Source organism: Larimichthys crocea, chromosome VIII (assembly GCF_000972845.2).
Source record: "Larimichthys crocea isolate SSNF chromosome VIII, L_crocea_2.0, whole genome shotgun sequence".
Classification (NCBI taxonomy): Eukaryota; Metazoa; Chordata; class Actinopteri; family Sciaenidae; genus Larimichthys; species Larimichthys crocea.
In genome coordinates this window covers 29,399,417-29,459,906 of record NC_040018.1, presented here as the reverse complement: position 1 = coordinate 29,459,906, position 60,490 = coordinate 29,399,417, and the positions used below count along the sequence as shown (strand labels likewise).

General features: G+C 41.6%; 2 protein-coding genes and 1 long non-coding RNA gene across 5 annotated transcripts in view; 1 reads left to right on the top strand and 2 right to left on the bottom strand.

Moving 5' to 3' along the window:
- Positions 1-7,973: 7,973 nt before the first annotated feature.
- On the bottom strand, positions 7,974-14,335 carry LOC104927241 (alpha-2Db adrenergic receptor). Its single transcript, XM_010741272.3, has 2 exons — positions 13,193-14,335; positions 7,974-10,344 (listed from the first exon to the last, which is right to left on the bottom strand). The coding sequence occupies exons 1-2, from the start codon at positions 13,517-13,519 to the stop codon at positions 9,199-9,201; spliced, it is 1,473 nt and encodes a 490-aa protein (XP_010739574.3). The 5' UTR covers positions 13,520-14,335; the 3' UTR covers positions 7,974-9,198.
- Positions 14,336-29,292: 14,957 nt separating this feature from the next.
- LOC113746293 (uncharacterized) lies at positions 29,293-37,181 on the bottom strand. Of its 2 annotated transcripts, XR_003462732.1 has the most exons (4): positions 37,081-37,181; positions 36,027-36,193; positions 32,381-32,820; positions 29,293-31,230 (listed from the first exon to the last, which is right to left on the bottom strand). It is a non-coding gene; the product is annotated as an uncharacterized LOC113746293 (long non-coding RNA). The 2 variants fall into 2 exon arrangements; XR_003462731.1 differs by lacking the exon at positions 37,081-37,181 and having other exon boundaries at positions 36,027-36,874.
- A 17,235-nt stretch (positions 37,182-54,416) lies between these two features.
- tmc3 (transmembrane channel like 3) overlaps positions 54,417-60,490 on the top strand; it is a 54,869-nt gene continuing 48,795 nt past the window's right edge. Inside the window, exons 1-2 of one of the 2 annotated variants that reach the window (XM_027281311.1) lie at positions 54,417-54,603; positions 56,299-56,445. In XM_027281311.1, coding sequence (XP_027137112.1) covers positions 54,485-54,603; positions 56,299-56,445 — 266 coding nt within the window. In that variant the 5' untranslated portion in view covers positions 54,417-54,484. Of the gene's footprint in view, positions 54,604-55,784; positions 56,010-56,298; positions 56,446-60,490 lie in introns of those variants that run through there. The other variant, XM_027281312.1, reaches the window with a different exon arrangement.

Sequence of the window (60,490 nt, the reverse complement as noted above, 5' to 3'; positions counted from 1 at the left end):
TTCAATTCAATTCAGCTTTATTGGCATGGGAAACATGTTTACATTGCCAAAGCGTGTAACAACAAAAAGCACAGATAAATGTTTTAACATAAAATACAGGAATATTAAATAATAATCAATATGTACAAAGTTCATTATATCCAGCAGGAGGAGACAGTCTCAGTCTGTCCTTCTGTCCGCTGGACGTCCTTCTCTGGTCGCAGCAGTACAGAAATCTTCCAGCTATGTGTGCACATTGCTGGACTTCACCCAGCAGGTATGGGAGTTTTTGGATGGGGTCCAGTGTCTCAAAGTCCCTCTGCGTGTCCGCAATTTGTGGAAAGTATGTGTTTCTAATGTCCTGGTATAGCTGGCAGGTGGTTAAGAAATGCAGCTCAGTCTCCACCTCGCCTTGTGTGCAGTGGGTGCACAGTCTGTCTTCTCTGGGCAGCCAGGTCTGCCTGTGCCGGCCTGTCTCTACGGCCAGGCTGTTGTTGCTGAGTCTGTACATAGCCAACGTTTTCCTCAGTCTGGGGTCGGTTACACAGCTCAGATAATCTGCCATGGAGTATTGTCTGTTTAGGGCCGAATAGCACTGGAGTTTGCTTTGGGTTTTGGTTGCAGATGTCCAATAGTTGATGTATTTGTCTTTTTCTTTAGTTATGATTTGTTGGGGCCGGATTGTGTGAGGGCGGTCTTGGTGCCCTTTGCTCTCCTCTTGGCATTGCAGGGCTTTGTAGTGGTAGGAGCTGGGCTCGCTATTACATCTATTATTGGGGGTGTTCCTTTGGACTCTGAGAATGCTCTTACAGATCTCAGTATGCAGGCTTTCCATTGGGTGTTTGTCCCATTTTTTAAAGTTTTGATTTATAAGAGGGCCCCATACTTCACTACCGTACAGTAAAATGGGTTCAATTACAGAGTGGAGTATTTTGAGCCAGATTCTAACGGGTATATCAATAATTGAAGACTTTTTTAAGGCGTAAAAAGCCCTTCTTCCCTTGTCTCTGAGTTCATTAATGGCCAGATTAATCAATGTTAGCGGAGCCCAGTAAGAACTTTTGGTTTGGGTTTCCCTGACATCTGGGTCGTTTCTGGAAGACCATAATCCTCGTCTTCTCTAGGTTACCTGTCAGGGCCCAGGTCTCACAAAAGTTTTGCAGATTATCTAGTTGCTGTTGTAATGCCTCTTTAGATGGTGCTAACAGTATTAGATCATCTGCAAAGAGTAGGCATTTAATATCTGTGTCAGAGAGAGTGAGGACAGGTATATCCGACTGTTCAAGTGATTTTGCAAATTCATCAATAAATGTGATACAGGGTGGGGCTGAGACTGCAGCCCTGTTTCACCCCTCTGCTTTGGAGGAAGAAATCTGTTTCCATGTTGTTGATCTTCACAGCACATTTATTGTTTATGTACATTGTTTTAATTATGTCACAGATTCTCCCCCCTATACCTTTTTCAATTAACTTTAGGAACAGACCACTATGCCAGATTGAGTCGAATGCTTTTTTGAAGTCTACAAAACAAGAGAGAAAATTTGTTCTTGTTTTGATGAACATGTTTGTTAATGAGAGTGTGAAGGGTGTAGATGTGGTCAGCAGTTCGGTGTCGTGGTGTAAATCCAATTTGACTCTTGCTCAGAACTTTATGTTCGCTGAGGAAGTCTTGCAGTCGGCTGTTTAGGATGCTGCAGAATACCTTCCCCAGGTTGCTGCTGACACATATGCCTCTGTAATTGTTTGGGTCAAATTTATTTCCATTTTTAAAGATTGGTGTTATGATTCCTTTGCTCCAGATATCAGGGAAATACCCAATGTTGAGGACAAGGTTGAATAATTTCAAAATGGCAATGTTGAATTTCTTGCTGTTAAATTTCAGCATTTCATTCAAAATGCCATCGGGACCACTGGCCTTCCATGATTGTAGGGCCTGGATTTTAGTTAGTAGCTCCTTTTCAGTAATTTGATAATCTAAAGAGTTCTGGTTGTCTTTAACGACTGATTCTAGAGTTTGTTATTTGTTCAGGAGTTCATTTTGGGCCGAATTCAGTGTAATAGTACTATACAGGTTTTCAAAGTGTTGTTTCCAAATTTCACCATTTTGAATAGCCAATTCTTCTTTGTGCGGTTTGCTAATTGTTTGCCATTTTTTCCAGAAATCATTTGAGTCAATGGACTCTTCAATTTCATTCAGTTGGTGCTGCGCATGCTGCATCCTTTTAGTTCTGAGTGTTCTTCTGTATATTTTCAATGTTTCCCAATATCGGATGCGGAGCTCGGGGTTGTCCGGTTGTCTGTGTTTTTGATTTGATAAATTTCTGAGTGTTTTTCTCAGACGTCTGCAGTCTGTATCAAACCACTTTTCATTGGCTGATTTCTTTGATTTGTGATGTTGATACTGTTTCAGATTGGATAACTCTGCTGCATTGTCAAAAATGTTGTTGATATCCCGTACAGCTTGATTCAGGCCATATTCACTGTGGGAATATGAATTGGAGATAAAATGGTCTAATTGGAATTTATTTGTTTGATGTGTTATTGCTTTCTCTGCTCTTTGCTGTTGTTTGTCCATCTATAGGGTTGTTTTGTATTGTTCAGTTTACTGGGCTCCGCTGCATGAGGGTCTGTTACTGTCTTTCTAATGTACAGCATCATTTTACTGTGGTCAGATAAGGGTTTGAGGGGGCCGACTGTACATGCTCTCAGATAGAAGGGGTCTAGGTCTGTTATGTTGTAGTCTACTGTGCTATTTCCAAGAGGAGAGCTGTGTGTGTACAGACCAAAGGAGTCCCCACGAAGTCGACCGTTGACTATGTACAGACCCAGTGTTCGACAGAGCTGCAGGAGTTGGTGCCCGCTTTTGTTGACAGTTTTGTCAAAGTTGTTTCTTTGGGGATATGAAGGAAGAGGAATGCTGGTTTGGCCAAGTATATGTCTGTCTCCATGTGGATTAATAGATTCTGGTTCTAAACCTGTTCTAGCATTAAGGTCTCCACAGATCAGTATGCTTCCCTGGGCCTGGTAGTGACTGATCTCATCTTCAAGAATGGAGAACATTTTCATTATGATAAGGGGATTCTGATGGGGGGATATACACTGCACACATGAATATATCTTTATCTGTAGCAACAATTTCTCTTTTTATTTTGAGCCAAATTGAAGATTCACCTTTTTTTTATCAATTCAACTGAGTGTTCAAGGTTTGCTTTGTATCAAATCAGCATCTGCTACTCTCCTCACCACCTGAGCATAGCTCAAAAAAGTTCATAGCTGTCTTGGTGGGGTCTTCGTGGAGGGGGGTGAGGAAGGTCAGGTCTCCGTAGTGGTGGTCTGGGTGGCGGTCTTGGGGGGCTGCGGGCTGCTCCTTCTGCGGGGGGGTGGATTGGTCTCGGTTGAGAGCGACGTTCTTCAGTGTCTGAGCGAAGATGGGGACGGTATTTTTAAAAAGATGGACATGATCATAGAGGCAGCTGATGTCCAGGGTGGGGTGGTGGGCCAGGTGGACGTTGGGCTTCAGGACGCAGTCTCTGGAGACGCTGCTGTTAATCCTGTGGATGGTGCCTGGGTGGAAGTCTTTCCTGGGCAGCAGTGTTGATATAACTACTCTACTGTTGGGGAAGGTGTTGGAGGCTTTTTCTATCATTCGTCTGAGTGACTCCGATACTCTTTCCTGCTGCGTTCTCAGCTCGTTGGTGCAGGTGTGGATGATGATGTGGCTTGGAGAACCCAGACGCTCCTCTGATAGCAGCTCCATGGCATGTTGGCTGTTTGGACACCAGAGTTTGGCCACTTTGTGGTTGGGGAACAGTTTCTTTTCATTTAAGAACTTTCCATTGGAGTCGATGAGGATGACGATGTCTGGTTGCTGTGCCAGTCTGGATGGACGAGGGGTGGAGTCAATCAGTGGGCTGAGGAGGGGTGTGGCTGTGGTGTTGGTTTGGTGACTGGAGGGGAGCTGCTGGGTGGGTGGAGCCTCTTGGTTCTGGTGTCTCTGGGTTGGTGGAGCCTCTTGGTTCTGGTGTCTCTGGGTTGGTGGAGCGTCTCGGAAGTATCAACTCGTTCCCCCTCCACAAGGCCATACATCGGACCCTGAGGGGGTCCAAAGTGGTTGGGATCCCCCTGCGAAGCTTCACCGCAATGCAGCAACAGACTGAAGAGGTACTAGAGTTCAGGCTTCACTCACAGCCTTTCTTATTTAGTTAATCAATCATTTAAACTGTGTGTAACAGTTCGAGTACACACTGTCCTTTTACTCTACATTCATTCAGCAGGTTTCTCTCTCTCTGTTCAGATCTGTGCTCCTCGTCTGTATCTGCCTGTTGTCCAAGAATCACAAAAGCTTTCTATCTGAGCACAAGATGGCGATTAATATTCTCTGCGCTCTCTTCTGGTCTGTGTATTTATCCGCTCTGAGTTCACAACAGTTTTTTCTCTCTCTGACTTTTATTCGTTTCCACCGGGGATGCACAGGGACGGTTGGAGGGAGCTGATCTTTGTGAAGCAGACAGACTGCTGGGAGTTGATGTTTTCTTGGCTCCTTTAATCCTCACTTGTACTTTATTTGTATGCACTCAAAGCTGCAGACTTTGTCCTTCTGCAGACTTTTTCATCTTTGAGCACAGGAAAACACTAAACAACATGTTTTGGTGTGAAGTTTCACAAGATAAAGAGACACAACTGCCTACATGTAGAGATTAGCAGCTAGAATTCAGATCACAGGTGGAGTGTTTATGAATATATTTTAATAATCATCTGATGGTGTAATCAAGGACTTAAACTGCTGCATAGTTTGTTGACATTGCAACTAATTATCGGATTCTGCTCTTTAACATGTAAACACGCTACACACTGATGTTAAAACCAAGAACCTTCTAGTTGTGAGGCGGCCTGTTTCTCCAACCAGTCCCCCCATTGATCCTCACCTGCTCTGCTCTCACACCTGCATCTCATCATCTCATCAAGCTCCTGCAGTATTTAACTCTGGTTCCACCTCCACCAGTTCATTGCCTGTACCTTTTGCTGTAACGACTCATGCCCCAGCTCTGAAAAGCCTTTCACTGAAGATTCTTTGTTGTCTGTTTTTTGGACACCTGCTTCTTGTGTCTGTTTGTCTGCTTTCACTTCAGCCCTGTCACACTCACCTGCCCTGCAGGTCTTTGCCTTGAAGCCTCCTTCCCCCCCCACCCCTCACTCCTCCTGTATTGACTGTTCATGTCGTGTCTCTGATATAAAAACCTTCAAAAGTAATTCCTGTTTGTGGTCGGCATTGTGGGTTCAGTTTTCTGCCAAAGTGCAAACCTAACATAAATGCAAAACTGTCTCTGCAGGAACGTCCACTGAAGCCACACTAGGCAATAATTTAGTTTGGTCTGTTCACTTTGGTACAAAGTCAAATATCTGAGCGACCAATGGATTTATCACTAAGTTCCCCAGAGGATGAATCCTAATGAGTTTGATGATTCTCCGTGGGGTTTTCTTTTCTTCATGTAGCCTTTAGCAGGTGAAGTTAACAGTTTGTCTGTTACTTTGTCAAATTTGACGAGTCTGAGTCTGCACAGGATAAAGACGTCGACTTCCCTCTGGGCTTTAATTAGTTTTATTTCATTCATTTTGATGTACAAAGAGCAAAAGTTTCTCTTTATTTTCCGTCCGTCCATCAATTTTATCATTCCGGTGTGTAATGAGAACTACAAGGGACGGCTCAGTCTTCTTTTATTGGCACTTTCTTTGGTGTTTCTATTTGAATCATTACTGAAAGAGGAAATGGAGTCTGTGCTGACTTATGCACATGGGGCACAAAACCTACAACCCCAAACCTAATCTCCCTTGTTTCATAAGTGAGACTGCCGTTTGATGTGAAATGTAAATCTGCCTTTATTCCAACAGAGCAGTACATTAACATTTTTGATTTGGCTTGGAGCTCGCTCATTGACACCCACACAGCCACAGTGACAGCCGGTATTGAAATGTGATCAGGATGTGTTGAGTCCAGGACCTCATCCCATCGTTCCACCTGGCAAGAGGACGACCATTGTTGTTGTTCCTCCCAAAGGGACGAGCCAGGGCGCTGTCGGATTTTAAAATAACCTGTCGCATGCATTTAAACGAGCAAAACAACAACAGTTTCAAGGTTAGAAGACGTCACGTGGATGCTTTTTAACACTCCGTATAAAGGAGAGTTTCTCTGGGCGCTCAGAGCTGAAAACATTTTTATTTTTGGATTCACAGATGTGAAACTGTCTACAGTCTGACAGTCAGAACCATCTTTAAAAAAAAAGATTAAAATTATACCCAGGATGCAGCCAGATTATTACATCTTGTTTTAATATTTAAACATTGTTTCTAACTCTATAGAAGATAAAAGTCAGTCGGGGCAGCAGAGGCCCATTATTTCAAGATTTGAACAACCATAGGTTTGAGTATCATCTAGTGATCCACTAAATAAACATGAGCTAACAAACTTTAAAATATATTAAAACAAGACAAGCACTAACCAGACATCACCAAGAAATGATCTCAAATGCTACATGAACTTCATCTTTGAGGAATGAATGTTTCAGTGTATTATTAAGGGTAAATCTATTGTTTTTATGGGTGGTTAAACTTTTATGATAAAATATTGGTTAAATAAACACACCAAGAAATAAATCTTTTTGATGCTGCAGTTCCTCTGGGCGTCCACTTGAGGCTGGCTCCAGAAGTGAGTCAGTCTCCATAAGTCCCCATGTCCAACTTCACAGCAGAAATAAACATGTTTACAGCCTGGTACAAAAAACAGTTTTGGTCTCTGTAGCTAATTTCCCCGTTCATGACAACTGTACTGAGGGTGAATTTATATACAACTCACCTGTTCACATTATATTAAGGCTTAAAGTTATGCAGGATCGGATTGGTCATACTACATGACTCAGAGTGTTAATTTCTGTAAGAACTGTATAGCTGTATGTTATATGTGGTATGTATTACGTCCTAAATTTAAAAAAGACCATCAGATTTTCGAAGTATCCTGATTAATTTTGCACACCATCGCTCATGTTTGACATTGGACCATTATTTCCAGCAGAGAAAGCAGCTGTGAAAGCTTTAACAGGTGCACTGGAGTCCACCGGTTTAAACTCTAATTTGGGCATTGTGGGATTGTGGGGAGGTGGAAGTTGTGACAGCGTCCGTTTTGAAGTAGAGGATGTGTCGACCCCTCTGCTCGGTTCATCCTGCTGGTTCTGTTTTTCTGTCTGCAGGGCTGCAGACCTGCTGGAGGTTAATTACCAGCATAGGACACACCTGAGCTCAGAGTGGCCCTACACATAACCCAGAGCAGCAGCAGACACTTGGCAGATCTCCTGTCCTCACGTCTCTTCTGTTTGCAGCCTATTTTCATCCACTCCCTGCTCTACTGGCTTTATTATTTAGTATACGTGTATGTTAATGTCCCGGTGTTATGACAAAGCTGTCTGCCTCCTGATTCCCAGTGTTTTTCCTTTTCTTTGTGTTTCTTTCTGTCTCGTTTGTTTGTCTCTCCTGCCTGATCACCTCACCGCCTGATCCTCATCATCTAATCAACCTCTGCAGCACAAAAGACCGACTCAACCTCCCAAACTCGGCCAGATTATTCAATAACCGTCTTGGTAACACTCTCTGCATCTTGTCTTTGTTTCTGTTCTGGACTTTGCCATGCCGCCACCAGTCGCTGGATTCTGGATCTTCACCCATCCTTACACATTCTGCCTCTGTTTTCTAATAAACTGCTAAATTACCATTGGTCTGAGATCGATGTCTCTCTCTCTACATGGTCGATGCAGTTGTGTTTATTGACGGTTACCGTGTAGTAATGTATTTTTTTTATTTTTTTTTTTATACAGTCATGTGGGTTTTTAACGCAGCGCTGCCTGACGGGTCAAAGGTCACGGACGCTGAGTGTTGGTTTCAGTCTTGCGCCTTACATGCAGAGAGTTCTCTGAATCTTTGATATTATGGATTGTGAAATCTATAAACCTCATGTCGTGCTTCCATCATGATACTATCACCGGTTAACGATTAACCTGTTTACCTGTCGAGTGATCCAGAGAGGAAAAAAACAACAAAGTTTTGTCATTATTTATTAAATATTTCATCTTTTTTTGGACTCAAACTATTCTCTTCTAACTTTCAACTTCCAGCAGCTTCATCCTCGTCATTTCGGTTGTTAATTACACAGCTTTTAAATTGCTGTCAAACTCTGTTGCATAGCAACCAGCATGATGATAACCATCGCTCGTGGCCTTGGACCTGTCGCTCACATATCTGTCGTATCTGTGGTTTTATGTTTTTAAAGGATAAAAGCATCTCGCCTGATTGTCTCCTCTCTCTGTCTCAGTCTCTGGCCACAGATTGTCTCACATAATTTGCACGAGGCGTCGTGTCTGCTCTGTGCCGGGTCAGGTTAGAGTCCGGTCAGGTTTGACAGACACCAGAGACGTGAGCTTTGAGTACTTCAGCCCACACATGGATCCCGAGCTTCACTGGATAATCATCTATCGCCGTACGAGCCTGCGGTTGATTATATTTATTCAGACGCTCGGCTGTAGTTAGGCTCTATTTTTCTCTTTTGTCGTCTCTCTCTCTGTTTTTCTGTGTTCAGCCCATCTGCTATAGCTTCACATGAATTTTTAATGTTTTTGCCCCTGGGCTGTGAAGTGTCAACACCACACTGCAGCTCTGTGGAATATCTGGTAACTTTCATTCATTTTTCTGATGCTTATGTCTACTTGAAGTTTAAAGTTTAAACTATAAGCGTGGCTGGTGTTTGATTACTCTGAGGCAAAGAAAATCCATTTTAAAAAATGTGAATATATTTCTCAGTTTCTTGCAAATCAGCTTTTATTCTGTGCGGAGACATCTCGGAGCTCCGCGGGGACGTAGTTCACTGCCTGCGGCCAGTTTTTCCTCCAATTAACATTCAGGAAGTTGTTGAAGTGTCAAGGAAGCAGAGTTTGAAACCCCTGCTGCCACAGAATCAGTGTGTCGTGATCATCTTTCTCAGGCTTGTTTAAAATAGAAAGTGATTATTGAATAAATCAGCGAGTAGTTGAATAATAAATCAATACTCAGGCTGTATGACAAGCCCTTTAATGTCGGTATGACAGCACAGTGGAAAACAGGATTGGAACTGTGTGCACACACACATCGGTGTTTGATTGTTGTGTTTCTGTGAAAGCAGACACACGTACATTCACATTCTTATGTTCGTTTGTGAGTTTCAAATAAGATCTTCTTGAAGGCCCTCCTGAAGTCTCGGTTAAAGATGGTGTATATGATGGGGTTCAGGCAGCTGTTGCAGTACCCGATCCAGAAGAACAGGTCGAAGAGCGTGTCGGGGATGATGCAGTTCTCTCTGCAGACGGCGTGGAGGCTGTAGGTGAAGAAAAACGGGAACCAGCAGAGGACAAAAACCCCCATCACCACCGCCAGAACAAACGTGAAGCGCTTCTCCCGCATTTGCGCCACTTTGTTCTTGGATAGAGACATCTGCCTGCTGCGGAGAGGCACTGGAGAGGGGAGGAGGAAGTGGTGGGAGCACTGGTCTGATGATGCCCATGATATGGAGGCGCAGGATGGAGGAGGAAGAGGAGGCTTCAACCTGTTTGTACTTCCATCTGAGTCCTTACCCTCCTCGGTTTTCACGCTTCCCCCGGCTCTCCTGGGGAAACGAAGAGCCGAGGCAAACGAGGAGGATGTCTTCGCGTCAGCTTTGCACCTCCTCTCCTCTAAGTCAATATCATCCAGATCTTCTCTCCTGTTGCCGCTGCTGTTGCTGTCCATGTTGGAGGAGCTGTGTCGGTTCACAGGCCGCGGGCTCTCCAGCTCATACTGGGATTTACCACTGCAGCCGTCTCCTTTTCTGGCAGTGCCCACGAAGCAGGTCTCGGACTGCGACGGCTGCCTCTCCATCACGTTCTTCGCCACGAACACGGTGGAGGCTCGCTGCTTGGCAACGCGGTAGATCTTACAATAAACAAGTATCATGATGATTCCCGGGGCAAAGAAGGACACGAGGCAGGAGGAGAGGATGTACCACGTCTGGTTGTTGAGAAGACACTCCTGCCTCCTTGTGTCGCTCTCCTCCTCCGTCTCCGAATCCTCCTCTTTGTGCGCCATGAGGAGCGGCGGGAAGGAGATGACGATAGATATGAGCCACACGATGCTGATCATCGCTTTAATCCGCTTGGGCGTCCGTTTGCGGTTGTAGCTGACGGCTTTGGTGACGGACCAGTAGCGGTCGAGGCTAATGGCGCAGAGGTGGACGATGGAGGATGTGCAAAAGAGGACATCCAGAGCCAGGTAGAAGGAGCACCAGGTGGAACCAAAGTACCAGTAACCCATGACCTGGAAAGAGGGAAAGGCAATTAAAATATGTGAATGATTCATTAAGCAGCAGTAATGACCTGCAGAGGGAAAGAATGAACCTTTTATTCACAAGTCGGTCAGTCGGCGAGGCCTCCTAACAGTAAATCAGTCAATATCTCATTACAGGCATGTTGGCTGAACATGTATTTTGTCTTTTCATGGCTCTAAGAAACAATCAAATTCCTTCAGAGTGTGTGTGTGCTCTGCAGTCCAGCATTTAACTCTTCATCACCTGTATTCTGCTCACTGACAGGTGATACAGAAGTAGTATATTGGTCTTTTGTCAGCTGCAGTGCAGTTGCTTGGCTACAAAGAACATTTGTTATGCTGGATTATCTTTTCAGGGGAGCTTCAGCTCCAGATTATTTGAAGCGAGGATCTGCTAAAGTTCAAAGGAAGGCTGGTCTGCAAACTATTAATATTCCAAGAGCAATGAAATGATTCATTGATCATCAATTCATCTTTAAAAATCTCTAAAAAATCCATCCCTGTAGATATAACCCGGATAACTTTTGAGGCTGCAACTGTCTGACAGTAAAAATATCCCTTAAAGATCCCTCAAATGTGGTTATTAGAAAAAGAAGAGGTGGTTCATATGCTATGAATCAGAGAGATTGTTTCTATTTGTATCCATAGGCTGATGCATACAGCAATAGATCTGCAATAATATATTGACCTTGACCATTTTTTCTGTCTAGCTGTAACTGTAAGTTTAATATCTTTTTTTCGACCGCCCCCAGACAAGCAATCTGTCTCCTCGAGCTCTGGGAATTTGTGATGGATGTTTTTGCTATTTTTTGACATTTTCTCAAGTAAATGATTTAATCAGAAAAACAAAAAACAAAAAAAACAAGACTAATAGTCTACAACTTTGCTTTGAAACTCAAAATCTGTGGCTAAAGAACCCCAAAACAGGCTGTAAACATGTTTATTTCTGCTGTGAAGTTGGACATTTTAACGTGGGGGCTTATGGAGGCCGACTCATTTCTGGAGCCAGCCTCAAGTGCAGTTTTTGGCACTTCCGCATAGGCTTCATTTCACAGACATGGAGGTTGCCGCTTGGTTTGTACTAAACTAAAATTGGGTGGGTTTGCAACAGGTGGGAACGTCATGACAAGTCAGGGAATCACCAAAGGCATCAGGGTTCATCCAGTAGCTGTTGGGACGATCCCCTTACAACGATAAATGTCTTCCTCTTGGTGGTACCCAAACTTTGTCCTTGGAGGGCAAAAACTGAAAGTTAATGGTGAGCCACACATCAAATGCAAACACCTGTTGTGATGGATTAATTAATTTTTTTTACCTTTGGGCAGTCCTTCGCTAGAGGAAAAGTCAGTGGACCGTGAAAGTCAGGGGAATTAAACGTGTGAGGACCATTAATGTTACTAATCACCTAAATTTAATGCTTATCGACTGAGTTTTAAGTATCTGTTCAGCCACAACTGCTCCAGATCGACTTGGACTCTTACTGCAGTCAGCTTCCCTCAGTAAAAATGTAAATGTCTTTGTTTTCTTTGAGCTTTTTCTTCAGTTTGTTGGAGTGATCAATCTACTGACTGCTCTCATTTAGTGGAACAGCAAAAGTCTACTATCTGGAAAACAAGTAAGATGATAAGAAAACCAGACCGAATGACCAGGGTGACCCAAAGTACCAGACTGGCTCAAGCACGTATCTATAACCAGTTGCCCTACTGAGAGAAGAGCAGCTGAGATGAACCCAAAGTATCAATCAATCTAAAGCAGACAGGAAACAATTACAGTCAGCAGAAGTGTCTAAATTTCTAATTCAACACAGATGATCAAATCAGAGAGAGCAGCTCGGCTGCGGAGGGAGCGAGAAATGTAATTAAATTGTCTCTAAACTGCACAATGTTCGCTGCCTCAATACTGACTCTCAGAGGAGACATCGGAGGTTTTAACCAGAAAGTTTTCAGTATTCAGCATGATTAGATTCACATTGTGAAAACATGGATCAACTCAACGCTAACCCTCATAGAAATATCACATTATTGCAGATAGCGCTGAAGAACATGCATGAACCAGAACCACAGAATATAGATGGATGATCTTTGATTTGTGGGTAATGCAGTCCTTCAAACTTTCACCTGCTGCTAAAGTGCAAAACTGTGAATGTGCAATGTATGAACTCTAACAGTTTTCTCATTAATCCACAACCGTGGTCTTTACTTGCTGTCGTCACGTTAACGTCACACAAACTCTAACCAATGCTAGAAGCCCGTTTATTGCTTCAAGCTTCTCATCAGCTCGAATCCACTCTTTGGACCTGAGATCTGTGTTGGTTGAGAAAAGCAACGCACTTCAGGAGTAGAGTAGCAAAGAGCTCAGCCTGATCAGGAAGACGGAGGGCGGTGACATTTACACTTGTTGGATGGGTTTTCATGTCATGATAGCAGTGTGGCTCTAGGGATTGCACTGTCTGATGCCTAAAATGTCTTTCTACGCTTTTGATGATCCTTTGACTTTTCCTGTAAGTGCCACCAGCAGGTTTTGACTGAAATGTCTCAACAACTGATGGACAGTTTGCCATAAAACTTGGTACAGACGTTCACAGTCTTTGAACTTTGGTGATTCCCATCCTCAAGTAAAAATTTGTCCAAAACTTTGGTTTATCTAGACGTTTTTTTTCTTTTTCCAATGATCATCCTCACACAACTGTAGACTCTTTGTCGTTTGGATGTACATCAGGCTGAGATCTGATCTGAGCCTCCATCTCCAGACGTGGCCTGATCGAACAAATTGCAATCTGTTCCCCAATGTATGTTGTCCCTTGGGAAAATAAGATGCAAATGTCAAGTCCAGTACTCACCTCATTAGCCAAAGAGAAGGGGATGACCAGCGTCGCCACCAGTATGTCCGCGCAAGCCAGAGACACCAGGAAGAGGTTCTGAGGCGCCCTCAGTGCTCGGCTGGTGAACACCGCCACCACGACCAGAACGTTGCCCACCACGGTGCCCAAGATGATGACCGTGACCACCAGCACGATGAACACCGACGCCACCTGCGAGTGAGGAGGTAGAGTAGGAGATCTCGGAGAAGAAGACGACGTCTGGTTGATATTCTCCAAAGAAGAGTTTGGCGGTAAAGTGGCCGGCATCGTGGCCACTACAGACGCGAATACATCCGGTAAGTCCATCCTGGTTAAATGACTGCTGCTGCTGTTATGATCCCCATTTTTATTTGTATTTGTATCTCCAGTGTGTCAGTCTCTTTATGCCAGGCAGTGAGAAAACAACAGAAAGTAGAAGAATGAGAAGAATCTGCCAAGAAATTCAAAGCTGTCTCTTTGGTTACAGATCCAATAATATCCTCACCAGCTTCAAAATACCAGATATTAAAAAAACAACTAGCTCTCTCTCACTAAGCACTAAATTAAAGTCAAATTTTCATCATATTATACTCAAAAACATCCTGCTTCATCTCGGTATTCATGCTGTCACTGAAAGAAGGATTTGCATGATTTAAGTTAGGATTTAAAAAGAAACCATACCTGTTAAAATATCCATTTATGAGCACGTCTGAGCCCAAGAGGTTAACATGCCGTGTTAGATCTACACGACTGGCCTACTTATTCCCAATGAGATGCAAAAGAAAAGAGAAATAGTTGGGGTAGAAACCCTATTTGAAATGCATGGTACCCTCATACTGCTGCACTCTGGAAAAAAAATGTGGCAGAGGAAAAAAAGGAGAAGTAGAAAAGGAATGAGGAGAGAAATGGAAGAAGGAGAGAGGAGGAAGAGGTGATGCAAAAAAAAAAGAGAAGTAAATAAACCAAAAAAAACAGGAGGTCCTCACTTTGATGCCAGTCGATGCCGTGCTGAGTGACACTGCTGCTGCCGCCGCTGCTGCTCAGTGATTCTCTACTGCTGGAATGGAGGAGGAGGAGGAGGAGGAGGAGAATGGAGGAGAGAGAGAGAGAGAGAGAGAGAGAGAGAGAGACTAATAGAGAAAAGAGATGAAAGGAAAGTGTAGGAGATGTGTGGAGAGGAGATGGAGAGAGGAAGAGATATTTGAAGGAGGGGAAGAGGAGGAGTGTAAGGTCAGGAAACTAGAAAGGAAAGAGGGAGAGAAGGATGAGGAGGGTGGAAAGAGGTGGATGAAGTGGGAGGTGAAAGGAAGGTATAATACAGGAGAGGAGGGCACTACGAGAGAGTGAGAGGAAGAGGGAGGGAAAGAGAGGAGAGACGGTTGATGGGAGAAACGAGGAGATATTCACGGGTGAAGGGGGGCAAGGAAGAAAGGAGACCACAGAAAGAGGAGATGGAGGAGGGAACTAAAAGGGAGGAAAGAGGGAAGAGACAGGGATGAGAGGAGATGGAAGATATTCAGGGTTAGGGGAGGGAGGAGAAGTGAGGAGGAAAAGAGGAGACCAAAGAAAGAGGAGTGATGGAAGGGGAGATGAGAGGGAGGTGAGAGTGGGAGGAAGTGAAAGGAGAAAGGAAAAGAAAAGAAAGAGATGACATACAGTGTGTATAGAGAAAGAGAGAGGTGAGGGCAAGAGGAGATGTGGGGAAGGAGAAAAAGAAGGTAAAGTAGAAGGAAGGTAAATAAGAGGAGAGGAAAGAAAAAAGAAGATGAGAGAAGAGGAGAAATGAGGATAGAGCAGAGGAGAAGAGAAGGAAAAATAAGAAAGGAGACAAAATAGGACAAGAGAGGATAAGCAAGAGGAATTAAAAAAGGAAAAGGGAAGAAAGAAATAGTTAGGACTGGAGAGGATGAGAAGAGAAGAGAAGAGAAGAGGGGGAACAAGGGTGGAGGAGACGACATGAAAAGGACAGGAGACAAAAGAGGAATGGAGGAGGAGGAAGATGAGGGGGAAACAGGAGGAAAGAGGAGGAGAGGAAAGGAAAAAGTAGACATCACAAGTGGATTGAAGAAGACCGGAGAAGAGACAAGAGGGAGAGGAGGAGGAAACAAGGAGGGGAAGAGGACACAAATAGAGAAGAGGCAGAAACAATAGGGGAAAGAAGAGGAAACAAGGAGAGAAGGAGGAAACAAGGAGTGAGAGGAGGAGGAAACAAGGAGTGAGAGGAGGAGGAAACAGATGGGAGACTGATAGATTGAGAATAATAAAATCAAAGAAAGCTGCTGAAAAAGACAGAATAGTTCCGAGCACATCAGCTTTTTGGGGCGTTTATCTTTGATCCTGAGATGAGTGAAGAGACGATCGTCTTAATTTAGCTGCTTTGAGCTGAACGACGACATGTAGGCAGAGGAACCAGAACCAGCCTGCAGCCCACAAACAGTCCACACTGAGACTTTGAGATCAGCTTCATAGACAGCCTCCTAAATCAGATGAATCCAGGCGGGGAGGTAATCCCATGATGCCCCAGCCTGTGGACATACCTAACAACAGATCAGGGTGACACCTTCATCCTGTAGTGACACTCACTGGTGAAGCCGAGCTGAACACGTCTTCACACCAGGCAGCTGTTTGCTCAACGTAAAGAGCGTTCAGGGCTTTAGGTCGAGGGGAGGATAATGACAGCTCCCTGCCAGGAAATCCCCCACGTCTCTGTGAATTGTATTATCCTCTGTGAGGGGATAACGAAGGGCTCGCTAACAGGATAGAAGGCCAAATGAAATCAATGTTCAAACAAAGAAGCTCGTGAGCTGTGAAGCAGGCCGTTGTTTAAGTCTCTGGGAGGAAAGAAACGGCTGTGACTATCTCATATCACATGATACAATATGCAATGTTTCTTGCTGATTTGGGTGCCAGGTGAATCGTTATGGCCCTCTTAGACCTAACGCAACTCTGAAACACATTATTTCCAGCGGCTTGCACATGTTCATTGGTCTGAACGCAGCAAACAGCAGCTCAAATCCTGACACGGCCTTCAGGCTACATCAGAGTCAGATCAGATTTTAACTCAATGATCTGCACACTTCTCCCGAAATGCACTTTCAATTTCAATAAATCTGAAATTAAGTTGTCAAAAGTTTTAATGTGAATTAACAGACTGATGCTGAAGGCTGATGTGTTTAGCCTGGAAAGCTGCAGTTCCTCTAACGTCCACTTCAGAAGTGAGTCAGTCTCCATAAGTCCCCATGTCCAAATGTCCAACTTCACAGCAGAAATAAACATGTTTACAGCCTGGTACAAAAAACAGTTTTGGTCTCTGTAGCTAATTTCCCCGTTCATGACAACTGTACTGAGGGTGAATTTATATACAACTCACCTGTTCACATTATATTAAGGGCCAGAGGTGTTGTACACCCTGGAGAAATCACCAGTTCAAAGATCGCGTCACGTGTCTTGGTTGACCTTCCAAGGTTACTGGTGGTCTTCTAGGCTATTTGGACTGATTGACAGCACATGCGCCTAAAGCTCCCAACCACTGTACAAACCTGCCAACGCTGTCCCCTAACATCCGCTCCTAAATATAGGCCGTGTGATTGACTTTGACATATTCAGGTTCAGGTGTGACCAGGCCTTCATAGTGAAACAGAACGGAGGAAGAAGAAACATCAGGTTTTGATACACACATCACATGTACTGTTTAATATTTGCCCTTTAATTTGTGACACTAAGACAAATCATTTAATATCATCTTATCATTTAATTATGCAATGCTGCTTTCAAAGCTGTTGACAGACACATCTCCCTGATTGATTATCGTCTTATTATGAGCAACCTGTTGCTCACTTTACCAGACAGCATTCATCTCTCCGTCTACCTGATCCATCTTTAAAATATTCACTCTTCTGTTTTGATCTTCACCAACTGCCAAATGTTCAACTCCGTTCACCAGCTGGTCACTAACTTTTCTGTCTGTCATTTGATGCCGGGCAGGTTTCCAACAGGTTTATCAGTTCAGTCATTTCTTTTATTATCCCAGATGGGAAACTTGACTTACAGTCGGGCACAAGACACAGAGCTTTTATTGCACTTGAACCAAAGTTTTCTAAATTTACGACTTAAGGGACGAGTTTCAAACTCGAGGTGAGGAGACTGATTTGTGCGGTCCACTACAGACAAAATAGAACCTCTATCACAATGTTCTTGTTTTTGACAGAAAACTATCAACAGCCAAACATCAATCAAGGTCAACAGCAGCAGCTGATATCACTGACTAGTCCAGCAGCAGTCAGCCCAGCTCGGCGTCTGTCTTTCAGCCTTTTATTTCACCAAGCTCTCACCAACCACTAAAAGTCAGTCCCACATTTACATTTACATTCTTGTCCGGCGGCTTCTTGCTCGCTCACTCTCTCCTTTTCTCTTCTTAGCTTCCTCCGTCAGCGTCCTCTTCACTCTCTTATCCTCTGCCATTATGTCTATAGAGGCTGCTGAGTCCGGTTACAATTACCCAACTTGCCCAGCTCCGGTTCTGGCACAACACTGACTTTCCCCTTCAAGCATTCCCCTGCATCCCAGGCATGAAGAAATCTTGTTTGGTGGTTGGAAACGCCTTTAGTACAAAACTAACACTCCCTCAGTGCTCTCAGCTCACAGTCCTGAGCTAACAGCAGCTACAGCTGTCAGCAGTTTACTTCACTGTCCATCATAAACTCTGTAAATCACAGAGAGTTGAGGCGGAGCAGCCGGAGGACATCAGAGGGAAAACCAGAAAACATTTCCTCCATAAAATATGATCCAGTTTCACCAGAATCAGTGAAATAGTTGCTGCTGTGTGACTTAGTGCCGTAAAGCGTTACGTACTTCTCCCGACCCGGAGCCCAAAGTTACATAGTGTGAGAACAGACGTACGAATGACAGTGATACCGTTCACCGATACCTGATCACAGGTCAGTGTGGATCAACATTTAAAAACTCTGTCCACTTACTGTATGTTCATAAATAAAGCTGTTCAGTTATTTGGGCGATTTAAAAATTCAGTTCGAACACGTGATCTACTTCAGCTAACATTAGCTCGTGTGTGGGTGGTGCTCCAGGCTGTTGTTGGACCGGGCAGCTCCCTCATGGTACCGACATACCTGTGCTAGAACGTGTTTAGTATGTGTGAGAAGACAAACCTGGACTTTCAGGTTCCCACTACCACCGTGAGCTGAACTCCCTGCAGACATGAGTGAGTTTCATACTTAATTATGGAGGAAGAAGTCTTATGTAATTTGTTTTATTGGCAATAATTACACAAACTGTGCATGTAGTGCAGGAAGGAACAGTACTGAGCACTCAGCAGTGTCACTGCAGCAGAAGAATGAGAGACGACCTTTCTCAAGGGCACTTATTGAGTGGTCCTTTATCTCTGCAGACTCTCAAACAGAGGAGTGAGCCGAGAGCACTCTGCTCAAAAGCTCTCAGTGAAGTTTCTGTGATTTGTATATTAAAATAATAGCTGCACAAACTAATTTATTTTTTAATTTAAACTAAAAGTTTGTCTAGGAATATTTACATCTCTATGATTTCCGAACTGTTCTGCTGCAGTAATTGCCTGAAAATACTGGAATAAGTTTCCAGTAGACACTTTTTAAGTTTGGGCTGTTATTAAAACTCAAATAAGCATGACTCACTTAATTTGTGGTTCATTATTGCAACTCGTTTACTGTGATAATTGTGTCAAAGCTATTAGAGAAATTACATCAGGAAACAAAAGGCCTGACATTTGCAAGAACAAAAGCCCTTAATTAACATCTCGTTGTCCTTAAAACTGGCCCGGAGTGGAGTTTAAATGAACTGCTCAGATCAATCGCTTGGCTTGTTAAAGCAAATAGATGAACAAACAATTTCAGTGGCACAAAAAGGGAAAAGTAAACTCTTGATTTCTGTAAAAGATTTCTTTCCACCCGCTGTTTTAAGTTGATTTAACTTCAAAAATGTACATTTCCCCGCTGACTTAAAAATACAAGTTCACTGAACCGAAGCTGACTTTTGAGTTTAAAGTCACCTCACGAGTTACAAAACCAGCTGAACTCGAGGACAAACTGCTGAGTCGTGCTGACAAACGTCACGGCGAGGATTGTTTTTTTCCATTTCCATTTTGAAGAGTTGTGTCTTTATGTGCTGTGGAGTCGAATATTAAATGAATACCTGGGAGTTATGCCTTTAAGCTTAAAGGAATTTAAACTTTTTCACATCGATTACTTCTTTTCATAACTTTAAGGCTTGTTCTTGTTTCTGATAAGTTCGTTTATATTGTATTCATTCTATTTCTTGTTGATTTTGTGCAGATGACACTTGTAACAGAGATGTAGTGTGTGGTTTGGGGTTGTAGAAAAGCCTTTACGAATATGTTGATTTTGTGTTACATTACTATTATTTACGTATTTCATTTTTGCTTTATTTCTATATTTTTGTGTTTGGAAACGAGATGGTCAATCTCATGGAGTTTATCCTCAAATTAAATTGATATATTTACATTATTATAACAGTAAAATTCTTTATAATGATTCAGGTTTAGAACATAACAGGGACCAGGGTCCAAGAGTTGAAGGCGCTCTGATTTGAGGGTGAGGCCGTCACAGGTGGTTTAATACAAACAGACGCCCTGCTGCAGCGTGCACAGTCAAGATATGATCCAAGTCTGCTCAAATTAACCTGAGACTGAAATGTGAGTCTGAAAAAAACATGAAGTCATGAACGTGTATGGTGAACGTGTAAGTGAATCTAAAGAGACCGAAAGGATGTTTGATTAGTAGTAAAAGACGAGTGACAGATTGAATGAACAAATATGAGATTCAGTGATTAGCACCGTCACCAGCGAGGTTCAGGTGGAGTTGTGCATGTTCTCTCCAGGTAGTCCGGCTTCCTCCCACATGCAGGTCACTTAATTAATAATTCTAAAATTGTCCGTAGGTGTGAATGTGAGCGTGAATAGATGTTTGTCTTTATGTGCCAGCCCTGTGATGAACTGACGAATTGTCCAGGATGTACTCCGCCTCTCACCCAGTGTCTGGTGAAAATGGATGGATGGATCAACACATAAAGAATCAGAATAATGTATAAATAACAGTTTGTGGAGGTATTTATAGGAAAGAATGAATCCTTTTAATTTCTAATGGAGGCTTGTAGCCGCTGCACCATTAAATCATTCTGAAGTCGCACTGAGCTGCTGCTGCTGCAGAGGTTTAAGAAAACAGCCTGAATCCTGTTTGACAGCTCTGCGGCAAACTGCTTAGGAGCAAAGCTCAGCACCCGTCAGGGTATAAAAAAAAAACTGTTCTCCATTTTCCTTTTTTTTTTACTTAATAGCCTGGAGAGGGGTGACGTCTATGAACCCACCGGGTGAGTCATATCGACGGCTCGATCAGTTTGAAAAGGCGAAGCAGGGCGAGATGCAGATAGTAAGTATACCGGAGATAAACACAAAAACAAAGAACAAGCGGGCAGAGTGAAACCCTCAGTGGGCGGATTTCTCGGAGGCTATTAACTTGTTGTTAAATGTTCGATATCTCACAGAAAAAAAGGCCAGGCGGTGAAACACAAAGTCTTGCTGAGGTTATCAGCTATCTGCTGAGGGGAACAAAGCTAATACAGCTGTGTTCCCTCAGCAGATAGCTTACACGGGGGAACAATTTGCAAAGATTTTTATACTGACTAAAACTAAAATCGACATGCTGATAACAAATTTGCAGCACATCAAGTGTTTTCTCCACAGCTTAACCAAAGTTCCACTGATCAGCTGTAGTAAGACTTGCCAGCTGATCACGATTGGACTCATCTACAGCTACATGGCAACTTGTCTGTGCAGTCACATTGAGACAGTGCGGTGAGAGGTGTGTGCAGCTCCCAATAGGTCAGTACTATCAATATCTGCAAACAGAAAGCTGGCATAGTAGAATGAAGAGGATCTGTGCTGCTGTTTTCTTCACCTTGTCACCATGGGCATACCGCTGTAAGTTCTGTTTGGTTTGATGCTGTTTTTGTAGTTTTCAAAGCTTGTAACTATTCCATCTTAGTGTTTGATTTTCATAGGTATATATTTCCTTTGTTCCAGATCAGGTCTGCTCCTGCTACTTCTCGTTGTAAACGCCTAAACAACCCTGACTCCTTTTGCTGTATTTGTGCTGGTTTCACCATTCCAAGTCAGAGGAAAGCAAACATCAGTGCATTTGTCAAACAAGCATATTTTACATATTTTAAAGTAAAACTCTGTGATCAAGACAACAAGCCATGGGCCCCTCACAAAGTGTGCAAGCAGTGTGTGGAGAGTTTACGGATGTGGACCAAAGGAACACGTGAAAAGTTGCGTTTGGTATCCCCAAAAAGATCATTGCACAGACTGTTACTTTGGTTGAGTGAAAACAAGCACATATCTGTTAGGTACAGTATTTTTCATATTTTTTAAGAAAATGGGATCCTATAGTTCAAAAACTTGACGTGATAGAGAAAAACTGAGATCCGTTTTGGATTCTGCACCCAAAAATTAGTTAAAAGCTGCTCAACAAAAATTGTGTTCCCCAGTTTTATAGAAGATCAACAACACAGAGGAGGGAGAGCAGGTTGCGTTTGTGTAGGAGGTCATACAGTGAGAAAGGATACAGAGTAGGTTTTCATCGTGGGACAGAACCTCCCAACAACATTTACAACGTTGGCAGTAAATGTCAGAAGCTGAGAGGAGCTGGCAGTCCACTGAAGGTGTAAAAACATTAGATCGGACCACTGAGGCTGCTTCATCAAAGCAGGAGGTGCAACAGCAACCATGAAACACAATGGACCTGGAGACGTTAGTTGCATGTCGCTCCTCAACTCTTTCTCCTTTGAGTATGTCAGGGTAATCACCTACTGCTTCAGACTAGAAGTTTCTTCTGCAGCCTGTGGATCCATTAAAGTTACAGACTGGCTCAAAGTGATGATGAGACACAATCAATCCTGGGGTCTTCTGTCGCCTGTGATCGGTGGATCTGTCATTTCATCCACCACATATCCAGCCACACGCCTCCGTAGTTCTTTGTCTTTTTTAGCCTTCTTTTCAGGATTGCATTTCCACAAACTTCACGTTCTTGTGCTGTTGTAGTCTGCGTTTCAGGAGGTTGGAGGTCGACATTACTGTAGTGACAGTCCTAAATCTTAACCCTCGGTCACTTTGTAGGTGATGTGGTGTTCCTCATGTGTTTTGCTCTGAGATGTTTTTGTTCCCATTTATTAGAAGAAGAAGAGATGAACTGGCACCTCTCCAGCTACCAGTCCACCTTCCATATTTGGTCCATGCGGGACAAAAACAATTGTGTGCTCCTCGTCACCCACAAACTAAACTACTAACCTTGTATGATCTAATTAAAACACCTCGTGCGCATTTGTAATTAATAAACATACATCAAACCCCCCCTCCTCCTCGTGGTTACATCAAAATTTCCAGTCACTCGTACAATGACCATTACCTGTACACGACTCGACAAAGATGTTCTTGTCATCTCTCCTCCAGACAAAATCAAAGTAATGGGAATGTTTTCAGCCACTGAATGAAAGCGTTTCTATCTTCCAAACTGTTGAATTTCAGATAGGTGGGTGACTAACGTTATCTTGTACCAAGTATTTTTTGGAATTTGTTACCCTACTTGTTATAGGTGGAGGTAATATTATTACTAGTTATGCATTGCTGACTAAAACCGCTCAACAAAGGCTTAAAATGGACCTAAAACACAATGATTGGGGATGTCTTTAAAACGTTTTGCTGCTTCCTAGAGTGAAAACGTGTTCAGATATTCAATGCATGGACACCCAAACATCTCCCCGATAAGTGTCTGCCTTCCTTTTTGTTACGTGGCATTCAGTCGTGTCTGAAAGCAAAAGTGTTTATAGCTGTTCTGATAGAGGGTAAAAGGCCCGCAGTCAGAGAGGCGAGACATCGTAATGGTTCAAACGGTGATAACCACATACTTTATGTTGTTGTTGGGTAGTAAAGTCTGGCTTAGAGTCGGAGTTCCAGGTCATCACAAAGTGTTGGAGGTGGAGGTTGAGGTCAGGGTCTGTAGAGACCATTAAAGTTCTTCCTCACCAAACTGAGAAGAGCATTTATTCATGGAGCTAACACACAAACACACATAACATCACTGCATCCTGCAGCATTCAGATGTACCTTCAGTGGAACCGAGCAGTCCAACCCAAATAGCTCCAACTTATTCATGAAAAGGCAACGACGACACAGCAGAAGATTCGACTCCGACAGGAACAACAAAAGCCCAGAAGACGTCTTGAGAATTTATTTGTGACTTCTACGCTCTAAAATCTTCCTGTTTTTGTGTGCACATTTCCGACTGTATGCTCAAGGACATCTCGTGTTTGTAGTGGAAAAAAACTTTTATTGACGATCTGTTCTGCAGCGTAGCGTGTTGTAATTGAAAAAGACAGAAAGACTTGCACTGTACTCTGTCACTCAAACAGGAAAAGTGCCTACACATTGTAAGAAGTAGTTAATTGAACTGAAATCAAGCCACTTGAGGCTGTGAGTCAGTCTCCATAAGTCCCCATGTTTAAATCTCCAACTTCACAGCAGAAATAAACATGTTTGGGGCGGTCGGTAGCGTAGTGGGTTAAGCGGCCGCCCCGTGTGTGAAGGCTATAGTCCTCGCTGCAGCTGGTAACCAGAATCATCCACCCACGCTCAACATCTTTGGCTCAGTGGGGAGCCGGCGGTGGCCAGAGCCACCACACTCTGAGCTGTGGGTGGCCACCAAAATCCTGCTTGTGGCCAAAAATATGTAGAATTACCAGAGAGAACCAGTGGAAAAAGTTAAACTCTACTATTCTCCGTCCTCGTGTGTGGACGGGCCTTCGACAGCTTCTGGACTCGCACTGTAGACGTTGATGTCGGCACGTGACCACCAGACTCACCTGGCAGAGAAGTCGGATTCACACAAGCGAACGTCTAAATAACATTTTCAACAGAACTTTTTTATTTTGCCAGATTTCTAATTACTCTGCGCTGACACAAACATCTTTCAGGGCACCCAAATAGTCTGAGTGGTGTTTCTATAATTGTGTCTATGGGCGGATTTTCTCTTCATGAATTGATTTATTTTTCCTCGATGCACTACTTGTTCTGCCGTCTATCAGCTTTTGAAATCTGCTGATTTCTGTCAGCGTGCGGCTCGTTTGCTGCCTTCATCACGACTAAGCCTCACCATTATCTCTGTCTGAACGACATAATCGGAGAAACAAACCGCAAAGAAACCATCTGCTTTTGCAGTTTTCTGTCTCTGCCTCCAGAATTCTGCTTGACATTTTTAGTATTTTATGTCTCCATATGGTGAAATATGCCAAAGTCATTTTTAGTATTTTATGTCTCCATATGGTGAAATATGCCAAAGTCATCTTTTTGTTTTGGAGGATTTCGTCCTTCCTGCGTACAGTCTGCCCCGAGCTGCAGACATTTCGTGGTTTACACGATCAGCACCCGCTGAAATTTAACCCGACCTTTCAATAAGCCAATTTTACAAAACAGAAATCAGATGAGACGTGTGGGTTTGTGTTGGTTTCTTTTGACCGCCGTTGAGATTCACATTCTACATCTTTGTAACAACAGAGATTTTTGATTTATTTTCCGTTTTAGTTTGATTCCTGTATCGCGTCTTTGTCAATTTTCTAACAGCACGTGTCAGATCATGATCTGAAAGTTCTCAAGATCTCATTGTATTTTTCAGCATTTGTGTCAACAACTAAAAAGATTTTGGTTTAAAGGCCCAGTGTGTAGGATTTAGCGGCATCTAGTAGGGTAGTTGCTGATTGCTACCCTCTCGCCTCACCCTCTCCTTTCTATTATGAAGCCAGTGTTTAGTTTGTCCAGTCCAGGCTACCTCAAAAACCGGTGCATGAGGGAGAAATAATTTAACAACACGTGATGACTGAACAAAGACACACCTGCAGTCTTTTGTTGTTTTTATTCCAGTTCAGCTCCAGTAAACAACAAAACGTCTAAATCCAGAAGACACCGTGGCATGTCGAGATGTTCCCAGCACAACTTCAGTGGACTCGGTTTAAGTGTTTAAGTTTTTTATCTTAAGCCTCCACAGTAAATGTCAGCTTTGTGTCAGACTCGAGCAGTGCAACAAAACAAAATCCAGTCTAAGAGGCTCAGGGAGCAGATTTTACACACACACACACACACACACACACACACACACACACACAATGTGAATTCATTAAAAACAAGTTGGAATCTAAATAACGGGCAGGACCTTGACTCCTCTAGTTGTCGACTGGGAAACATCATCATCGTTGGATGTCACCTGAAGCCTCCCCGTCTCCTCCCCTCCCTGCTCCTGAGGTCTCCCCACCTTTCCTCCCTACCTGCCTCGCCTCCTTTTCCTCCCCCTTTTCTCGTCCCCTTCTCTCCTTCCTCTCGGAGCAACTTCTTCTTGGGTCTCCCTCTGACCCGGCTTCGAGTGACTCGAGCCTAACTCTTGCACATCCTCTTTCTTGCTGTCGCCTCCTCTCCGCGTTCTCCATCCGACTCTGTCGCCTTCGCCTCCTCCTGAGCTCCCCCCTCAGCACGGTGCTGCGCTTGGTGCCTCAGCAGACTTTGTCTCACAGTGTAGGAGGCACCACAGTGGCAGCTGTAAGGTTTCTCCATCAGGTGAGACGACTTTATGTGTCCTCAGCTTGGTGGCCCACGTGTAGCCTGAGGAATGAAAGCGAAAATCAAATCAACAATCAGTGTGGCTGCTGTCTAAATCAACATGAAGCTGCCTCAGTGGGAGAACAGAAACCCACTACTGTAAACACATTTCACAAAAATAATGAAATTAAATAAAAGAGAAAAACGCCATGTGTGCCCACAGTCATGAGGGACAGAATGCAGCTTGTAATCATCTAAAAAGAAAAGTAAATTAATAATGTAACAGCTGAACTCAACAGTTCACAAGTTCAGCTTCATAAAAAGTTTATGTGCACGACGTCGTAATCAGCACTTTGTGTTTTCCAATCATGTATGCAGGAGCGAACATCTGCAGCCCGCTGAGTGACGCCGCCACAGCCGGCTGCAGAGGAACTGGTCGGTTAGTTTTTTACTATGAGAATTTCTTCTTATTCTCTGACAACGAAGCAAAATTACAGCATCAGATTTCAGCCAACATAAAATAATTCTGTCTAACATTTATATTTTATTTATATTTCTAATTTTACACATGCAATAGCAAAAGATGTACAGGATGTCGATTCAACATTACGAAGTAAACAAATGTAGATTTTCTTTAGTTTTTAAACAGCTCTCTACAGAAATATAAACATACAAACATACATTTATTTTCTCCTCCCCTGTCCTCATACTGTATCCCTTCTTTCTTCTTCACCTACCAGACCCTGTTCTGGGTCCCTTCCCTTGTCATATTATATGATATGTATGGACAGACTGGTGTTGCAGTTTCGTTGTACTGTACTTGTACTGCTACAATGACAAATAAAGCCTTCATCCAATCCAGTCCAATAAATCTACAACGTGTGGCTAATGCCACAGAATTTACACGTAAAAGACGTCTAGAAAACCTTTAAAAATTCTTCTGTGGTTCCAGGGCGAGCTGTGAGTGTGACCGGCGTGTTGAGTTAAAAAGAAATCCTGTAGACTGCAGCTCATGCTACATTACAATACTCTCTGCAGACTCAATGTTTTAAAAAGAAAGTTTCAGTGTCCTCTGCTGCTATTTAAGTTCGAGTGGATATAAAACAATCACCAACAGTACATTGATGATTTATGTAACTGTTATTCAATGCCAGAGCTGCCTTTACTGTTTTGCTTCTTCACTCTCAATATTGTCATTTCTAGCCACAGCTGCTTTTAATTAAACAGATATTTTCTCAGGAGTTGGTGGAGACCAAAACGGAGCTAAAAGAGAGCGAACATGACTCCATGTTCGCTCGCTGTGTGTCTTCTAGAGGTGTGAAAAAGCCAACGTCTGCTACAAAAATCAAAAAGTTCTATGTGTAAACTTTGAAACTTTGCTGTCTCCTCGTGCTGCCAGTGATCAGGACTCAGGCAGTGCGGCGTGAATCCGTCATCCCAGATGAAGAGAAAACGATGATCCTGCACAGAACGATTATCCAGGAGAGATTAGAGGAATCATCTCCAGCCTGTTGAAGTTTTCCCTCACTATTTTTATTTGACATTTAAGTTTCGATATCGCGTTCTGACCTTTTTCACACACAGGACAGCGATGGGGCCTTTCTCCAGTGTGCAGCTTCTCGTGGGACTTCAGGCTGTGCGAGTCCCTTAGTGATTTCCCGCAGTAGCTACAGAGGAAACCTCCTCCGGTGTGGGAGAACATGTGCCGACGGAGTTCCGGTTTCTGGGAGAAGCTCTGGTCGCACTCGGTGCAGGGATACGGCTTCTCTCCGTTGTGAATCCTCAGATGACACTCGAGATTCCCTGAGAGACAGGAAGTCGATGGGGGGTGTTATGGTCGCAGCAGGACCGAGATGCAGTGAATATGTATTTGAAGATTAGGTTCTCTCACCAGACTGATGCTGTCACTTTGATGAATGAAAACACAGCTGGAGAAGTACACTGTACACAAACAACTGTGTAACAGTCTAATTAAGTCAACATGATCACAACAACAACATGTTTTCTGTCCTTCACAAATGAGTACTTTGACATTTTGGGGAGGTATGTTTACTTTCTTACTGAAGGTCAGACGAGGAGATCAATATCAATTTCATCTTTATATGTTCGGTAAAGAGGCGGCTCTGGGACGTCGATCTCTTAGAGACCAGGACACAGGTACCCTATTGCATTTTAACCCCAGAGCCGTCGTGTTTACATGTTACTGTACGACGATTTGCTGCTAACAGTGTCGCCAATTATCTTCAAAGGACAATAACTAATTTATGATTAATTTAAGAGGAGCTTTAACGTAATGGATCACATTATAAGTGCAGAAGAAACATAAAAACTGGACTTTTAACAGGTTGTAAGCACTTGATATGCTTTGGCATCTCTGTTTTCAACTGGTTCAAATCTCAGTCACAGAGAATCTTTTTGTAAGTATCGGTGACTGTTCATCAAATAGCTTTAAAATTAATTATGGTGTTCCCCAATGCTCAATTTTAGGATCTACACTTCTTCACCTGCATTAATTTCCATATCTACACTAATGACACACGTATGGGGTGCCGTTTGTAAAGCGTCTCGCTCTGAAAATAACAGCAACATTTGTCACATTTAGCTAAAAACAATGTTTAAAAAACTGGTTTGAATTTTTGAGAGTCACTTTTTTGCACATTTAGAACAATATTTGTGAACTTAGAGATATTTTAAATATTTAAATCCAAATGTTAAATGTAAAATCTAAATCTAAATCTAAATGTTAAATCTAAATCTAAATGTTAAATCTAAATGTTAAATATAAATCTAAATGTTAAATATAAATCTATACACACGACTTTACATTGCCGCAGCCTTTTAAGACATTGGAGTTACGGAGGGCAGAGAATTTTCTACAGCTCAACCAGGACAAAACTGAAGCTTTAGCTATTGGTACTGAAGCAGAGAGACAGAAACTAAATACAAAACTACAAGCGACTAAATACTATTGTGTGAAGCACTGTTAGATCTAATTTGTAGGAAAAGTGCTATACAAATAAAGTCTGACTGATCGATAATAAGGCAAGGCAAGGCAAGGCAAGTTTATTTGTATAGCACAATTCGTACACAAGGCAATTCATAGTGCTTTACAGAGGCAAGGAAAAACATTTGACATTAAGACAAGCAATAGCAATAGAAATAAAAAAAATAAAAAGAGAAGAAAATTTAATTAAAAACATCAGAATGTCATTTAAAATCATTAAAATAGCAAATTTGAAAACAATTTAAAACAATAAACGAATCACTGGATTATGATTAAAAATTCTTTAAAAGTTCTTTAAAAGAGCTCAGCCATAAGCACGTGAAAATAGAAAAGTTTTTAACCTGGATTTAAAAGTGCTAAGAGTTGGGGCTGATTTCAGTCCTGCTGGTAGTTTGTTCCAGTTGTGAGCAGCATAACTGCTAAATGCTGCTTCACCGTGTCTGGTTTGAACTCTGTGCTCCACTATCTGACCTGAGTCCGTAGATCTCAGAGCCCTACTGGGTCTATATTCTACTAACATTTCATTTATGTATTGTGGGCCTAAACCATTCAACAAGAACAGATGTCTGCACCAAGAGTGAAAATCTATTTACTTTAAATCCCAAAAGTTTAAAGAATAAACTCTGACATATGTCCCGTTTCTGCTCTGTGTTAAGGTTTGTGAGTCGATTACTTTTGTTTACTCCCTTAAGTCAGGAGGTGAGATCAACCTGTCAGCAGTTTGACACAGAGCACACGTGACTGTTCAATAGCTTGTTGCGGCTCTGGGATCAGACAATCTGATATTACCTTTCTTCTGTCTGTCAGCACTTCCCACAGTGCTGACAGACGTGAGGTTTTTCCCCCGTGTGGAGCTTCATGTGGTTTCTCAGTTAGCCAGCAGCTTGGGGCCGACTGTACACTGCACCTGTGAGAGAAAATCAAATGCAGCACGTCCTTTCCCACCCTCTTTTTAAATACTTTAGGTTCAAAATGCTGTCGGGGGAGAAACAACAAGACCTGCATGAAAATTTAAAGATGTTATGTGAGAGATTTTTTAAATAGGACTGAGCAGCGCGGAGACCGAAACACGACTCCTTTAAAACTGTGTTTGTCTGAGATAGCTGAGGGAAAAGGGGGAAGCAATTTGAAAAACACTCCTCCATGGTGAATGCACATTTCAGGAGAAATTCATGAACGCACGAGTGAAAAATGAACCAATTAAGCTGCCCACTGTCATCTGGAAATGTCAGCACACACGGGTGAACAAGCACTTTAAAAAGGGTCCTATGGAGTTTTCTTTTGAACACATAAAATTCATATTTACACTCTCTCATCAAAATACTTTTGTATCCGTGAGCTCTATAGCTGCGGTTCCACCACAGGAACTTTCCCTAGAGAGGAACTATTGGAGGAAGTCGGTGCATTTCCACCTCGGGGACCAGGATCTAAATTAAGGCCCCGATGACATTATTTTACACCCTATAAAAGGTTCCTGCTCGGAGGGAAGTGCTTTCCAAAAGTACAGGAATTTAAATATTTATTGTGTTTCAGGCACCACTTTGAAAAATCTGTATCCACAAACCGGTTTGTTTTGTTTGTTCTTTGTACTTCAACACGTCAAGATGGAAGCATACAGCAGACGGAGCTGTCGCACTTTCATACGTCAGTGGAGTAATCTTTGCGAGTCTTCAGGCAACAATGGGCTGAAGGAACCCTGTCAGGCTTTGTTCAGACTGGAGGCAAATTAAGTTTGTGTCTTAAAGACCGACTGATCTGCAAGAGATCAGATCTGTGCGTCCAGAGACCACCAACTTAACTTAACGTAACTATGTACGCTGATGATGCAGCTTTGTCCGTACACCCAAAATGTCAGCAGACAATTTATTTCAGCATCTCCATAATCAGCCACTCTGAGGCTCTTCCATCACTCTAGGTTGGACTTTGTCGCCGTGTCGTGGTTCAGGTGACTCAGAAGACACTTTGAAATCCAACATAAGCTGCCAGAGCATCGGGACTAAGACACATCTGTAGAAATACAAATATCAATCTGGATACAAACTGCATATGTCAAAAACAGGATTTCCTTGAAAAGTCGTCTCTGGGACTAAATGTTTTGGGTACTTGGAAACAGCTTCTTCTTATCTACTTTTGCTGGCACATTGTCTGTTGCCTGTTGATCAGTGGAATACTGTAAAACCAAAAGTCTAAACTTCAGGTAATCATTACCAGTGCGGAGCAGAACGCCTCTCTACCTTCGGAGGCTGTGTGTAAATCATCCTGCTGCAGTGAAGGAGGCGGTGGTTTTTCACCGGTGTGCAGGACCATGTGCTCCTTCAGGTCCTGCTTCAGGCCGTACGTCTTCTCACAGTGAGGACAGGAGAATGGACGCTCGCCACGGTGACTCATCTACAAAATAACACCCAGTTATTTGAAGTTAAATGTATTATTACAGCTCGTATTGATTCTACTCATTAAAGGAGTAAATTGCTACTCTGCATTGTGACTAAGCTCACGGCCAACAAGTGAAAACACACAGTTTAAATAAAGACACTGCTGACGTGTCTTGTTTTTCTGAGGCTATTTAGTTGTCAAGTGATTGTTTTTTTTTTAGCCAAGCAGATAACCGAGCAAAGAGGATAACAACTGACAGCAGCATGTTTAAAACCGTATCTATTATCTTTAGCTGTCACCGCATTCAAAGAGGAAAAGCTGCTTTGCTGAGTTACTTATTTTTCAGCGTTGCTAGGGAGGGAGAAAAAAAGATACAACACAGAGAGGAGCAGAGGACGGGGGAAGAAAAGTAAATCAATAATATCCTGACAACTTCAGGGGAAATGTTGTAAAATAACAAAAAAGAAATGTCAGAACAGTTTGTGGTATTTTACACAGTTTGTCATTGACAAGTTTATTTTTCAACTGAAGAACGCCGTGCTCGATATTTATCTTAATACCAAAATTTAAAGGCTTGCTATCAATATCAATATCAATATCAATATCAATATCAATATCAATTTGCAAACATTGGCTCAAAACCTGCTGAATATTGAATGGATCTGATAGTAAACGTACCATCATACAGTAGCAACGCCTAGTTTATTTCACAATGAAAAATCTTCATATTAGACAATAAAATCATGTAAAATGATGTTCATTACTTTGGAGAGGATCTTTTGATGACCTAAAGAACGAAACGATAACACGATAAAATCACATTTTTGCTGACATCTAGTGGTTTAACTTCTCACTGCGCTGCAGTGATGAACAGATGTACTCCAGGACACTATGACATCACTGTACGGTGTGTTGCACGTCCGTCCTTCCATCCATCCATCTGTCCATCCATCAGCCTTCTTTTCAGAGTAGTTGATTTAAGCATTTTTATGTTTTATGTTCTATGATTTGTCTCATCTTGATCTTGTATATTTTTGTTATTATAAACAACATTACTGCTTAATAATTAAGTAATATTTTTTGGATATTTATACATATCCACTTATGTTTGAAGGATAAAAAATAGCAGATAGGAAAGAAAGAGTCATCCAATCACATCCCGTACTTGATGGGCTCTGAAGCTTTCTGCAGACGTGTAGTTTTTCCCGCACTCTTGGCAGCTGAGCGGTTTCTCCTCGGTGTGAATGAACTGGTGTTTCTCTAAGTGGTTCTGGAAGAACTTTTTACCACAGCTGGAACACCTGTACCGCCTCTCTCTGATCTCCGGACGCCACGTCAGAGCCACATCCTCTCTGGACGCCTCGGCTGCACACGCCTCTCCGTGTGTCCGCCTGCTGTCGTGTTATCACTGCTGGATGTTCTGTCTATCTTCTTGGCTCTCCTCTTCCTCATGTTTGTGGTTGGGTGTCTCCTCTTGATGCATCTGTGTGGTTTTCTCTGCAGTTCTTCCTCCTGTCCGCCCCTTTGTCCCACCTTCCTTCTCTTGAACGATCGATATGTTGGGCACTTCAGTCTCTGGGTCTTTTTTGTCTTCCACTTTGTTTTCTGTCCAACAAAAAAGGATGACAGAGCGAAAAGGTTAGCAGATTGATTTAAAAAGTATCCAGCTCTCGGCTCTAAAATGTCAGAGTCTTCTACTTTTCTTTGTTTTATATCTTTGTATATCTTGGTGTGTGTGTGTGTCATCATGGCAAAATGTAGTCCTTGAGATTTTGTAGCGAGTACTTTGCTCAGTGTGTCTGATAGATAATGTCAAGGCGATGGCGCCACAACAGTTCAAGGTGCAGTCACAAATCTGTACTGGCGTGTGTTCAAGTTTAAAGACAGGTGTAGTCCAACACGTGACACACGGGTCAGACCATCAGCATGTTGACAGGCATCGCGGCTGGTGCGAGATATCTCAAGTTCCCTATTTTTGCTTAATTTATAGATTAAATAACTACATTTATAACCACAAATGAATCTAAACATTAGAAGAAGTTACTGTTATATCATTTGCAACTGCTTTTACCATTCGCACACATTCACACACTGATGATGCAGCCAGAGTAATTTGGGGTTCAGCCTTCGACGCGCAGACTGGGAGAGCCGGGGATCGAACCACCAATCATCTGATTAGCGGACGACCCCGCTCCACCTCCTCCTGAGCAACAGCTGCTCCGTGGTGGAAGATGATGACACAGTGTTAAAATATTATGTTAAAAACTTCAAAGAATATTTCGACACTTTAGGGGAAAAAAAAAAGCTCCTTTGATTTCTTATGCCAGAAATAAAGCCGCGGTCACACACAATTACATTCTCGTTTGTAGAAAAAAACAGCATCGGGGGTTTGTGCTGGGCTATTTGCCGGCTCGGTTGGAGCACCGACTCCCTGGAGTCTCTTCCTGGTTGACTGACAACCTCACAGCAAAGACAAGACAATAGGTTCTGAACCTTTGAGGAAGCCGGGCTTCATGTTTCCAGGATATTAAAAAGTAAATATTACTGTAATAAAGGCAGTATGAAAAGTTTTACCTCTGAAGTATAAAGCAGCATAAAACTTAATAAGTAAATGTACTTAGTCACCTTTCCTGACTGATTCATGGACGCTTATTTACACACACACACACGTGTGTGTATATATATATATATATATATATATATATATATATATATTCAGACTTCATTCAATATATTCAAGGTTTCGTTCAATATATTCAAGGTTTCGTTCAATATATTCAGACTTCATTCAATATATTCAAGGTTTCATTCAATATATTCAAAGTTTCATTCAATATATTCAAAGGTTTAATTTCCTGAACGAAATTAAACCATTAAACCTTTGAATATATTGAATGAAACTTTGAATATATGGAGTGAACCTTGAATATATTGAATGAAGTCTGAATATATTGAGTTTCATTCCATATATTCAGACTTCATTCAATATATATGTATTCAAGTGTTCTGTATGTACGCCTTGTATTTACAGTATTTAGTACAAATGTCATATCTGGTTGTTTTTTCCTCAGGAAGGATTTCAACTTGTTTATATTCGATTTAATTGGTTTTGTTTTATTATTTTTCTGCCTCCTATCTCATTATCTTTCATTTAGTATTTATAATTGTTCCGAGGCTTTTTCGTGATTTATTGACTCAATCTGTTTAAATCGGCGCTCTCCAAAAGACCAAAAGTTTAATAAGATCTCCACAGCGAGGCCACAGTCTGTTGCTGCTGGGTATTTTCTGCATGAAGGTCCTCCTTAATGTCCCATCAATCACGGCGCATAAAAGGCTCCACCATCCAGAAATAATAAAGGATTAGTGGACCCGGAGAGCTTAATATTCCTTTATAACGAACGTGCGTGCGTCTAATGGTTTTGTTTTTCTCTCCTTGTGTTTTCATTTTGCCGACGTGTTTTGTGTTTTCCAGGAATGATTCATGCTCTAATTATTCATCTTCATCTCGAGCTGATGTTTCTCCTCACAAAGCGCCCAACAGAAACTGATCTCGGTGACATTAAATGACGTTTATGAGAGAAGTCGACGCTCATTGGTCTCTGTGTTTCTATACGTTTTGTTCAACTATAACTGCGACTGTAACTGTGACACTGTGGCTGGTAAATGTGTTTTCTGGGGCCCGTGTTGTTGTTGTTGTTGTTGAATGTCCCTCTAGCTCCTCCAGGTGGAGAGTATAAATATATGTAAAGTGGATTAAGGGCAGCACCAACTGGAGTCTGATGAATGAATCAGACGCACATAACCCACTTTACACTCACATGAAGGGTTGTACATCATCATTATTGACTTAATTAATGCCGGAGATTCATTTATTATCCCCTTTTTAAAATCAGTAATCACAAATTTAGGCTCCCGCACTGTGAGAAGGGGAAACGATGGATTCAGTTAATACTGATTTAGTTTCTACAACACAATAAACTCACGTTAATCAACTGATATTTCTATATTAACAATGAGTCAAATGACTGCGTGTCATTTTAAATGGGATCACTTGAAGCGACAAACCATCTTTCAGCGCGTTGTTTTGGTTCGGCAAAGAAGCTCTTATAAACCCGCTCAGCATCGAAGAGCAAGAAGATACAGGTCCAGACCAGCTGGTGGAGCATTAAACAGCTTGGTGGAGACCAAAACCAGAGCAAAAAGAGAGTAAATATTGGACTTAAAGTCACCATGTGACTCAGAATAAATGTAAATGTTGCTCTGTGTGTGCTGAACATGTAGATGTCAGCGTTACCATGTGATAATGTGTCTATTTTCAGCTAGTTCTGCCACCAAGTGGCCAAAAAAAAAAAACTGACTGATGCAGCTTCAAATAAATCTTCTTTAGGAACAAAATGCTTCAATAAACAGATTATAATCTATAATGTTAGAATATTTCAAGCTGTGAGAGATTTAAACATTATTTAACTTGGGAACTGTAAAAAAAGAGCAAACTGAATTTTTCACATTAAATTAAAATCCTTTCTCTTTATTAACGACAGACTGTTCGAACATTTGCACCTGCAGGCGTGTCCTGATCACCAGCTACACAGACAGGCTGGTTACTTTAATAAATTATATAAAATAAACAGCTGAGGGTTACAATTTATGTTTTTTTTTTAATAAAAGTGCAACTTCTACAGATGGTGCTGTAATTATACGTATGTTTTTTTTTTTCCTTTTAATAAAACTGCCTGGCAGATTTTGTTTCCCAGAGCAGGCAGAACTAAGTTAGTCCACCACCGTTTCTGTCTGATCGATCTATCCTGTACCTGTCTCTGTGTGTCCAGCGTCCTGTGCGTCACGACCATCCGTTGTCCCCGCGGTGTCTTCGTACAACAGCAGCTCAGTCCCCGGCCGGATGTCCTGACACACACGTAAACACACCTCTCCACAGGAACACTGCACGGCCACGTTGTTACGCGCCTGGCAGGCAAATCTAAGAAAAAATACAAAAACGTGCATTAAGATGCTCTGCTGAAAATACATGTGTTGAACTGCGGTTTCATGAATCTGATGCCAGGTTTTCATTCATGTTTATAGAACCGTATGGATGAAACACACAGGCTGTGTGATGACTAGGATAAAAAATATTTGAACGTAGTCACAGTCCTGTCCCCTTCAGCTCATCGCACAGAGACTCGGCGGCAGATGACAATACAATTTTCAGCAGTTTCGCTCTCTGAGAGAGAAAAATAGGCCGTTTTCTAATCAGGCCGCAACACACAGAACACAGCCGGGAGCAGGAGGAAGTGTTGGCACCACACACACAGCCAGCAGCATGCACACAAAACACGACACACTCACTGTGGTAGAAAGCTCAGGTATGGAGGCAGAGAAGAGATGCTCTGCAGTGACGTACACATGCTGCTTCACACTGTTTAATACTTCAGCATTAGATGTTTGCACCTTGAGTAAAGTCATATAAATTTAGTCTTATATGATGGAAGTTTTATACGTCTCTAAGAAACCTTCCACTTTGTCTGATTCATCCAAAAAATGATTGATAATCTGCTTTTATGAAGTTTTTAGCCACACCATGGATGAAATGTGGATCAATTCATAAACTGACTGTCTTTATAGTTACTCCTGTTCTCCAGAAGATAAACACTGATAACTCGATGCATTAACTGTTCATCATCTAGCACCATGAACAGGTCAGGATTTCGGTTTATGGCCTGCAAAACTTTTACACTTGTTAGTTCGTTCTTTCCTTGTATCTTTGGTAGGTCCAGGTCAGCTCAGGTCTTTTGCACTTTATTGACAAACCAAATCCAAGAGTTAATGCAAGAACCTAAAGCCTCAATTCTTTTTGTGTGAACTTACTTTATTCAGACGGTGCTCTGAAGTGAAGCTTCTTTATTTGCTGCTATCTCCATCAGCACCTACAACACACAGCGCAGGAGTTCACAGTACAAAGCAACTCATCGTACTTTGATGATGGTAACTATATTTATAGCAGGACAAGCCTGGGCGATAGAGGATCTGAATGAGAGTGTCCGACTGGATCCTGATGAACTGGCTGCGGTTTTAAAACGTCATCGTCTTTGTACTTTGTACAGACATCGCCTGCAGCACATTACTGACAGCGAGCAAGTTCAAGTGACCCAGGAGTCCTCTGGACGACATCGACCATCGCTCTCTGACTCAAAAACAACAAAAACTTAAACCCAGGAGTGAAACTCAGTCTCTCCTACGTCAGCCAGTTATTCTTTCAGCCTCAGGATGTTTGTTGAAAATGTTCATGCATTTTAATATTCATGATATCGACGAGTGCACTCCACGTCTGACTCAGACCCTCTCAGCACAAAATGAAGATGAAATGAGGTTGTGCTCTGAATGCGTATCGATCGCAGCGCCCCTTGTTAATTACCATTAGTACATCTTTTGGATCTGTGAAGCTGCTCTGACGCCTTCTCCTCCTTCTGTCGAGAGCACGCTGGAAAAAAAAAATGATAAGGGCCGATTCATTATCTGCCGGCGGAGGTCAGAGCTTAATTAAGCAGAGAGGGCTCGCGTTTATCTGCTGCTTCTGTCTGCAGGCGAGATGGCTTCAAACCAAACAAGACGAAGAACATCAAAGCTGAACAATTAGATTAGTCTTCATCAGTCACTGTGGATGATTTCTTATCACGGACTCAAATATAAATAGAACAAGCATCATAAAACTAGATAAATGTTAATAAATTTACATTTAAAGCTGCTTTATTGCAGAGAGCAGTCCTCGTTTCAGATAACTTGCTGGTTCTTTCTCGGCTCCCTGAAAAAGGTGCACAAGTACTTATGACAAAGAATATCTCCAGTTAAGTTCATCACGCAGACAAAAATATGCAGTCATGACGACAGCACATCCAGATATCACTTAAAACTGGATTATTTTCTAAGTGTGCCTCAGAGTGTCAGCTGCACAACTGGATTATTTTCTAAGTGTGCCTCAGAGTGTCAGCTGCACCGTGGAGGAGCAAAGCTGTGTTTGGGTTAGAAAGGCAAGACTCAAAGAATGAAGACTGACACCGAGTTCTGAGGTGAACGCTGTGGTAAAAGTTATTCTGCTTCAGTGTTGACAGAAAGCTTTATAGGATAGAGACAGATGAAGAGTGACAGAGACAGATGGGGACAGACGGGCAGCAAAGGGCCGCAGGTCTGCTTCGAAACCCTGGACCGCTCCGGCAAGGACTGAGCCTTTATACATAGGGCGGATCCGGATGCTGTTTTTAACCATGGTAGTTGAACGGAAAGCTGATGTCAGCGGGTCGGTCCACCACTTTAGTCCAGACTCAACAACTTTTGGATGGATTGGCAAAAAATTTGTACAGAAATTCGAGGTCCACCAGAATTGAGTGATTCCCAGACACCGACATCAAGCTGACATGCTCCGGGTGCAGACTCTTCAGATCCAGAATCTGTCCTGACTTTCTCAGTGATTTCTCGGGGTGGGATTTAAATATACGAGGCAGGAATGAACTGGGAAACACTCTCAAGATGGCAAGTGGACTTCCGAATCTCCTTCCTTCTGCGATCTGTGGGGGCTGAGAGAAGACCCAAACTGCAAGCTCTGTGGTCCAAAGAGGATAATGACACATATACTGTCGATACAGGTGGCGCCATAACAAGGTGCTTTTGTCCCTAGCCGACACACTACTGTAGAGCGTGAGAGACGCAAGAAGAGGCCTGCCAGGACGGACTCAAAGAGGGTGATCACCTTCATCAAGGAGGGAGCCAGGCCTGCAAAACGCCAGGTCTTGGGAGAAGGCTGCAAGGACAAGGGGCAGCAGGCATGGCTGCACCCAGTGGAGGCAGAGGTTTGCCCGCCAAATCTGTCTCAGCTCTGGGTGACAGGAGCAAAAAACATGCTGCTGGATGGATGGGGGACGATGGACGAGGCAGAACGTGACTCTTGCAGGTTATGAAGTAGGCGGGAGGAGGAAAGCTGGAAGCCAGGAGCAGATCTGGCAGAAGGCTGCAGTTACCTCACAAGGTATCTGAAGAAGTGGCACCCTAACAGTTATTTTATGTTTGTTCTTACTGTTGTTTCTACCTCTGTGCTGTTAGTCTCGCCTGTTTTGGACTCAAAGTTCATCTCGAGTTCACCCTCCTTGCCGTGCGTCATCGGATCGGTGTGATGTTTTGAGACCCACTCCGTGTCCCCGTCTCTCCCCAGCAGGGATCCAGCTTCCAGCTAGCGGCAAGCAACGTGGAAAGAAACGAGGCGAGAGCAGACGGGACGGGAGGAGTGAGACAGACCATCAACCTGCAGAGAAAAACAAAAGGCTGGATTCAGACTAAACCAGAGGAAGTTACTTTTCTGCACGTATGAGACTGAAAGACTTTTACACGACATCACGTCATCACTTTTAAATGGTCTTTGACCTGTTTTTATGTCAGCAGGGTCAGCCGTACGCTCTGTTCTCTTTCATTTGCTCAGCATTTAGTTCAATCCCGTTTAGGTTGTTGTGGTCTGGAATGACCCAGTTTATACAGGGTGCATTAATTATATAAGGCTCTGCTCACTGCTGCAGTTAACGTGTAAAACATCAATTCAATCCTGATATCGTTCAAGACAGGTAACGAGAAGAGCAGCAGTCGTGCTTCTTTACAACATTTAGACTTGCACGGTGCAGACCAGGTGTTTTCAGAGGAAGCATTGCTACACCTGTGGTGAAGCAGCTGAAGATACATCAAAATCTTCCTTAACAAAGTCGGGTCATTAAGGTTCAGATCCATTTATAACAGCAGAGACTTTCCAGTGAACGTGCACCACAGCAGCACCTGGACTCTGTTTGACCTGAATGGAACTGGACCCATAATTAGTCTCATTAGTAACACCTGTGCTGACCCCGTGACAAAATGGTCTATAACACTGGGGAACAATTTGGAAAGTCATTTTCTCCACAGCTTACCAAAGTTCCACTGATCAGCCGTAGTAAGACTTGCCAGCTGATCACGATTGGACTCATCTGCAGCTACGTGGCAACTTGTTTGTGCCGTCACATTGAGACAGTGCGGTGAGAGGTGTGTGCAGCTCCCAATAGGTCAGTACTGTCAATATCTACAAACAGAAGGCTGGCATAGTAGAATGAAGAGGATCTGTGCTGCTGTTCTCTTCACCTTGTCACCATGGGCACACCGCTGTAAGTTCTGTTTGGGTCGATGCTGTTTTTGTAGTTTTCAAAGCTTGTAACTTTTCCAACTTTTCTATATATTTCCTTTGTTCCAGATCATGTCTGCTCCTGATACTTCTCGTTGTAAATGCCTAAACCACCCTGACTCCTTTTGCTGTATTTGTGCTAGTTTCACCATTCCAAGTCAGAGGAAAGCAAACATCAGTGTATTTGTCCAACAAGCATATTTTACATATTTTAAAGTAAAACTCGGTGATCAAGACAACAAGACATGGGCCCCTCACAAAGTGTGCAAGCAGTGTGTGGAGAGTTTACGGATGTGGACCAAAGGAACACGTGAACAGTTGGCATTTGGTGTCCCCAAAAAGATCATTGCACAGACTGTTACTTTGGTTTAAGTGAAAACAAGCACATATCTGTTACAGTCTGAGATAATATGACAGATCTGATTCATTCTTTCACTAAAATCACCTTTGGAAATAAAACCGAGGTTATTAATAGACCTAAAAGAATGCAGAATATTATAACTTCTTTTGCTTAAAAATGCATGCTTTTATTTTGAAAGAACTTTGAAGCTGTTCCTTGATGAAATATTTTTACCACTAGAAACATTCAAATGCATGTTAACATATTAAGTACAGGATTTTTCATATTTTTTTATCCTATAGTTCAAAAACTTGACGTGAGACAGAAGAACTGAGATTTAGCACCCAAACATTAGTTAAAAACAGTTGTCAGACCTAACTCAATAAAAGAACTGTGTTCCCCAGTGTTATCTGACCACCATGTGCATTCGTGTGGAGCTGGCTATATTACAAAGAAAGAGTTCATTTCACTATTTAAAAAATTCGAGGTCTGAAATAATGATGAGGACTGTGGGGAGCTGCAGTCAGGCTGCGTGCATATTAATTACATTTAATGCAATATCAGGGTGAACTCTGCTGACCTCCTCAGTGCTAAAGTCGAATTATTCATATTACATGACACTTTTTAAACTTCTGTTATCAGGTCAAAAACTTGGGAGTGACCTTTGACTCCGACCTAAACTTTGAGGCCCGTATAAAAAAACATCATTCTATCACTTTTAGAAACATCGCCAAAGTCAGATTCATTCATCAACAAGGCTGACACAGAAAAACTAATTCACGCTTTTATCACTTCAAGACTCGATTACGTCTTCCTAAAAAACAAAAACAAAAACAGTAGGCCGCTTACAATTGATACAGACACGTTACAGGCACGTTTTAAAAGCCTTGGACTGGTTACCCCGAATTGATTTTAAGATTCTCTCATTGGTTTTTAAATGGCACCGACCTACCTTTGTGACATGCTACAGAAGTACAGTATGTACCAGGTAGGTCCCTCAGATCTTCGGCATCTGGACTCCTAGTTTGGTGAGGCCGCTTTTACTTTCTCTGGAACAGCTGCCTGTGGATCTGAGGGACTGCAGCTCTGTAGACACTGTTAAAAAACAACTTTATTATTTGTATCATGGTTACAGTATGTGTAGATAGAGAGACAGAGACTAGGGCTGCCACGATTAGTCACGATTCATCGACAACTAATTTAGTAGTCGACGCATCGTTTTGTTTTTTTTACTTGCCGAGTCTGCCTTTCTGTCTTTCTATCGGCGTCAGGCCTGACTGTACCGTAAATGAAACCATAACAGTATCATGGCTTCCCGGCAACGAAGCTCCAAAGTGTGGAAGCATTTTAAGAAAAGTGGTGAGAAAAGCGTGCAGGGCAACATTTGCAAAGCTGAACTTGCTTATCATGGAAGCACAACGGCTCTGCATGAGCATCTCTTCAGATGAGAAAGCGTGTCATTGTGGATGATTCTGAAGAGGGTCCGTCGTCTCGGTAAGCAAACCGGCTAGTGAACTGTCAGTATTAGGGTAAACAGTGAGCTTTCTTACTCATTGTTACGTTTCAGTGCTAAAAAAAAAGTCTGGTCTTCTTCTCTGGACGGCTTTGTGACCCCACTCCAAGCCAATGTCCTGACCGAGTCAGTACTAAACATGCTGGTCACGGACATAAGACCAATGTCCATGGTGGATGATGAAGGATTTAGAGAGATGATAAAGCAATTCTACCCAGAATATCACGACAACTACATACCAGGCAGATCCCATTTCACCACACTGATGGAAAAGAAATACGATGCAACCTTTGAGAAGGTAAGTCTTTCTCTCAATTTCAGTTAGTTTTATTGGCATTGATGTATTAAAACGACATTGCCACAGCAACAATAACACATAGTAAAATGAATAAATGATTTAAGAAACAAGCAAGATTCAGAATTAAAAGATCATCACTCACTTACTCAGTCACACACACACAATTAATAATTTTACACATTTCGTGATTAAATGATAAAGAGCTGGCTGACTGAACAACCATTAAATTAATCATGGTTAAAGCATGCAATGTAATGTTTTTTTTTTTTTTATGTTGAATGTTTGTTATTTAACCTACATAACTGTGTCTGATAACTGAACTATTTAACTGGTAAATGAATTTAAAGCTTTATGCATAAACTGACCAATAATGTTACAGTAATAATGGAAACACACACCTTACTATATATCTATATACACTATATAATTTTCTTCTTATTGCTTACTATTCTTTCAAATCATCTCATGTCTTTATGTAAAGGAGACCCTCAGAGGCGTAAAAAGTTCCTTGACTCTTACTTGCTGATGTGTGGACAAGTCGTGTGTCTGCCATTTCCTGAGTGAGGATTGGAAGATGAAGACCTTCAACCTTGCCACCATGCCTCTTGAGGAGAGGCATACTGGTGCAAATATAATGACATGGATGGAAGAGGTTCTGACGAACTTTGACATCTTGCCCACCGAAATAAAAGCAGTAGTTCATGACAGTGGTTCCAATACGGCGGCAGCAATGCGACTGCTTAAAGAAAAACATGGATGGGCATCAATCCGCTGTGCTGGACACGCACTCCAGCTCATAGCTAACACCACTCTCAAAGAAACAACCATCCCTGCAACCTCCACCCCATCAGAGTGGATTTTCTCTGCAGCAGTGAACATCTGCTCTCAAGAGAGAGCAAGCCTTTCCCTAAGCCATGTGGAAATGCTAAGTTTCCTGGCCATGAACAAGAGCCTTGTGCAGATTGGGATTAAATAAATAGTCAGAGTGTAGCAAAATACAGTTGTCACTGAGCACAAAATGCACTTTCTTATATTTGAGTGAGACCAAATTTTTATTTTTGTGAATAATTCCTTCAGGTGCCTCCCTCATTTTATTTAAATGTAGCTATGTTTGATGCCAGAGCCATGACAGACACACATAAAAACCTGAAGTATTTATTTTTGTGTTGTTTAGACCAGTGCCTTGTCCTTATTTTACTCAGCTGTTTGCACTTTATGCTTCTCTCTTGAAGAATTGTTGATACAAGCTTTGCAACATGATTTGTATTCATGAAATAGGAAGAAACCACTAGTGTCTTTAGTGGTAGTATTATGATTGTTCATAAAATATGAAACGTTTCTCTTCTGGCTTTATTTTGAAAGTGTAACCAGACGTTGCACATTTATTTTCCACCCGGATGTGGGTAAATGTGTTGCTGTGCAACTTCACAGTGCCGCGGCCTCGTATCAATCAAACATCCTTGTGCGTCCAAAACTGACGCTAGAAGGGTACCTACAGCGTCACTTCTTGAAGCGTAGGGCCACTGACCAAGCTGCAGTTGACAAGCTGGGAATGAGAACGTTTTGTACAGTCATGAGTAGGGATGTAACGATGCATCGTGACACGATTAAAAATCGGTACAAATGCGCGACGACTCGCATCGGTTGACAGAAAAAATGAATCGCGATTCTTGGCGAATGGGAGCACGTGCTCTCACTGGTCAAACTGGCTTCCCAGCGCGTTGCGTGAGCGTGGCGTATTTGGTCCGTCCTGCACGCGACTTCAAACCCCACCGGGAGTGTTTCAGAAGCGAGCGCTTAGCACGCCAGACTTTGTTTATTTGCTCAGATTTGGACATTTTCCCGGTGTATGTTCTTTTAAACATGCTTCTATATGTGTAAATATGCTATGTAGTTAATTAGTTTCGCTTTATTTTATTGTTATGTACAAAAAATGGGTCATATTAGACCCTGAATAGTATGTAAGGGTTAATGAGTAATGAAATGTTGGGATAATTTTTGTATGTACTTAAGTTCCCAACTTCATTGTAAGATTAGTTTAAAGCTTTAGTTAATAAAATGATCAAATTAATTCAGTTGCTCTCATAATCTGTCACGGTAAAAAATGTGGCTAGTGGAAATTCTGATTGGCTGGTAACTTCAGAAACTTACCAGCCACATTGGCTGTGAGACCACATTACTGTGAGATTGTTTCTAAAGAAAGCAGATATCTGTCATGTGTTTTGTTGTTTAAGATGTAAGTTGCACTTTTATAAGAGAACACAAACTGTTTGAGAGTTTCTGTAAAGAAAGAGTTTTTTCCTACAAATGAAAAAGAATTTTATTTGGTCATTTGTCTGTAGCTCATTTTGATTTTAAAAAATCGTATCGTGAACAAAAAATCGTGAATCAAATCGTGAGTTGAGTGTATCGTTACACCCCTAATCATGACTGCATGCTTTACACAGATGTTATTGTGTAAGTTCAAACCGTACCCAAGTCTTTCTCTGTTATAATGACAGTTGAACCACGTCCTCTTTAACTATTCTGGCCCCTGTTTGGAGAAGCAGTTCTCCTTCAGGATGATGTAGCAGTTCTCCACCACCTGAGGGCGTGGTAGGATAAGACATTGTCCCCCTGACAATCAGAAACAGAAGAAGGAAAGGGATTTTAGTGTTACAGTACAACTCTGTATTGACCCTTTTTAATGATCTACTTACTTACTTCACTTTCTAACAGGCCAAAATAACTTTTTTCACATCAGCAGAGCACATCACATAAGCTCTAAAATCTAATTCCATCCACCCACTGCTATAAAAAGAAAGAATGGCCAAAATGGAGGACTTCAGTTTCACATAGAAGATTTCCATCCATTTGAATTACAAAGTTTTATTATAAATTAACTAATAAACTTAATGTGAAACAAGTAGTAACATTTATGTAATAGTACTAATAAACTCAAAGTGCTTCCACTGTAGTAGTAACCAGCATTCAATACTAATTTGTTTGCCCAAACCCAACAGAGAAGATAAATGCAGCCAGTTTCTAAGTACTATAACGTAAATCTGTCACGGTTCAGAGGGGAACCCAGAAGCAGACTGGAGCAAGTGGCCCGGACCTCGCCGCTTCCCGGGGCCATGGACTTAGTGCTCGCTGCGCCCTCTCTGCGACTGTCGAATCGCAACTTATCGCAACTTTCACTTCCTCCCGCAACAAAATCGCAACAAAAATGTAAAAAGCACCGTAACTTTCACCGCAATTTTTTTTTAAAACCTCATGCAACATCAGGGATTTTAGGCCGCAATTATTTCAAAAAAGGCCGTGAAATCCTGGTGGGACTGATATCATTTCCGGTTATAGACTGACCCCGGCCCCCCATCACTGAAAGACAAGTTGATGTGGCCCGCACCGAAAAAAGTTTGGGGACCCCTGGTGTAGAGGATGAGGTGGAGGATTGTGTTACAGTGGAGGGTTGTGTGGAAGTGGCCGCAGAGGCTGTGGCAGTGGAAGGCTGGCTCTGGTTTTTTGAGGATTGTACCTCTGTCTTGACCTCGATGGCATAACAGCCCTCAGGATAGTGCGAGATGTTCATCCGGAATGCTCTTTTCCTCATGAGGTTGTTATACGAGTCAGTCTGTTTCCTGACTCATCAATCACATAACCAGCATAACCCAGTGCATTCTCAGCCATCCACTTAAAAGTTTGGCCCAAGAAGATTCCAAACTGCAGCTGATGTTGCCCCAGGAAGTTCTGCTCATTACCAGGGTCCCCACCATGATGCAGGACAGCCATCCTCGAGTCCAGTCAGCTGTAAATGACGACCATTGGTTATTATTGTACACTCTGTGCTTAACTTTATGTCGCAGTGATGTGATGTGTTCCTGTTGTTGGATGTTTGTTTCTGCAGATATTTGTGTATCCATCTGACTAGAGATCATCAGCTGTCACAGTTCAAATGGATTATTAACCACCTTTACTGTAAATCATACAGTTGTATGTGCTCAATCCTCCTGAGAGGTGAACAATCATTTCAAACTGCATTTTCATTGTCAAAGTGCTTTGCTCACAGTGCTGTTTGAGGCTGTTAGTCCACTCTGGGTTTCTAAAATAGAAGCATCATATTGACCAGTGTTAAAATGCCAGGTTTTTGTGATGTAAAAAAATGAGACAAAGATAAATTCAATTAAATTACATTTTATTTATATAGCGCCATATCACAACAAAAGTTATCTCATGACACTTTTCATACAGAGCAGGTCTAGACTGCTTCCTTTCAATAATAATAATAAATAATAATAATAATAATAATAATAATATATACTGTAATGGAGATATTGTAGCAATAATGACAGTAATGATATATGTAGTAGTATTTAATTTTGAACAATTCAATTGAAAAACAAACTAAAATCTTTTATGGGTGAAAACAAAATATAAAAACTTAAAATAACAAAATCTTTTATGGGTGAAAACAAAATATAAAAACTTAAAATAACCCGGTTGGATAAGTGTGCACACTCTGTTATAACTGGGGATGTGTTTGAATCAAATTCACACCCATGTTACAGATTCAATAAACAGATTCAAACATGCACATTGTATGCTGTGCAGTGTGAAGTACAGTAGCAATAATGAAAACATTCCATTAAATGAACAGTGACTGAACTAAAAACAGTTGTTCACATATACATGCATATATTTTCCTGTTTTCTACAAGTGAGTGAGTACATGTGTGGTGTACAGCAGGGGAACAGCAAAAATAATTAGTAGATAAAGTGATTTTGTTTATTTATTAAGCTGAGGTGCACTCTCTAACCAAAAGTGATCAATAACCTTCATCTTTAATCCACCTGAAACTTCGACTGACAGAATCATCAGAGATCCACCAGAGAGATGCTGTTTCTCATGTCATCTGTACTGTGGAAGATGTATCCTGGCTTAGTCTGCACACAGTGCAGTGAAATTTAGTGCACATTATCACAAACCGGAGGCAGCACTAAAATACTGTAATGCCTCACTGATTGATATGCACTATAAAATGATATGCACACGTAAGAATGCTCACTGGTACATTTTATTGATTTGTTTTTATTAGCAGATGTGTTTTTACAGATGCCTTTGCACAGCTCCGGTTTAATGTGCGCCCAATAATTTCCCAGCCGGGCTTTATTTAGATTGAGGTCAGTCCCTTAAATGCAGCGTGTTTGCCTTATACATAAATGATGCAAACTGCATTAGTGTCAAGCTAATGAAGATTCACAATTGTTCCCAGAGTTTAGTTTTCCTTTATGGATCTGGGTTCAAATTGCAATTGTTCCGGTTGTGAGGTTGTTTTATTTCTTCAGAAGCTCACAGAAACATGATCGTGCAGTTAGCATCTTTATCTAAGATTGTGCTGCTGTGTGATCAAAATACAAGATAATGTCTGGGAGTCCCTGTTAGGCTGATGTTCTTAAAAGTAAAACAACAAAGTAATTTAAAAGAAATGAAATGAATTTATCATGGATAAGGTGGGAGGTGGGTATAAGACTCAGAGGCCTGGGACTTGTTGATGAGGTCAGCTGCAGATGGGAAGAAACTAGTTGTGGTGTGAGGTTTTTGTCCTGATGGGCTCAGGGTCCTGGAGGTGCGCCTCGTTTTCAAGCACAGGGAAACATTAAGTGTGAACGTCTGCAAGTAAAAGTGTTCCCTCAGGAGCTGCTGTACTAACTGTAACAGAGGAATATTAGGATTTACTGTAGTACCTGTAAGAGTTAAGTTTTAATATGAGCTGGTGAATGTTACTAATATATTCATATTAGTAAATGCTTACTTTTTATTAGGCTACCCTTTTTAAACACAACAGATAAAGTGCATAGGAACACACAAACCTCCATTCATGCCTAGAACAACATGAATAGTAACTTTACACCCTGACAGCAATGACCTTTTTTTAATTAATTAATTAATTTCTATACTATACAATGTAAAATCTTATCTTAAATCTCATTTGAGAGTAGAAATATGAGTTTTTTATCTATTTATTGACAGAAAAAAGAGAATTAAAAAAACAAACATATACTATATATATATACTAAAAAACGGAGGACCCTACCCTTTGCCTGATTTTTTAAAATTTTGTTGTGTTCAAGACACAGAATACAGGATGTGGCTCTGTAAAAATGAATTCTATTATCATGCCATAAAAAGAAGTATTGATTAATATAAATACTCCTGATGAAATAGTAAACATTGAAATAAACAGATTATTTTAGTATGTGCATGCAAATGACTTTAGAAGAATATTCCTAGATAATATAAAATAATTATATTTTCTTTCATATTTCAGGTAAATATTTGTCTAGCAGTATTTTCAGTTTTTAGCTTATTCAGAATGAAATAAGTGATGACTGAGGGATTAGAAATATGTTAGGATCCGACCAACAATTACAAATATATTGACAATGATCCGATCAATACCATGTTCACTGTTTTCTTGTCTTCATTTGGATCAGTGATAGATTCATCCTTTCTTCTGTCTTATAGAACTGATCCAACCTTTTTCGTATTTTTCTGTAAGATATTTTTTCCATACCATCACCGGATTGGGTCATTAACCCCTCAACTCACTGGAGTCAGGGTTTTCCTTATGTAGCCACGTCTCCGTGAAACACAAACACTGCTCTCATGGTATTCTGACTCCTTGCCAGGGCCGCTACCTATAGCTTGTCTATCTTCTTGTCCATCTTCTTGTCCAGTAATCACATTTAGTTAGTGAAAGGTCTTCGCTCCTGCCTTACTTCCTTCTACTCCTCAACTCCATGGAGAGATTTCAGGTCTGTTCTTTGTCAACTCATTGGCTCAACAGGCCCCTGTTTAAAATAATGCTCTGTCAATGCCATGTTTTTGTGCAAGTACGGAGATGTGCTCTAAAAATTGTTGTAGCTCACTATTCTAGTCACTCTGTTCTCAGTGACTTTGTACTGGCCGTGTACTACATGTGACAACAATCTCCCGCTTCTTCATACGCTTGGGCTATGGGGTAGGGTGGCAAGATGGAAGCATTCTCTTATGAAGAAAAACATCCAAGCGTGGCTAAATTTTGCACACAAAATTTTTTTTTAAATACATGAAGTCTCCCAAAAGCATGTAGGAAAATGTGTTATTGTCTGATGAAACCAAGGTTGACCTTTTCGGTCATTAGGGCCACCGATTATTTTTTCGATTAGTCGACTAATCGGATCATACGTAAATTGCCTGTCCCGGAAAGGGGCGGGTGTGCGGGCGCTCTAAAACTCGCGGACGGAGCCGTGAGCCGTGAGCCCCGAGTCTTTCCATGCCGACCCAGAGCCGCCGTGGAGGAAATGCACCCAGCGGAGGCCAGCCAGCGCCGGGGAGAGGTCCCACAAGGGGATCCTCCCGCACCATGCGGCCGTCCCTGATCCGCCGAGTTGAATCCCCCGGGCAGACTGCGCGGAAGTTGCGGAAAAATCGCGGTGATTGGTTAAAATTGCAACACCGCCCTGAATTCACGGGGATTCACTGAAGTTGCGTTGAAGTTGCAAATCGCAACATGGTGAATTCCTGGAGGGTTTGTGTTACGGTATCACTTATGCTACAGTCGGGCCTGACGCCGATTACCACTACACACAGTGTGTGTGTGACAGAAAAGCAGACGTAATTGTGACTAATCGACTAATCGTGGCAGCCCTATTGGTCATATTTCAAAAGGTATGTTTGGCACAAACATAACACCGCACATGACCCAAGGAACACCATACTCACAGTGAAGTACGATGGTGGCAGCATCGTGCTTTGGGGCTGATTTGGCTGAAACCGGGGCCTTAATCAATGTAGAGGGGATTATGAACAGTTTCAGATATCAGTCAATTTTGGCACACAAGCTTCAACCTTCTGTTAGAAAGCTGAAGATGAAGAGGAATTTAACCTTTCAGCACGACAACAACCCAAAGCATACATCCAAATCAACAAACGTATGGCTTCACCTGAAGAAGATTAACGTTTTGGAATGGCCCAGCCAGAGCCCAAACCTGAATCCAACTGAACATCTGTGGGGTGATCTCAATTTAATTTTCTACATTATAGGTGGAAAAAGTTCTGACGTGATTTATCTTTTTTACATAAAAAAAACCTGGCATTTAAACAGGGCTGTGTAGACTTTTAAATCCAATGTACATTATTATGTGCATTACAAGTTTTCATGTATAAATGTGTTGGTCACATTTCTTTTTAGGTTATCCAGGCAGCTAACGTAAGAGTGTCAACAGAAACAATCTCATTGTTTCTATTTTAGAAATCCAGAGTGGACTAACAGCCTCAAACAGCACTGTGAGCAAAGCACTTTGACAAGGAAAATGCAGTTTGAAATGATTGTTCACCTCTCAGGAGGATTGAGCACATACAACTGTATGATTTACAGTAAAGGTGGTTAATAATCCACTTTAACTGTGACAGCTGATGATCTCTAGTCAGATGGATACACAAATATCTGCAGAAACAAACATCCAACAACAGGAACACCTCACATCACTGCGACACAGAGTAATAAAAAACAATAATAACCAAAGGTCGTCATTTACAGCTGACAGGACTCAGAAGTGTGGTTGGTTAGATAACCTCTGCTTCTCACCAAGGTCAGATATGTTGGTCTCCACTGTACTGAGACTCGGCTTCATGTGTGATCCAGGACTACAACTCTGAGGCACTCAAGAAAAGCAAGAGTGAATCATGAAGCTGTGAACAGATGAATCAGCAGCACCTGAATCACCATCTGCTGCTGCAAGTTCCACGCAGCAAGTATTACTGATTACCATCTAAATCAAGGGTCTCCAAACTACGGCCCGCGGGCCACATCCGGCCCGCCTAAACAATTGAAGTGGCCCACTTAATGATTAAGCTTGGCATTCTAATTAAAATCTATCTTATTTACGAACTATTTACAGTACTAGCTGATTTTCATCCCCTCACACAATGGTATATTTCAACGTGACTTTGCTCGTGATCAACTTCCGCGCAGTCTGCCCGGGGGATTCAACTCGGCGGGTCAGGGACGGCCGCACGGTGCGGGAGGATCCTCTCCCCAGCGCTGGCTGGCCTCCGCCGGGCGCATTTCCTCCATGGCGCTGCGCCACGACTGGCTTTGGGTCGGCTTGGAAAGGCTCGGGGGCGAAGGTTTACAGCGCCCTCCTGCCTGGACCTCGCCACTTCCCGGGGCTGTGGACTTAGTGCTCGCTGCGCCCTCTCCGCGACTGTCGAATCGCAACTTATCGCAACGTTCACTTCCTCCCGCAACAAAATCGCAACAAAAATGTAAAAAGCACCGCAACTTTAACCGCAATTTTTTTTGGAAACCTCCTGCAACATCAGGGATTTTAGGCCGCAACTATTTCAAAAAAGGCTGCGAAATCCTGGTGGGACTGATATCATTTCCGGTTATAGACTGACCCTGGCGGTGGCCCGCGCCAAAAAAAGTTTGGGGACCCCTGATCTAAAGGATACTGAGATGAAATTTAGATCATGATTTTTGAACAATGTGGTCGTATAAAAGTAGTCATTTGAGGAACTGCAGTTTTTGGCACTTCTGCGTTAGCTTCATTTTACATCAACTCGGTTCAAACCTGACGGGCCAAAACAGTTGAATGGATCTGGAGAGCTGCAAAAGTGGGAAGAAAAAAAGGCACCATTTAACAGCGAAACCAGTTTACAACAAGGTCTGTCCCTTTAAACAGTGCACTAACAGATGATGTTGTTTCTTAACAGTCACATCTTTTGGATTTCCCTGGAAAATGTATCTGAAATTCTTTGCATAGAAAACAGTCCACAGGCTGTCATGGGCAACCAAGAAAGTCAAGGTAATAGCATATTATAATAATAAACAACTTTATTATTTTAATTCAACTTTGTTAAGTTAAGACCGTGATTAGAACCGCAAATGAACACATAAAATGTTTCAGAATCTTACATCTATGGATAGATAAAAGTGTGCAAAATTGTTGTTGTTATCCTGCTGAAAACTGTTACTATTCAAGCAAATTGCAAGATTTCTTCTTCAGGTCGGATATTCAGACAGAATTAAGGATGTCGTTAACATGTCGATAACACTGTCAGCCATGAGTGATTTGAAGTGAACAACTTCCAGAGAGCAGACATGGATAAATGACCAACAAGACAGAAAACACTTCAGCTCTGTGATGGCTACTGAGCTGGATGCACCCACCTCTTGCCTAATGTTTGCTGTGAGGCTCCAACTCCTGCCACCCTCCAAAGGATAACAGCGTAGATTAAAACAGAACAGATACAATTTTCAGAGCCAAACAGCCCAACAAAGGTACAAAGACAACACTGGCACTAAGAGACAGAACACAATATATTTTCACTTTGGTTCTTAACTACAGGTTTCTGCTCCAACAAACTTTCTGCCTGAACTCTCTGCTCGGGGTATGCCTGAGCTGAACATCCTGGTTTTCAAAGACTCATTTGTCAGAAGCACTCCTCTGAGTAGAGTCAAACAGCCACTAGTTAAAAAAAAAAAAAGACACATCTGTCAGGCCTTTATGGTTGCATCCAGCTCTATGATACTTCAGCCTTAATGATATAACTTAACTGAGTCAGGAGCCAAGTGAACATAAGGCATGTACATTATTACTGCAGCAAAATAGGCCTCGTGCACACTCATATTGATTGAATAAAAAGCATATGAACCCAGTCCTTTATTTTGAAAAGGTTTTATTTGAGACAAAAAATGTCTTTATTACGGAAGCCCTAAAAGGCCATACATACATACGTTTTCTCGTGATAACGAGATAATTAATTAGAGATCTCGAGAAAACAAAACGATAGTCTATTGTATTAAATCAAGTGCGCCCGTATTACAGAATGTATGGCAAATGCATGTAGTCCATGATACGGAGCGAGCAAACCTATTACGCCACTGTAAAATCCTTTTGATCCATAATTTCTGACAAAGGTTTGTACACTTGATCTCAGGACTGGAGTGAGGATTAGCCAAAGTGTATCAACCTTTGTCAGAAATTATAGATCAAAGTGATTTTACAGTAGAGTAAATATTGTACATAATGCCCTTTTTCAATTCAAAATAATGAACTTTGAGGATGAATAGCTCCAAAATGATACAGTAAACATGCTTTATACTGAGTGAGTGAACAGTCAGGATGGTCCTGAGATCAAGTGTATCAACCTTTGTCAGAAATTATGGATCAAAGGGATTTTACAGTCATCATGGACTACATGCATTTGCCATACATTCTGTAATACGGACGCACTTGATTCAATACACTAGATTATCGTTTTGTTTTCTCAAGATCTCTAATTAATTATCTCATTATCACAGGAAAACGGGTGGAATAAAATATATGTATGTATGTATAGCCTTTTAGGGCTTCCGTACTTTATGTCTCTTTAAAATGTCTTTTGTCTGACTGAAATGTCCAAGAAGATGAGTTAAAGCTGCTTTTGCCGAACATCTATATACTTTGCTACAACAGTAGTTCTCAACCTGTGGGTCAAGACCCACGATAGGGTAGGCTGGTAAAATAAAATGGTAATTAAACATGCAGTTTAACAGTGGCTAAAGTCTAAAGACCGGTCACACCAGATTTATCCACTTGACATGTCAAGTGTGGTCAGTTTTTATGAGCCTATCATTTATAAATATTCACACACCGATGGCGCAGCCTTTGGGAATAACAATGTAACAATTGTTTTCCCTGTTATACATGTGGATACACCATCACTACTGATATAAACTAAACAAGTTGTAGTTAAATAAAAAGTGACACGCTGTCCCTTTAAGCGGTCAGAGTGGCTGTGATTGGACAGATCAGAGAGTGTGTGTTCAGTCTGTACAGTGTGATGCTCTGGCTCAGCAGGTAGGTCCAGTACAGACAGTCTGCTCACACACTGACCTGCACACACAGTCTGAACAGGGGCAGCATGAGTACAGTATCTGAGCCTCTGGTTGGCAGCAGCAGGTCTCTGTCTGCAACAAAGAGACACAAAAGTGTAAGGAAGAACTCCAGAAGGATTTATTCAGCCTACCAGGACCACGAGGGGTGAGTGTGCTCACTCTTTGATTTTTTACTAATCTTACTTTTTAATCGGTGAAGGCCTTTTCTCTTCGCCTCACTCGTTATGTCTGTCATCTGTGACCAGCAAATAAGCAAATCCATGTTTCTGTTTGTGATGTAGTGTGTCATAATTCAAACATGACAAACAGAGGTAACTGATGTATCACCTCTATGAGGATGGAGCATGATCTCCTCTCTCTCATTGTTCTAGAATAAGACATCAGATTGACCACCGACCGCAGTCTTCTTCAAAACTTCACTTGTGAACATTAAAAATGTAAAGAGTGTTAGAAAATACTGACAATGCGGCTGAAGATGAGCAGTGGATGTACAGTATTTCTTAAAGGTCATAAACACTATGTCATTTATGCTACTCAGGACATATTATAGAGAAGATATATAAGATGAAATATAGTTAGATATCATTTTTTTCTGGCCTTGTAAGAAGTACAGTAAATATGTAGTTTTTTTTTAGCGTCTTCACATGATAAAATACAGTATGTACAGTGTTGATTAACACTATTGGCAGTTAGGAAATGTTGTTACCTATCACCAGAGATTTAACATCTCTGTTTACATCATTTCTTTATGTATCTGAATGTTTGAGGATGTTGTTATGATCAACAAAGAGAGAGAGGAGACAAACTGCAATGTTAAAATGTACCACCGCTTATTTCTACCTGTTATGTATTTACATGTTGATCTTTACGAAGGAGGCTGGAGGAGGTTACATTTTCTTTAAGAGTCCTGCGTCCGTGTCAGGTCTCCTCTAGACAAAATGCACAAGCTGACACAGATAATAAGCTATTAACAGCAAAGTGTGTACAGTAAAATGAAATTCATATAAAGTCAGCCTGACCTATAATTCAATTTAACATTACATGTTGATGACTACATGATAACACTGACCGAGACTGTTGGAAAAGTGTTTTGCAGTCAGGCCGTAAATACAAATGTGAACTTGTGTCGCACAGTTCAGAATATTTAGAAAGACATAACATCAGTTTTATAGGCAGTTCTTCTGTTGTCGATCTATAAGCTCCTGTATTAGAGTATTAGAAATAAACATGTTTACAGCCTGGTACAAAAAACAGTTTTGGTCTCTGTAGCTAATTTCCTGTAATTAACTGTACTGAGGGTGAATTTATATACAACTCACCTGTTCACATTATATTAAGGCTTAAAGTTATGCAGGATTAAGAGTGTGGCTGCTTTGCCTGACAGGTAGCTGCCATTTGACATGGCTTATTAGAGTCTATTAGCGTCTATCAGCCCGCCTCGTCTCAGCTGATGATCTGCATCTTTGCTGATATTTAGATTAGCCGGCAGGCAGAAGAAGCAGTTCATCCAACCAATCTTTTCAACAACTCACTGGTTCATGGGAGGTCACGGTCAGTGGATTTGAACCACTTACAGACATTTTTCTTAAGGACACAGTCCCCTCCGAGCACAGCTGGTTGTGACTCATGTCTCATGTTAGTTGTTATGATGATGACTGACAGTCAGATATCTGATCTCTGCAACATCATCATCTGATCTAATTCAGATAGATTTTTAGTATTCGGAATGGGTGGATTAAAGTATATTTATAACGGGCATCAGTCCTTGAGATGAGACATTCTTTGTTTTAATATTTTCTTTATGATGTAACGGACTCAAACATTTTGTCTCGCCCTACAGCTCCTCAGATGATGAAGATAAAGATGATGAGCGGGTGGACAGCAACGACCCAGAGGAGATGTTCCAGAACATCCAGTACCAGAAGGAGATCATCGCCAACATTCGGACCAGACCCTGGCCAATGAGACGCAAGCTTAAAGTCCTAAAGTAACCCAGATATATATATATATATATATATAATAGATATAGACTGTTTATTAGTTTTTTTTCTTTGTAACACACACACATGTGCCAATTGGGCACAAAAAAACATACAACATAACAAACATAACATGATGAGGGGAGGGTTGTGCATTATGCATTATGTCATATATCACACATAAGAATATAGGGATGCTGCTCAAAAAAAATAGGCGGAAGATTAAAAATAAAACCTTGGTGCAGGGTTTGACCTTGTCTTTGCGGTCTATATGAAATCAGGTCTTATATTTAACACATAGCTGAGCCGTTTGACCAGTTCTCTTCAAAAATATCAGTTTGGTTTCTTAGTTTAAATGTAATTCTCTCCATAACACATAGTTGGTTAGTTGGTTTGTCTTTCTTAAGCCATTTTCTGGTCAGAGCCTTTTTACACCACAACACTCTCAGCAGGTATTTGTCCCACTTTGCATATTCAAGTCCATCTAGATCACATAAGTACATGACTTTGAAGTTTAGAAACATTTCCCTTTTAAAAACTGTCTCCAGGACCCCAAGAATCTCTCTCCAAAATGGAGCCACATAGGGACAGCCCCAAAAAATGTGAAAATGATTTGCTGAAGTATTCCCACACGACCTCCAGCAGGCGGTCTGATCGCAATAGTTGGTCTTTTGTGCTGGAGAACGAAAGAATCGAGTCACGTTTTTCCAGCTGAATTCCCTCCAGGAGGGGGAGCTTGTCACTGACCACTGCTGTCTGCAAGTCCTGTCCCATTCCTCTTGTGAGACTGTGAGGCCTCCATCTGCTTCCCATCTTTCCTTAATTTCTAGAGTATGATCTCCTTTAAGATTTTGAAGAGCAGAGTATAGTTTGGATATTATCGTTTGGAGGGTGGCATCATTGTAACCCCCTTTTAAAAATGTTAAAAATTTCATCCCTCCCTGAAGTAAAATCCAATTTCTTGCTCACAAAATCCCTGATTTGTAGATATCTAAAATGATCTTGGTTTTGGAGACCAAATTTTTCTTTTAGGTCCTGGAAACTCAAAACTTTATCCTGATCTAAGTGTGTGCAGTATGCTGAGTCCATTTTCCATCCAACTTTTGAACCTTGTGTCATACCTGCTCGGTACAAAATCTGAGTCGTATGAAAACCATTTAAACATTTCAGTTCCTCTCCTCAGATGATATTTTTTAGTTATTTCACCCCATGCTTTCAAAGAGCCAATTATCCATGGGTTGTTGGGGTCCGAGAGGTGACTAATTAATGAGGTATCTCCAACTAAATGATTAATTGGTAATCTCTTTCCCATTGCCACTTCTGTTACTTTCCATTTTGATCTATAATTTGGAGTACACCATCCCACTAACGGCCGAATTTGAGCCACTCTATAATAACCCTTCTCCTTTGGTAATTGTAAGGTTTTATATTTTGTTCTTGGCCTCTTCCTTGCCCATATAAATCTGGAAAGAATTTAGTTTTTGAAGAGGGCCAGCTTTTGTTCACCTGCTGCCATGTTTATACCTGTTTTTGATTTTGTTGTTTTGTCTAATCCACTGTGCCAAGGGTTCAGTAAAAAGTGCAAATAGGATTGGACTTAGGGGATTTAGCCCTGTCTTGTTGATCTCTCCAGCATGAATGAGTCTTCTTGCTGCTCTCGCACCTGTGGCTTAAAACCAACAGCATGCAGGAGAAACACGGCGTACGGACAGCACAATCTAGAGCATGAAACGGGCCTTAGAAGTCAGGCCCGACCCGGCCCGGGCCCGGTAGAATTTGACCCGAGCCCAGCCCGGCCCGTTTTGATTGACACCTTTGTAGAGCCCGAACCCGTTTGCAGCCCGACGTTATTAAAATGTGCGCATATGGTATAACAGTCAAGAATGAGTCCAGCCTCCCCATTTGTGCTGAACACTAACAGTGATGGACTCATCTTAATTTGAACATTTTAGTAGATGCAACTGGCATAAAATCAATTTATTTATATTGAAATTTAACAATCGCATGTAGAAGATGACAGAACATGTCATAATAGGATGTACCTGCTATTAGTAGATTAAAAAATGAAATCAAGTGCATATTAAGACACTTAGCAAAGTTGCATTGAAGATGAATTCATTCAATTCAATTCAATCAAGACATTTAATCAATGTGTTAGCTGTGGAACACAAGTGAACTGGAATTAATAAACAAAACAAATATTCCTGAAATAAATAGAAAAAGACTAAAATGTTTGGACTAAAACTGGACTAAAATGTTGAGACTTTTAGTCAACTAAAATATGACGAACAAAAATGATTTGTGAAAGACTAAAAGTGACTAAGACTAAGAATGAACTTTGACACAAGACTAAGACTAAGACTAAATTGAAAAATGGGTGACAAAATGAACAGTGGTTAGCACAGGGCTGAACTAGAAGATGATGGTGGTCTCTAATGCTCTTGCTCTGTGGGCTCAACAATACAAAAGCATATGAAGAAGATCCTAAAATCAAACTTTTTCTTTTCATGTAGTTTCCATAAGAATAAATGCAGCCTCTGCTCCAACACTACATTCTTTATTCATCCATGTCTGGAGACCCATTGAAGAATTGGTTGTGTACATTTATTATATTGGTTATTTCAGACGGACTACATTTTATATTGTGATCATTTACACTAAATGCATGGTTAAATAGCTCTGTGTGTACAGATTAACATTCTGTTAGGTGTCCAAATACCACATGAGCTTTGTGGAAGTGTTGTGATCGGACACTTAACAAGTGATGGCGGCGTTCTAATGTTTGACCAAATGTAATCCCACCAGTAGATAGAGACCAGGCTGAGCCAGAGAGGAGCAGGGTAGATAGAGAGCTCCAGAGATGTGCTGAGTATGTGCCATGGATAACAGGTTTTATATGGGCAGTTTGTTATTACCGCACAGGTTTTATTACCATCATCAGGGACGGGTTGCAAGTCTGCGTTTTTACACCCTCTTTAATCTCAGGCTGAATGTCCACGATTACTCCCACTGAAATAACAGCTCATATTTCACGTCACAAATCAGTGATTTTTACCTTGATGTTCCGAATGACTTATTCTTGGATATTTCACTTTATCAGCCCTCAGCATAACTAATGGCATGATGTCACCAAAATGAGGATTCTACTGCCGGAGAGGGTTGGAGAGTAAAGTGCACGCTGAGTGTCTTTATTAACTGATACATGGATCATAGCGTAGAATTGTCCCCATTGCTATGACAGGATGGTTTCACTATCCTACGGATTGTAAACCAGTATCACTGAGACATTTATTTTAATGTGACCAGTCTGATATGACTGGTTTTAGAACACTCTGGGGGAAGTATTGAAAATGTTAAGTGTAATGTATGTAAATTATTAAAGAGTAAAGATTTTAAAAGCACCGTTAAACCACAGAACACTCTTCATGCTGGAATTGATGCATTCACTCTGCATTTTCAATTTTTCAATTTTCAGAGATAGCAGCCAGCTGATATCACTGACTAGTCCAACAACAAGAAGCCCAACTTGGTGTCTGTCTTTCAGCCTTCTTTTATTTCACTCTCTCTCTTTTTGCTTCTTATCTTCCTTCATCAACATCCTATTCAGTCTCTTTGCCCTGTCATTATGTCCATAGAGACAGCTGAGCCGGTTACATTGCCCAGCCTCTGGTTCTGGAATGACACCAGCTCTGCTCCACGTCAGCAGCAGCCGGAGGACATCAGAGGGAAAACCAGAAAACATTTTCTCCATAAAATATGATTCAGTTTCACCAGAATCAGTGAAATAGATGGCGGTGTGTTAGTGTAGCATCAACAGGATTTAACACTGTAGTAGTGAGAGAAAAAATTACACAATGCTTTAAAGAGGATATGCAGAACACACATCAGGTCTGAGAAGGATATTTATTAAAGGTTTAAGCTCCATCAATCATGATCATTTGCACATCTAACATTTCACACACCGCCAGACTAGATTTCCATATTTAGGTGTCATAATGTGGCCTACTTTGGAGCTTTGTTCACAAGAATCACAAGAAACCTGCATTTTTTTTG

Coding starts and splice junctions, on each gene's coding strand:
- LOC104927241 (XM_010741272.3), bottom strand. CDS start 13,519: ATGGACTTACCGGATGTATTCGCGTCTGTAGTGGCCACGATGCCGGCC. Junction 10,345..13,192: donor CCTTCTCTTTGGCTAATGAG/GTGAGTACTGGA, acceptor CCCTCTTTCCAG/GTCATGGGTTACTGGTACTT.